Source organism: Petromyzon marinus, chromosome 72 (genome assembly GCF_048934315.1).
Source record: "Petromyzon marinus isolate PM22_M1 ecotype Great Lakes invasive population chromosome 72, UKy_Petmar_22M1.pri1.0, whole genome shotgun sequence".
NCBI lineage: Eukaryota > Metazoa > Chordata > Hyperoartia > Petromyzontiformes > Petromyzontidae > Petromyzon > Petromyzon marinus.
The window spans coordinates 4,053,895-4,124,003 of record NC_133738.1 but is presented as its reverse complement, the minus strand read 5'-3'; the positions used below and the strand labels follow the sequence as shown (position 1 = coordinate 4,124,003).

The 70,109-nt window shown below is 51.4% G+C and overlaps 2 protein-coding genes across 4 annotated transcripts in view; both read right to left on the bottom strand.

Annotated features, from left to right (window-relative positions):
- The window catches only part of LOC116937490 (branched-chain alpha-ketoacid dehydrogenase kinase-like), a 61,221-nt gene extending 52,915 nt beyond the window's left edge, over window positions 1-8,306 (bottom strand). Inside the window, exons 1-2 of the transcript XR_012930561.1 lie at window positions 8,227-8,306; window positions 3,792-5,545 (exon numbers count right to left, since the gene is read on the bottom strand). The gene's annotated coding sequence lies outside the window, so the exon portion shown is untranslated. The remainder of the gene's footprint in view (window positions 1-3,791; window positions 5,546-8,226) is intronic.
- A 2,018-nt stretch (window positions 8,307-10,324) lies between these two features.
- RNPS1 (RNA binding protein with serine rich domain 1) lies at window positions 10,325-61,094 on the bottom strand. Of its 3 annotated transcripts, XR_012930560.1 has the most exons (8): window positions 60,966-61,094; window positions 57,490-57,690; window positions 45,993-46,413; window positions 43,600-43,788; window positions 41,100-41,253; window positions 39,257-39,422; window positions 12,068-13,862; window positions 10,325-12,007 (listed from the first exon to the last, which is right to left on the bottom strand). XR_012930560.1 is itself a non-coding variant. In XM_076055673.1 (7 exons), coding segments are annotated over exons 1-7 (1,224 nt in total). In that variant the 5' UTR covers window positions 60,968-61,094; the 3' UTR covers window positions 10,325-13,771. The 3 variants fall into 3 exon arrangements, 2 of the variants coding, with proteins under 2 accessions (XP_075911788.1, XP_075911789.1); XM_076055673.1 differs by having other exon boundaries at window positions 10,325-13,862; XM_076055674.1 differs by having other exon boundaries at window positions 10,325-13,862; window positions 45,993-46,401.
- Between the last annotated feature and the right edge of the window lie 9,015 nt (window positions 61,095-70,109).

Here is a 70,109-nt window from a genome sequence, read left to right as displayed (position 1 = left end):
ATAGTAGTATATAGTAGTATATTATAGTAGTGTATAGTGTATATTATAGTAGTATATAGTGTATATTATAGTAGTGTATAGTGTATCATCTTGTATCTCGCTGTGTCTACTGCTGATTGTTTGTAGAAGTAGTGTATAGTGTATAGTAGTGTATAGTAGTATATTATAGTGTATATTATAGTAGTGTATAGTGTAGTGTATAGTAGTATATTATAGTGTATATTATAGTAGTGTATAGTAGTATATTATAGTTTATATTATAGTAGTGTAGTAGTATATAGTAGTATATTATAGTGTATATTATAGTAGTGTATAGTGTATAGTAGTATATTATAGTGTATAGTGTATAGTAGTATATAGTAGTATATTATAGTGTATATTATAGTGTATATTATAATAGTGTATAGTAGTATATTGTAGTGTATATTATAGTAGTGTATAGTAGTGTATAGTAGTATATAGTAGTATATTGTAGTGTATATTATAGTAGTGTATAGTGTATAGTAGTATATTATAGTGTATAGTAGTATATAGTGTATATTATAGTAGTGTATAGTAGTATATTATAGTAGTGTATAGTGTATATTATAGTAGTGTATAGTAGTATATAGTAGTATATTATAGTAGTGTATAGTGTATATTATAGTAGTATATAGTGTATATTATAGTAGTGTATAGTGTATATTATAGTAGTATATAGTGTATATTATAGTAGTGTATAGTGTATCACCTTGTATCTCGCTGTGTCCACTGCTGATTGCTTGTAGAAGTAGTGTATAGTGTATAGTAGTGTATATTATAGTGTATAGTAGTGTATATTATAGTAGTGTAGTAGTATATTATAGTGTATATTATAGTAGTGTATAGTAGTATATAGTAGTATATTATAGTAGTATATTATAGTAGTGTATAGTGTATAGTAGTATATTATAGTGTATATTATAGTAGTGTATATTATAGTGTATAGTAGTGTATAGTGTATCACCTTGTATCTCGCTGTGTCTACTGCTGATTGTTTGTAGAAGTAGTGTATAGTGTATAGTAGTGTATAGTAGTATATTATAGTAGTGTATAGTGTATAGTAGTGTATAGTGTATCACCTTGTATCTCGCTGTGTCTACTGCTGATTGTTTGTAGAAGTAGTGTATAGTGTATAGTAGTGTATAGTGTATATTATAGTAGTGTATAGTGTATAGTAGTGTATAGTGTATACTATAGTAGTGTATAGTGTATATTATAGTGTATATTATAGTGTATATTATAGTAGTGTATAGTGTATCACCTTGTATCTCGCTGTGTCTACTGCTGATTGTTTGTAGTGTATATTATAGTAGTGTATAGTGTATCACCTTGTATCTCGCTGTGTCTACTGCTGATTGTTTGTAGAAGTAGTATATAGTAGTATATTATAGTGTATATTATAGTGTATAGTGTATAGTAGTATATTATAGTGTATATTATAGTAGTGTATAGTAGTATATTATAGTGTATATTATAGTAGTGTATAGTGTATAGTAGTATATTATAGTAGTGTATATTATAGTAGTGTATAGTGTATCACCTTGTATCTCGCTGTGTCTACTGCTGACTGTTTGTAGAAGTAGTGTATAGTGTATAGTAGTATATTATAGTAGTATATTATAGTAGTGTATAGTAGTATATTATAGTGTATATTATAGTAGTGTATAGTAGTATATTATAGTGTATATTATAGTAGTGTATAGTGTATAGTAGTATATTATAGTGTATATTATAATAGTGTATAGTAGTATATAGTAGTATATTATAGTGTATATTATAGTAGTGTATAGTAGTATATTATAGTGTATATTATAGTAGTGTATAGTGTATAGTAGTATATTATAGTGTATATTATAGTGTATATTATAGTAGTGTATAGTGTATACTATAGTAGTGTATAGTGTATAGTAGTATATAGTAGTATATTATAGTAGTGTATAGTGTATATTATAGTAGTATATAGTGTATATTATAGTAGTGTATAGTGTATCACCTTGTATCTCGCTGTGTCTACTGCTGATTGTTTGTAGAAGTAGTGTATAGTGTATAGTAGTATATTATAGTGTATATTATAGTAGTGTATAGTAGTATATTATAGTGTATATTATAGTAGTGTATAGTAGTATATTATAGTGTATATTATAGTGTATAGTGTATAGTAGTATATTATAGTGTATATTATAGTAGTGTATAGTGTATAGTAGTGTATAGTGTATCACCTTGTATCTCGCTGTGTCCACTGCTGATTGTTTGTAGAAGTAGTGTATAGTGTATAGTAGTGTATAGTAGTATATTATAGTGTATATTATAGTAGTGTATAGTGTATAGTAGTATATAGTAGTGTATAGTATATTATAGTGTATAGTGTATAGTAGTATATTATAGTGTATAGTAGTGTATAGTGTATACTATAGTAGTGTATAGTGTATATTATAGTGTATACTAGTGTATAGTGTATCACCTTGTATCTCGCTGTGTCTACTGCTGATTGCTTGTAGAAGTAGTGTATAGTGTATAGTAGTGTATAGTAGTATATTATAGTAGTGTATAGTGTATAGTAGTGTATAGTGTATCACCTTGTATCTCGCTGTGTCTACTGCTGACTGTTTGTAGAAGTAGTGTATAGTGTATAGTAGTATATTATAGTGTATATTATAGTGTATAGTGTATAGTAGTATATTATAGTGTATATTATAGTAGTGTATAGTGTATAGTAGTGTATAGTGTATCACCTTGTATCTCGCTGTGTCCACTGCTGATTGTTTGTAGAAGTAGTGTATAGTGTATAGTAGTGTATAGTAGTATATTATAGTGTATATTATAGTAGTGTATAGTGTATAGTAGTATATAGTAGTGTATAGTATATTATAGTGTATAGTGTATAGTAGTATATTATAGTGTATAGTAGTGTATAGTGTATACTATAGTAGTGTATAGTGTATATTATAGTGTATACTAGTGTATAGTGTATCACCTTGTATCTCGCTGTGTCTACTGCTGATTGCTTGTAGAAGTAGTGTATAGTGTATAGTAGTGTATAGTAGTATATTATAGTAGTGTATAGTGTATAGTAGTGTATAGTGTATCACCTTGTATCTCGCTGTGTCTACTGCTGACTGTTTGTAGAAGTAGTGTATAGTGTATAGTAGTATATTATAGTGTATATTATAGTAGTGTATAGTGTATAGTAGTGTATAGTGTATCACCTTGTATCTCGCTGTGTCTACTGCTGATTGTTTGTAGAAGTAGTGTATAGTGTATAGTAGTATATTATAGTGTATATTATAGTGTATAGTGTATAGTAGTATATTATAGTGTATATTATAGTAGTGTATAGTGTATAGTAGTGTATAGTGTATCACCTTGTATCTCGCTGTGTCCACTGCTGATTGTTTGTAGAAGTAGTGTATAGTGTATAGTAGTATATTATAGTAGTGTATAGTGTATAGTAGTGTATACTATAGTAGTGTATAGTGTATCACCTTGTATCTCGCTGTGTCTACTGCTGATTGTTTGTAGAAGTAGTGTATAGTGTATAGTAGTATATTATAGTGTATATTATAGTGTATATTATAGTGTATAGTGTATAGTAGTATATTATAGTGTATATTATAGTAGTGTATAGTGTATAGTAGTGTATAGTGTATCACCTTGTATCTCGCTGTGTCCACTGCTGATTGTTTGTAGAAGTAGTGTATAGTGTATAGTAGTATATTATAGTAGTGTATAGTGTATAGTAGTGTATACTATAGTAGTGTATAGTGTATCACCTTGTATCTCGCTGTGTCTACTGCTGATTGCTTGTAGAAGTAGGTCACCGCTTTGGCCCGCTCCTTGATCGCCTCGTGCTGAGATTGTGACGACGACGACGCCGCCGATTGGTGGAGGCGGTGGCGGGGGGAGGAGCCCGGCGGCTCCGGGGGCGGGGCCAGCAACGAGCTCCGCCCCGCCCCCCACGCGGCCCCGCCCCTCCCCGGCCAGACCGGGCGAGTCACGTGACGTAAAGATGACGTCATAGCGTCACCCACCCCCTAATTCAATTAGCCTAAAGTTGTTAATGTTAAATAGTTTATAGATTACAGATTAGTATTAAATAGTTTATAGATGATTATTTAATAGTTTATAGATTGCTATTAAATAGTTTATAGATGATTACAGATGATTATTTAATAGTTTATAGATTGCTATTAAATAGTTTATAGATTACAGATTAGTATTAAAGTTTATAGATTATTTAATAGCTTATAGATTGCTATTAGTTTATGGATAATAGATATTAAATAGTTCATAGATTACTCGAGAATAGTTTATAGATTATAAACTGTTATCAAATAGCTGAGATTACAGATTAGTTTTAAATAGTTTATAAGATTAGATATAATATTAAATAGTTAATAGACTATTATTAAAGAGTTTATAGAAGACAATGACTTTCTAATTATTAAAGTTCATAGATTATTATTAAAGTTAATAGATTAGTAAATAAGTTATCGATTATTGTTGTACGCTAATTGTAACGATGCGAATTTCGTTACATTTATCGCCGCCGCTTGCGCTCCTACGTTACCGGTAACAATAACAAATAATAACAATGAAATAATAACAATGATAACAATGAAATAATAACAATAACAATGATAACAATGATAACAATGAAATAATAACAATGATAACAATGAAATAATAACAAATTATAACAATGAAATAATAACAATAAAAACAATAAATAACAACAATAGCAATAACAATGAAATAATAACAACAATGTTCATAACAATGATAATTAAATAATACCAATGAAGCTAACAATAACAATGAAATAACAAATATAACAATAACAATTAAATAACAATGAAATAATAACAATGAGAACAATGAAATAATAACAAATTATAACAATGAAATAATAACAAATTATAACAATGAAATAATAACAATGAAAACAATGAAATAACAACAATAGCAATAACAATGAAATAATAACAACAATGTTGATAACAATGATAATTAAATAATAATACCAATGAAGCTAACAATGATAACAATGAAACAACAATTATAACAATAACAATTAAACAATAACAATGAAATAATAACAATGATAACAATAACAATTATAATACCAATGAAATTTCAACAAATATAACAATGATAACAATTGAATAATATCAATGATAACAATAACAAAAATTAAATAATAACAATGATAACAATGATAACAAATAATATCAATAACAATTAAACAATATAAATGATAACAATAACAATTAAATATCAATGATAACAATTAAATATCAATGATAACAATAACAATGATACAAATTAAATAATAACAATGACAATGAAATAATAAAAATAATAACGATAACAATGATAACAATTCAATAACAATGATAACAATTCAATGATGATAACAACAACAATACAATTCAATGATGATAACAATAACAACAATGATGATAATAATTCCGATGTTGAGTCGCTCCGATTCCTGGGGCTGTCGAGACGCTCCCAGACGGTGGCTCTGTGGAGGGAGGATTACAGAGAGAGATGGTAACTATAGAGGGTAACTAGGGGTAACTAAGGGTAACTATAGATGGTAACTATAGATGGTAACTAGGGGTAACTAAGGGTAACTATAGATGGTAACTACAGATGGTAACTAGGGGTAACTATAGAGGGTAACTAGGGGTAACTAGGGGTAACTATAGATGGTAACTATAGATGGTAACTAAGGGTAACTATAGATGGTAACTATAGATGGTAACTACAGATGGTAACTACAGATGGTAACTAGGGGTAACTATAGATGGTAACTAGGGGTAACTACAGATGGTAACTAGGGGTAACTACAGATGGTAACTACAGATGGTAACTAGGGGTAACCACAAATGGTAACTAGGGGTAACTATAGATGGTAACTAGGGGTAACCACAGATGGTAACTGGGGGTAACTACAGATGGTAACTAGAGGTAACTATAGATGGTAACTACAGATGGTAACTAGGGGTAACTATAGAGGGTAACTAGGGGTAACTATAGATGGTAACTACAGATAGTAACTAGGGGTAACTACAGTTGGTAACTAGGGGTAACTACAGAGGGTAACTAGGGGTAACTATAGATGGTAACTAGGGGTAACTATAGATGGTAACTAGGGGTAACCACAGATGGTAACTGGGGGTAACTACAGATGGTAACTAGGGGCAACTACAGATGGTAACTAGGGGTAACTACAGATGGTAACTACAGATGGTAACTAGGGGTAACTACAGATGGTAACTAGGGGTAACTACATATGGTAACTACAGATGGTAACTAGAGGTAACTACAGATGGTAACTAGGGGTAACTATAGATGGTAACTAGGGGTAACTAGGGGTAACTATAGATGGTAACTAGGGGTAACCACAGATGGTAACTAGGGGTAACGAGAGATAGAGATAGTTAACGCATAGACGAGAGAGAGAGATAAGAGAGCTAAGAGAGAGACAAGAGAGAGCTAAGAGAGAGCTAAGAGAGAGCTAAGAGAGAGATAAGAGAGAGACAAGAGAGAGCTAAGAGAGAGACAAGAGAGAGACAAGAGAGAGACAAGAGAGAGCTAAGAGAGAGCTAAGAGAGAGATAAGAGAGACACAACACAGAGACAAAAGAGAGAGACAAGAGAGAGACAAGAGAGAGATAAGAGAGAGACAAGAGAGAGCTAAGAGAGAGATAAGAGAGAGACAAGAGAGACAAGAGAGAGACAAGAGAGAGACAAGAGAGATAAGAGAGAGACAAGAGAGAGATAAGAGAGAGATAAGACAGAGATAAGAGAGAGATAAGAGAGACAAGAGAGAGCTAAGAGAGAGACAAGAGAGAGACAAGAGAGAGACAAGAGAGAGACAAGAGAGAGACAAGAGAGAGAGACAAGAGAGAGATAAGAGAGAGACAAGAGAGAGACAAGAGAGAGATAAGAGAGAGACAAGAGAGAGCTAAGAGAGAGATAAGAGAGAGACAAGAGAGAGCTAAGAGAGAGATAAGAGAGAGACAAGAGAGAGCTAAGAGAGAAACAAGAGAGAGACAAGAGAGAGAGATAAGAGAGAGACAAGAGAGAGAGACAAGAGAGAGAGACAAGAGAGAGATAAGAGAGAGACAAGAGAGAGATAAGAGAGAGATAAGACAGAGATAAGAGAGAGCTAAGAGAGAGACAAGAGAGAGAGATAAGAGAGAGACAAGAGAGAGACAAGAGAGACAAGAGAGAGACAAGAGAGAGACAAGAGAGATAAGAGAGAGACAAGAGAGAGATAAGAGAGAGATAAGACAGAGATAAGAGAGAGATAAGAGAGAGACAAGAGAGAGACAAGAGAGAGACAAGAGAGAGACAAGAGAGAGACAAGAGAGAGAGACAAGAGAGAGATAAGAGAGAGACAAGAGAGAGACAAGAGAGAGATAAGAGAGAGACAAGAGAGAGCTAAGAGAGAGATAAGAGAGAGACAAGAGAGCGCTAAGAGAGAGATAAGAGAGAGACAAGAGAGAGCTAAGAGAGAGACAAGAGAGAGCTAAGAGAGAGATAAGAGAGAGAGAGACAAGAGAGAGATAAGAGAGAGACAAGAGAGAGATAAGAGAGAGATAAGACAGAGATAAGAGAGAGCTAAGAGAGAGACAAGAGAGAGACAAGAGAGAGAGACAAGAGAGAGCTAAGAGAGAGACAAGAGAGAGACAAGAGAGAGACAAGAGAGAGACAAGAGAGAGAGACAAGAGAGAGAGCTAATAGAGAGATAAGAGAGAGATAAGAGAGAGAGCTAAGAGAGAGATAAGAGAGAGACAAGAGAGAGATAAGAGAGAGACAAGAGAGAGATAAGAGAGAGCTAAGAGAGAGACAAGAAAGAGCTAAGAGAGAGACAAGAGAGAGACAAGAGAGAGCTAAGAGAGAGACAAGAGAGAGACAAGAGAGAGAAACAAGAGAGAGACAAGAGAGAGAAACAAGAGAGAGCTAATAGAGAGATAAGAGAGAGATAAGAGAGAGAGACAAGAGAGAGACAAGAGAGAGAGACAAGAGAGAGAGACAAGAGAGAGAGACAAGAGAGAGAGACAAGAGAGAGAGACAAGAGAGAGAGAGACAAGAGAGAGAGAGACAAGAGAGAGAGAGACAAGAGAGAGAGAGACAAGAGAGAGAGAGACAAGAGAGAGAGAGACAAGAGAGAGCTAAGAGAGAGTTCACGTACGCGTCCTAGGCCTAGCGTGTGGAAGCTACCACCACTACCACCCCTAGTGCGCATGCGCGGGCGGCGGGCTTGGGGGCGGGGCGGGCGGGGAAGCAACCGCGGTTCCGGTGCCAGATTAGAGGGAATTTTTACCTCCAGATCCCGAGGACTCGCTCACTGGCGTGGGGGGAGGGGTGTGGGGGGGGGTGAGAGGGGAGGGAGTGGGAGGGGTGGGGGAGTGAGGGGAGGGGGTGGGAGGGGTGGGGTGAGAGGGGAGGGGGTGGGAGGGGTGGGGGGAGGGGGAGGGGGGTGGGGGAGGGGTTAGAGGGGAGGGGTGGGAGGGGTGAGAGGGGAGGGGTGAGAGGGGAGGGGTGAGAGGGGTGGGGGAGTGAGGGGAGGGGGTGGGAGGGGTGGGGGAGTGAGGGGAGGGGGTGGGAGGGGTGGGGTGAGAGGGGAGGGAGGGGGGAGGGTGGGGGGAGGGGGGTGGGAGAGGGGTTAGAGGGGAGGGGTGGGAGGGGTGAGAGGGGAGGGGTGAGAGGGGAGGGGTGAGAGGGGTGGGGGAGTGAGGGGAGGGGGTGGGAGGGGTGGGGGTGAGAGGGGAGGGGTGAGAGAGGAGGGGGGAGGGGTGAGAGGGGAGGGGGGTGGTGGCGGAATCCGAAGAGCTGTGAAGCTCTTTGACACAGATGTTCTCGTAAGGGTCTCTATGTATCTCTGTAGGTCTCTATGAGTATGGGTCTCTATGAGTATGGTTCTCTATGGGTCTCTGTGGGTCTCTATGAGTCTCTGTAGGTCTCTATGAGTGTGGGTCTCTATGAGTCTCTGTGGGTCTCTGTGAGTGTGGGTCTCTATGAGTCTCTGTAGGTCTCTATGAGTGTGGGTCTCTATGAGTCTCTGTGGGTCTCTGTGTGCTGTATTTCTTTCACACCGTACGTAGCCACCCGTGCTAAACGGTCCAGGGCCTCCCCTAGGTCGACTCAGCCTCAAATTAGTTACCTGGTGGAGCGGTGTGTAGTGAACATCGCCACAGGGTGGAGAGACAAAGGCGACCGGGCTAACAGCACTTGCCCCTACAGCCTGTCAAGGCTATACGGGGGATCTTTGTCTTTGTGTGTGCAGTTCGCGAACAGCACTTGCCCCTACAGCCTGCCAAAGGCTATACGGGGGATCTTTGTCTTTGTGTGTGCAGTTCGCGAACAGCACTTGCCCCTACAGCCTGTCAAGGCTATATGGGGTATCTTTGTTTGTGTCTGTATATACGTGTATAAGGGTGTGGAGGCAGTCGCCCTCCAACAGCAACGGAGGGCGGAGGAGCGACGCTCACAACAACGAGCGGAGCGCCGGGTGGCTAAAGCACAGCGGGTTGGCACAGTAGGGGGCACAGGTGGTGCATCAGCCACTCGTCTCAGTCAGTCGACCCGTGGCACCTGCTGGGTCTGCTGCCCCGTGACCTCCTGCCAGCGGGCGTTCGACACTTCACGTGGTAGCCTCAAGGTGCACGTGGCCTGGCACAAGCGTCGTGGTGACGTCACCGCCAATGAGTGGCGAATGGCGGTTGTTGTTGTTGTTGGTTATCGTGAGGAGCAGTGTGTCTGTGTGATTTATATGCGAGTGACGAGTTTATGTAGAAGTGCGTGCGAATTTGTGAGTTATCGTACGAGTGATTGTATGAGTGTATGATGAGTGTATGAGTGATTGTATGAGTGTATGATTATGAGTGAATGAGTGTATATGATTATATGAGTGAATGATTGGATGAGTGAATGATTGCATGAGTGTGTGTATGAGTGATTGTATGAGTGAATGATTGTCGGAGTGATTGTATGAATGAGTGTATGATTACGAGTGTATGATTATATGAGTGAATGTGAGTGTATGAGTGAATGATTGTATGATTGTACGAGTGTATGAGTGACTGTATGAGTGATTTATGTGTATGATTGTGTATGAGTGAGTGAATGCATGAGTGTATGAGTGATTGCATAAGTGTGAATATGAGTATATCAGTGAGTGTATGAGTGAATGAGTGATTGCGTGAGTGAATGAGTGTATGCGTGATTGTATGTGTATGAGTGATTGTACGTGTATGTACACAGAGCACGCTTCAAAAACACGTCACCACTTTATATGGGACTATCGTTTTTAATGGAAAAAGGAAATCAAACACGGCAACGTGATGACACATGTACGCTTACAGTTTCGGAAGGTCAAAGAGTCCATCTCACTTGCTCACCACCCTAGTCTCGAATCCTCTAAACGTGTCCTCCTCCGAGTCTGGAGGCGGCTTATCCCTTGTGGTGGCGTTGCAAACTCTCGCAAGTGTTTGTACGCGTGTGTGAGTACGTGTGTGTGAGTACATGTGTGACCGTGAGTACGTGTCAGTGAGTACGTGTGTGTACGTGTGTGAACGTGTACGTGCGCGTGAGTGCGTGTTTGAGTACGTGTGAGTACGTGAGTACGTGTTTGAGCACGTGTTTGTGTGTGAGTACGTGTTTTTATTGAGTGGGGAGCGGTCGTGTAGCGGTTAGCGCTACGCTGCGCTATGAACCTGGCGACCCGGGTTCGATTCCCGCTCACGGCCAACACCAGTGACGATTATCTGAACCGGTCCCGGGCCTCCCCTAGGTCGACTCGGCCTCAAATGAGTACCTGGTGCGGTGTGTAGTAAACATCGCCACTGGGGAGACAAAGGCGGTCTGGCGTGGTGCTGGCCACCCACCCCCTCGTGTACCGTTCCGGCCTTCATAGGTGCTCGCTAACAGCACTTGCCCCTACAGTCTGTTAAGGCTAAATGGGGGATCTTTGTACATGTTTGTGCGTACGTGTTTGTGTGCGAGTACGTGTGTACGTGTTTGTGCGTACGTGTGTGGGAGTACGTGTGAGTACGTGTTTAACCAGGCTGGATTGTGTGAGGAGCTCACAAATCCTTGAAAGATCTGGGCAAGGTCCCATCGGTGAGCTCCTCCGGCAGGCAAGGCTGCGATGGCTGGGTCATATAGCCCGCATGCCCAGCCACTGCATGCCGAAACAGCTTTTGTTCAGCCGGATCGAGGGGGCTAAGCGGGCGCGGCACGGGCTAGAGAAGAGATAGAGTGATGTGGTACAGGAGGCACGGGGCTAGAGAAGAGATGGAGTGATGTGGTACAGGAGGACGTGGAGCTGAGTGGACTTGCCGATGACTGGTACCAGCGGTGTCAAGATCGGCCTCTGTGGAGGAGGCTCGTGAAGGACGCTACTGGGCAGTTGGAGGCAGTCGCCCTCCAACAACAACGGAGGGCGGAGGAGCGACGCTCACAACGAGCGGAGCGCAGGGTGGCTAAAGCACAGCAGGTTGGCACAGTAGGGGGCACAGGTGGTGCATCAGCCAGTCATCTCAGTCAGTCGACCCGTGGCACCTGCTGGGTCTGCCCCGTGACCTCCTGCCGGCGGGCGTTCGACACTTCACGTGGTAGCCTCAAGGTGCACATGGCCTGGCACAAGCGTCGTGGTGACGTCACCGTCACTTAGTGGCGAATGGCGGTTGTTGTTGCTGTACGTGTGTGTGTGTCTGTGTACGTGTGTACGTGTACCTGTGTGTGTGAGAGTCTGTGTGTGTACCTGTGTCTGTGTACGTGTGTGTGTACGAGTGACGATCGTGAGGAGCTGGAGGAGTGTCTGTGTGTGTGTACGTGTGTGTTGTATGTGTGTACGTGTGTGTACGTGTGTGTGACTATCGTGAGGAGCTTGAGGAGTGTGAGTGTGTACGTGTGTGTGTGACTATCGTGAGGAGCTTGAGGAGTGTGTGTGTGTCTGTGTGTACGTGTACCTGTGTGTGTGTGTGAGAGTCTGTGTGTGTACCTGTGTCTGTGTACGTGTGTGTGTGTACGTGTGTGTACGTGTACCTGTGTGTGTGTGAGTCTGTGTGTGTACCTGTGTGTGTGTGTGAGTCTGTGTGTGTACCTGTGTCTGTGTATGTGTGTGTGTGTGAGTCTGTGTATGTACGTGTGTGTACGTGTACCTGTGTGTGTGTGAGAGTCTGTGTGTGTACCTGTGTGTGTGTGAGAGAGTCTGTGTGTGTACCTGTGTGTGTGTGAGAGAGTCTGTGTGTGTACCTGTATCTGTGTGTGTGTGTGAGAGTCTGTGTGTGTACCTGTATCTGTGTGTGTGAGAGTCTGTGTGTGTGTGAGAGTCTGTGTGTGTACCTGTGTGTGTGTGAGAGAGTCTGTGTGTGTACCTGTGTGTGTGTGAGAGAGTCTGTGTGTGTACCTGTATCTGTGTGTGTGTGTGAGAGTCTGTGTGTGTACCTGTATCTGTGTGTGTGAGAGTCTGTGTGTGTGTGAGAGTCTGTGTGTGTACCTGTGTCTGTGTGTACGAGTGACTATAGGGAGGAGCTGGAGGCGGGTGTGTCTGTGTGTACGTGTGTGTACGTGTACCTGTGTGTGAGAATCTGTGTACCTGTGTGTGTGTGTGAGAATCTGTGTGTGTACCTGTGTCTGTCTGTGTGTACGTGTGTGTATATGTGTGTACCTGTGTGTGTGTGTGAGAGTCTGTGTGTGTACCTGTGTCTGTGTGTGTGTGTGACTATAGGGAGGAGCTGGAGGCGTGTGTCTGTGTGTACGTGTGTGTATATGTGTGTACGTGTGTGTGTCTGTGTGTACGTGTGTGTATATGTGTGTACGTGTGTGTCTGTGTGTACGTGTGTGTATATGTGTGTACGTGTGTGTGTCTGTGTGTACGTGTGTGTGTGTCTGTGTGCAGGGGCGGAGCCAGCGCCAGGATTTCAGGCCGGGGTGACATTGAACAAATTTTAATTTCAGGAATGATTTAGAGAGAGAGAGAGAGTCAGGCTGCTGAACCAGACGCCATCGGGTGGCGACACGCTCTGACAGTGAAGTTTCACCGAGTCCGAAAGACCGAGTGTCGTACACTTACACGCAGGATGTCACCCACCCTGTCACCACCCACCCACCCCCCCGGCTCCGCCAATGTCTGTGTGTGTGAGTGTGTCTGTGTCTGTGAGTGTACGTGTGTGTGTACGTGTGTCTGTGTGTGTGTGAGTGTGTACGTGTGTGTGTACGTGTGTACGTGTGTCTGTGTGACTATCGTAAGGAGCTTGAGTGTCTGTGTGTGTGTACGTGTGTCTGTGTGACTATCGTGAGGAGCTTGAGTGTCTGTGTGTGTGTGTACGTGTGTGTGTGTACGTGAGTATGTGTCTGTGTGTCTGTGACTATCGTGAGGAGCTTGAGGAGTGTCTGTGTGTGTGAGTGTGTACGTGTGTGTGTACGTGTGTCTGTGTGACTATCGTGAGGAGCTTGAGTGTCTGTGTGTGTGTGTACGTGTGTGTGTATGTGTGTACGTGTGTGTGTCTGTGTGTGACTATCGTGAGGAGCTGGAGGAGTGTCTGTATGTGAGTGTGTACGTGTGTGTGTACGTGTGTACGTGTGTCTGTGTGACTATCGTGAGGAGCTGGAGGAGTATCTGTATGTACCTGTGTGTGTGTGTGTGTCTGTGTGTGTACGTGTGTCTGTGTGTGTACGTGTGTGTATGTGTGTACGTGTGTGTGTACGTGTGTCTGTGTGTATGTGTGTGACTATCGTGAGGAGCTTGAGGAGTGTCTCCGCCGTGCTGGTGAGCGAGAGCGGCGACGCGGAGGTGGGGAGCGGCGACGTGGGGAGCGGGACCTGGAAAACGCGCAGACACACACATACATGGTGTTACACACACATACACACACAGTGTTACACACACACAGTGTTACACACACAGTGTTACACACACATACATGGTGTTACACACACACATACACACACACACGGTGTTACACACACACACACGGTGTTACACACACACACACATGGTGTTACACACAGTGTTACACACACATGGTGTTACACACACATACAGTGTTACACACACATACACACACATACACACGGTGTTACACACACATACATGGTGTTACACACACACAGTGTTACACACACAGTGTTACACACACATACATGGTGTTACACACACACACATACACACACACACGGTGTTACACACACACACACGGTGTTACACACACACACACACATGGTGTTACACACAGTGTTACACACACATGGTGTTACACACACATACAGTGTTACACACACATACACACACATACACACGGTGTTACACACACATACACACACACACACGGTGTTACACACACACACATACACACGGTGTTACACACACATACACACGGTGTTACACACACATACACACACACACACACGGTGTTACACACACACACATACACACGGTGTTACACACATACACACGGTGTTACACACACATACACACGGTGTTACACACACATACACACGGTGTTACACACACACGGTGTTACACACACACACACGGTGTTACACATACATACACACGGTGTTACACACACACATACGGTGTTACACACACACACGGTGTTACACACGCACACGGTGTTACACACGCACACGGTGTTACACACACACACACACGGTGTTACACACACACACACACGGTGTTACACACACACACACACACGGTGTTACACACACACACACATACACACGGTGTTACACACACATACACACGGTGTTACACACACACACGGTGTTACACACACACACACGGTGTTACACACACACACACGGTGTTACACACACATACACACACACATGGTGTTACACACACATACACACGGTGTTACACACACATACACACACACATACACACACGGTGTTACACACACACACGGTGTTACACACACACACACAAGATGTTACACACACACACATACACACACACACGGTGTTACACACACACACACACACAAGATGTTACACACACATACACACACACACACACGGTGTAACACACACATACACAGTGTTACACACACACGGTGTTACACACACATACACACAGAGTGTTACACACACACACATACATACACACACACATGGTGTTACACACACACATACACACACACACGGTGTTACACACACATACACACACATACACACGGTGTTACACACACATACACACGGTGTTACACACATACACACACACATACACACGGTGTTACACAGATACACACATGGTGTTACACACGCATACATACACACACATACACACGGTGTTACACACACATACACACACGGTGTTACACACCCACAGTGTTACACACACACATACACACGGTGTTACACACACATACACACACACTCACACACAGTGTTACACATACACACACACACACATACACACACATACACACGGTGTTACACACACATACACACACGGTGTTACACACCCACAGTGTTACACACACACATACACACGGTGTTACACACACATACACACACACTCACACACAGTGTTACACATACACACACACACATACACACGGTGTTACACACCCACAGTGTTACACACACATACACACGGTGTTACACACACACACGTACATACACACATGGTGTTACACACACACAGTGTTACACACACAGTGTTACACACACATACACATGGTGTTACGCACACACAGTGTTACACACACATACACATGGTGTTACACACACACAGTGTTACACACACATGGTCTTACACACACACATACATACACACATTACACATACACACACATACACACGGTGTTACACACACACATGGAGTTACACACCCACAGTGTTACACACACACATACACACGGTGTTACACACACATACATACACACACATACACACGGTATTACACACACATACGTACACACACACATGGTGTTACACACACATACACACACACACACACGTAAACACACAAACACACGGTGTTACTCACACACATACACACACATACATACACACGGTGTTACACACAACAACAACCGCCATTCGCCACTAAGTGGCGGTGACGTCACCACGACGCTTGTGCCAGGCTATGTGCACCCTGAGGCCACGTGAAGTGTCGAACGCCCGCTGGCAGGAGGTCACGGGGCAGACCCAGGTGCCACGGGTTGACTGACTGAGACGACTGGCTGATGCACCACCTGTGCCCCCTACTGTGCCAACCTGCTGTGCTTTAGCCACCCGGCGCTCCGCTCGTTGTTGTGAGCGTCGCTCCTCCGCCCTCCGTTGTTGTTGGAGGGCGACTGCCTCCAACTGCCCAGTAGCATCCTTCACGAGCCTCCTCCACAGAGGCCGATCTTGACACCGCTGGTACCGGTCATCGGCAAGTCCACTCAGCTCCACGTCCTCCTGTACCACATCACTCCATCTCTTCTCTAGCCCGTGCCGCGCCCGTTTAGCCCCCTCGGTCCGACCGAACAAAAGCTGTTTCGGCATGCGGTGGCTGGGCATGCGGGCTACATGACCCAGCCATCGCAGCCTTGCCTGCCGGAGGAGCTTACCGATGGGACCTTGCCCAGATCTTTCAAGGATTTGTGAGCTCCTCACACAATCCAGCCTGGTTAAACCCAGGATGGATAGTAGGAAGGCTAGCCTAAATGTTTCCAACTGGCGAAGATGTTCCATTAAGGGGGTCCACGTTTCGCAAGCGTAGAGAAGGGAGGGAATGACCGTGGCCGAGAAGACCTGAAGCTTAGTGCGGAGCGACAGACCAGGTAGCTTCCACACAGCGTTACGCAACCGATGAAAAGATATTGCCGCTCGACTGATTCGGAGACCTCTGCTGTTAAACTGGAGCCGGTCATAAGCACACTGCCCAGGTATGGGAAACTCTCCACTCTCTCCAGAACTGCCCCATCACCGATTGGGAGTTGTGGGGGTGGAGTGTCCAATGGTACAAAATACCCAGGCAGGTGCTTAGTTTTGGTGGGGCTGATGGTAAGGACCCATCTCTTAGTGGCACGCTCCAGTCTCAGCAGCAGCATCTCCAACTCATCCTCTGAATGAGCAGCTATTACCAAATCATCGGCATACATAACGTGGTTGACCAATAGGGAGCCATCCCTTGACCGCACCCGGGCATCGATCAGCCTCCCATTATATCTGTACCATATGGAGATTCCCCCCGGTACAGCTATTGAAGGCTTCACGAACTACATGGTCAAAATAGATGTTAAATAATGTGGGAGCCAGAGGACATCCCTGTCGCACCCCAAGGTGTACAGGGAATGGTTCTGACTCCCGGCCACGTAGTTTTACCCGGGCCCGCTCACCATCATGAAGGTCCTTAATGATCGTGAGCAGAGGGTCAGGTACTCCAAAAGCACGAAGAACGACCCAGAGCCCAGGCCTACTGATGGTATCATAGGCCTTGACCAGGTCAATAAAGCAGAGATGTAGGTCTTGTTGGAATTCCCTACACCTCTGCTGTAGCAGACGGACAGAAAATATGGCATCTGTGCAGGACCGCCCTTTCCTGAAACCGCATTGGGGCTCCGCAAGCCTCTCCTCAGCGTGCCTGGCAAGGCGATACTGAATAATCCTTGCCAGGACCTTTCCCGGCACACTGAGGAGTGAGATGCCCCTGTAGTTGTTACTGTCTGTGCGGTCCCCCTTCTTAAAAAGGGGGACCACCAGGGCATCCTTCCAATCCTGCGGAACCCGTCCAGTGGTCCAGACTGTTATGATGTCATATATGGCAGTCTGTGCACAAACGCCACCCTCCCTCAGCATTTCGCTTGGGAGATCATCTCTGCCCGCTGCCTTTCCTGGTCTCAGACTCCGGATCGCCTTCAGTACTTCCTCAACAGATGGCACTTCAACCAGCCACTCACAGGGGGTGACTTCTTCCAATATTTGAGGCACCGCAGCCTCAGCAGGGTCATCATCACTTTGTGCCACGATGTTTTCCTGGCTGAGGGATTTTCCCTCCTCCAGAACCTCACAGAAATGCTCAGCATATCTGCAAACCTGTTCCTGGGGGTCGGAGAATGTATTACCGTTCTTTCCCCTAATGATGATAATAGGTGTGGCTCTGCAGGTTACTTTTTAAATAGAGATTTGTGATCGCGGGCCATTGAGGCAGACTCCATCTCCTCAGCAACCCACGACCACCACCCATCCTTGCAGCGCCTCACGGCTCTCCGAACCTCCGAGCGAAGGCTGCGGTAAAGCCTTCCTCATTCTCTGACGTGGGATTCTGTAGCCGATGACTACAGCTTTTTCTCAACCATCCTGAACATCTCCTCTGTCAGCCAGGATCTCTAGGGAGGTCTGGATCGCGTACCCAAAGCAGCCATTGCAGCTGCATGAGTCACAGTCCTAAACCTCGCCCATTTACCCTCGACATCAGGAGGAGTCGGGGACGATGCCAACTCCAGCCGCAAGCGATGATGAAATTCTCGCTTGCAACTTCCATCAGCTAGCTGAGACCAGGCCACCTTAGGTTGGAATGGGGTCCTGGGTGTACACCCACCACCGGAGTGGAAGAATGGCAGGCGCATCTTACAGATGACTAGTCGATGGTCAGAGGGCAGATCAGCTCCACGGTAGGTCCTGGTGTCAAGGACATGGGCCCGCATTCGCTGGTCCGTCACTATGTAGTCCAGCAGATATTCTTGCTTGGACCCGGCGTGCATCCATGATGTTGTGTGGATGCGCCGATGCCGGAACAGCGTGTTGGTAATTACAAGCCCATGGGCTGCACAAAAATCTAGCAGCCTCCTACCGTTGTTATTGAGCTGATCTGGCCCATGCCCTCCAATCACTCCAGACCAGGTGCCAGTATCATGACCAACTCGGGCATTGAAGTCACCCAACATGATGACTCTATCCCGAGGGGCCACTTTAGCCAGCACCTGTGACAGGAGGTCATAGAAGGCATCTGACTCATCGGCTTTGCCTGCATCCCTCCACGGATGTTCATCTTCGGTGGGGGCATAAGTAACCACGACCACCATTCCTCGCCACCGGTTGATGGGAAGGCGAGCCCAAAGTAGCCTGGGGCTTACAGCTTCCCACACCTCACCGCCACGCTCCCACGCCCCCTTCATTCTTTTGTTCAAAAGAAGACCCACACCCTGTTGTTTGGCAGACTGCTGCCCCGAGTAGAGGACTGTCCACCCCTACACACTACACACGTCACACACGTCACACACTACATACACACACACGTCACACACACTACACACACTACACACACACACACTACACACACTACATACACACACACTACACACACCACACACACACACTACACACACCACACACACACTACACACACACTACACACACACTACATACACACACACGTCACACACACTACACACACGCACTACACACACTACACTATACACACACACACACACGTCACACACACTACACACACACACACTACACACACAAACACTACACACACAAACACTACACACACACACACTACACACACACACACGTCACACACTACACACACACACTACCACACACACACTACATACACACACGTCACACACACACTACACACATACACACACACGTCACACACTACATACACACACACACTACACACATACACACACACGTCACACACGTCACACACACTACACACACACTACACACACACTACACACACACTACACACACCCTACACACACACACTACACACACACACACACACACGTCACACACACTACACACACACACACTACACACACACACACTACACACACACACTACATACACACACACGTCACACACACTATACACACACACTACACTACACACACTATACACACACACGTCACACACACTACATACACACACACGTCACACACACTACACTACACACACTACATACACACACACACGTCACACACACTACACACACACTACACACACACACTACACTACACACACACACTACACACACACTACACACACACTACACACATACACACACACACACTACACACACACTACACACACACTACACACTACATACACACACACTACATACACTACATACACACACACGTCACACACACTACACACACTACACACACTACACACACACACTACATACACACTACACACACACTATACACACACACGTTACACACACTACACACTACACTACATACACACACACGTCACACACTACATACACACACACTACACACACACACTACATACACACACACTATACACACACACTACACACTACATACACACACACGTCACACACACTACACACACTACACACACTACATACACACTACACACTATACACACACACGTCACACACACTACACACACATACACTACACACACACTATACACACACTACACACACACACTACACACACTACATACACACACACACTATATACACACACACGTCACACACACTACACACACACTACATACACACACTACATACACACACACTACACACACACACTACATACACACACACTACACACACACACTACATACACACACACTACACACACACGCACGTCACACACACTACACACACACTACACACACGCACGTCACACACACTACACACACACGTCACACTACACTACATACACACATACACACACACTACATACACTACACACACACACACACGTCACACGTCACACACACTACACACACTACATACACACACACGTCACACAATACTACACACACACCCTACATACACACACACGTCACACACTACACACACTACATACACACACACAACACACACACACTACACACACACTATACACACACACGTCACACACACTACACACACACTACACACACTACATACACACACACGTCACACAATACTACACACACACCCTACATACACACAACACACACACACTACACACACACTATACACACACACGTCACACACACTACACACACACTACACACACTACATACACACACACGTCACACACTACACACACTACATACACACACACAACACACACACACTACACACACACTATACACACACACGTCACACACACTACACACACACTACACACACTACACACACACGCACGTCACACACACTACACACACACTACACACACTACATACACACACACGTCACACAATACTACACACACACCCTACATACACACACACGTCACACACACTACACACACACTACATACACACACACGTCACACACTACACACACTACATACACACACACTATACACACACACTACACACACACGTCACACACACTACATACACACACACGTCACACACACTACACTACACACACTACATACACACACACACACACGTCACACACACTACACCACACACACTACACACACTACACACATACACACTACACACACACTACACACACACTACACACACACTACACACACACTACACTACACACACACACTACACACACACACTACACTACACACACACACTACACACACACACTACACTACACACACACACTACACACACACTACACACACTACACTACACACACACACCACACACACACTACACTACACACACACACACACGTCACACACACTACACACACACTACACACATACACACACACACTACACACACACTACACACTACATACACACACACTACATACACTACATACACACACACGTCACACACACGTCACACACACGTCACACACACGTCACACACACTACACACACACACTACATACACACTACACACACACACTACATACACACTACACACACACTACACACACACTATACACACACACGTCACACACACTACACTACATACACACACACGTCACACACTACATACACACACACTACATACACACACACTATACACACACACTACACACTACATACACACACACACGTCACACACACTACACACACTACACACACTACATACACACTACACACTATACACACACACGTCACACACACTACACACACATACACTACACACACACTATACACACACACTACACACACACACTACACACACTACATACACACACACACTATATACACACACACGTCACACACACTACACACACACACTACATACACACACACTACACACACACACTACATACACACACACTACACACACACGCACGTCACACACACTACACACACACGTCACACTACACTACATACACACATACACACACACTACATACACTACACACACACACGTCACACACACTACACACACACTACACACACTACATACACACACACGTCACACAATACTACACACACACCCTACATACACACACACGTCACACACACTACACACACACTACATACACACACACGTCACACACTACACACACTACATACACACACACAACACCCACACACTACACACACACTATACACACACACGTCACACACACTACACACACACTACACACACACGCACGTCACACACACTACACACACACGTCACACTACACTACATACACACATACACACACACTACATACACTACACACACACGTCACACACACTACACACACACTACACACACTACATACACACACACGTCACACAATACTACACACACACCCTACATACACACACACGTCACACACACTACACACACACTACATACACACACACGTCACACACACTACACACACACACTATACACACACACACTACACACTACATACACACACACTACACACACTACACACACATACACACATACAACAACAACAACCGCCATTCGCCACTAAGTGGCGGTGACGTCACCACGACGCTTGTGCCAGGCTATGTGCACCCTGAGGCCACGTGAAGTGTCGAACGCCCGCTGGCAGGAGGTCACGGGGCAGACCCAGCAGGTGCCACGGGTCGACTGACTGAGATGACTGGCTGATGCACCACCTGTGCCCCCTACTGTGCCAACCTGCTGTGCTTTAGCCACCCGGCGCTCCGCTCGCTGTTTTGAGCGTCGCTCCTCCGCCCTCCGTTGTTGTTGGAGGACGACTGCCTCCAACTGCCCAGTAGCATCCTTCACGAGCCTCCTCCACAGAGGCCGATCTTGACACCGCTGGTACCAGTCATCGGCAAGTCCACTCAGCTCCACGTCCTCCTGTACCACATCACTCCATCTCTTCTCTAGCCCGTGCCGCGCCCGCTTAGCCCCCTCAATCCGGCCAAACAAAAGCTGTTTCGGCATGCGGAGGCTGGGCATGCGGGCTACATGACCCAGCCATCGCAGCCTTGCCTGCCGGAGGAGCTCACCGATGGGACCCTGCCCAGATCTTTCAAGGATTTGTGAGCTCCTCACACTATCCAGTCTGGTTAAACCCAGGATGGATCGTAGGCAGGCCAGCCTAAATGTTTCTAACCGGCGAAGATGTTCCATTAGGGGGGTCCACGTTTCGCAAGCGTAGAGAAGGGAGGGAATGACCGTGGCCGAGAAGACCTGAAGCTTAGTGCGGAGCGACAGACCAGGTAGCTTCCACACAGCGTTACGCAACCGATGAAAAGATATTGCCGCTCGACTGATTCGGAGTGAGACCTCTGCTGTTAAACTGGAGCCAGTCATAAGCACACTGCCCAGGTATGGGAAACTCTCCACTCTCTCCACAACTGCCCCATCACCGATTGGGAGTTGTGGGGGTGGAGTGTCCGATGGTACAAAATACCCAGGCAGGTGCTTAGTTTTGGTGGGGCTGATGGTAAGGCCCCACCTCTTAGTGGCACGCTCCAGTCTCAGCAGCAGCGTCTCCAACTCCTCCTCTGACTGAGCAGCTATTACCAAATCATCAGCATACATAACGTGGTTGAGCAATAGGGAGCCATCCCTTGACCGCATCCGGGCATCGATTAGCCTCCCATTATATCTGTACCATATGGAGATTCCCCCGGTACAGCTATTGAAGGCTTCACGAACTACGTGGTCAAAATAGATGTTAAATAATGTGGGAGCCAGAGGACATCCCTGTCGCACCCCAAGGTGTACAGGGAATGGCTCTGACTCCCGGCCACGTAGTTTTACCCGGGCCCGCTCACCATCATGAAGGTCCTTAATGATCGTGAGCAGAGGGTCAGGTACTCCAAAAGCACGAAGAACGACCCAGAGCCCAGGCCTACTGATGGTATCATAGGCCTTGACCAGGTCAATAAAGCAGAGATGTAGGTCTTGTTGGAATTCCCTACACCTCTGCTGTAGCAGATGGACAGAAAATATGGCATCTGTGCAGGACCGCCCTTTCCTGAAACCGCATTGGGGCTCCGCAAGCCTCTCCTCAGCGTGCCTGGCAAGGCGATGCTGAATAATCCTTGCCAGGACCTTTCCCGGCACACTGAGGAGTGAGATGCCCCTGTAGTTGTTACAGTCTGTGCGGTCCCCCTTCTTAAAAAGGGGGACCACCAGGGCATCCTTCCAATCCTGCGGAACCCGTCCAGTGGTCCAGACTGTTGTTATGATGTCATATAGGGCAGTCTGTGCACAAACGCCACCCTCCCTCAGCATTTCGCTTGGGAGATCATCTCTGCCCGCTGCCTTTCCTGGTCTCAGACTCCGGATCGCCTTCAATACTTCCTCAGCAGATGGCACCTCAGCCAGCCACTCACAGGGGGTGACTTCATCCAATATTTGAGGCACCGCAGCCTCAGCAGGGTCATCCTCACTTTGTGCCACGATGTTTTCCTGGCTGAGGGATTTTCCCTCCCCCAAAACCTCACAGAAATGCTCAGCAAATCTGCGAACCTGTTCCTGGGGGTCGGAAATTGGATCACCGTTTTTTCCCCTAATGATAGTAATAGGTGTGGCGCTGCAGGTTACTTTTTTGATGGAGTTAAATAGAGATTTGTGATCACGGGCCACTGAGGCAGACTCCATCTCCTCAGCAACCCGCGACCACCACCCATCCTTGCAGCGCCTCACGGCTCTCCGAACCTCCGAGCGAAGGCTGCGGTAAGCCTCCTCATTCTCTGACGTGGGATTCTGTAGCCGATGACAGTGGGCCTGTCGCTTTTTCTCAACCATCCTGAACAACTCCTCTGTCATCCAGGGTGTCTGGGGAGGTCTGGACCGCGTACCCAAAGCAGCCATTGCAGCTGCATGAGTCACAGTCCTAAACCTCGCCCATTTACCCTCGACGTCAGGAGGAGTCGGGGACGATGCCAATCCCAGCCGCAAGCGATGATGAAATTCTCGCTTGCAACTTTCATCAGATAACTGAGACCAGGCCACTTTAGGTTGGAATGGGGTCCTGGGTGTACACCCACCACCGGAGTGGAAGAATGGCAGGCGCATCTTACAGATGACTAGTCGATGGTCAGAGGGCAGATCAGCTCCACGGTAGGTCCTGGTGTCAAGGACATGGGCTCGCATTCGCTGGTCCGTCACTATGTAGTCCAGCAGATGTTCTTGCTTGGACCCGGCATGCATCCATGATGTTGTGTGGATGCGCCGATGCCGGAACAGCGTGTTGGTAATTACAAGCCCATGGGCTGCACAAAAATCTAGCAGCCTCCTACCGTTGTTATTGAGCTGATCTGGCCCATGCCCTCCAATCACTCCAGACCAGGTGCCAGTATCATGACCAACTCGGGCATTGAAGTCACCCAACATGATGACTCTATCCCGAGGGGCCACTTTAGCCAGCACCTGTGACAGGAGGTCATAGAAGGCATCTGACTTATCGGCTTTGCCTGCATCCCTCCACGGATGTTCATCTTCGGTGGGGGCATAAGTAACCACGACCACCATTCCTCGCCACCGGTTGATGGGAAGGCGAGCCCAAAGTAGCCTGGGGCTTACAGCTTCCCACACCTCACCGCCACGCTCCCACGCCCCCTTCATTCTTTTGTTCAAAAGAAGACCCACACCCTGTTGTTTGGCAGACTGCTGCCCCGAGTAGAGGACTGTCCACCCCTACACACTACACACGTCACACACTACACACTACATACACACACACGTCACACACACTACACACACTACACACACACACACTACACACACTACATACACACACACTACACACACCACACACTACACACACACTACACACACACACTACACTACACACACTACATACACACACACTACACACACACTACACACACACTACATACACACACACACTACACACACTACACTACACACACTACACACATACACTACACTACACACACACTATACACACACACACTACACACTACATACACACACACTACACACACTACACACACATACACACATACAACAACAACAACCGCCATTCGCCACTAAGTGGCGGTGACGTCACCACGACGCTTGTGCCAGGCTATGTGCACCCTGAGGCCACGTGAAGTGTCGAACGCCCGCTGGCAGGAGGTCACGGGGCAGACCCAGCAGGTGCCACGGGTCGACTGACTGAGATGACTGGCTGATGCACCACCTGTGCCCCCTACTGTGCCAACCTGCTGTGCTTTAGCCACCCGGCGCTCCGCTCGCTGTTTTGAGCGTCGCTCCTCCGCCCTCCGTTGTTGTTGGAGGACGACTGCCTCCAACTGCCCAGTAGCATCCTTCACGAGCCTCCTCCACAGAGGCCGATCTTGACACCGCTGGTACCAGTCATCGGCAAGTCCACTCAGCTCCACGTCCTCCTGTACCACATCACTCCATCTCTTCTCTAGCCCGTGCCGCGCCCGCTTAGCCCCCTCAATCCGGCCAAACAAAAGCTGTTTCGGCATGCGGAGGCTGGGCATGCGGGCTACATGACCCAGCCATCGCAGCCTTGCCTGCCGGAGGAGCTCACCGATGGGACCCTGCCCAGATCTTTCAAGGATTTGTGAGCTCCTCACACTATCCAGTCTGGTTAAACCCAGGATGGATCGTAGGCAGGCCAGCCTAAATGTTTCTAACCGGCGAAGATGTTCCATTAGGGGGGTCCACGTTTCGCAAGCGTAGAGAAGGGAGGGAATGACCGTGGCCGAGAAGACCTGAAGCTTAGTGCGGAGCGACAGACCAGGTAGCTTCCACACAGCGTTACGCAACCGATGAAAAGATATTGCCGCTCGACTGATTCGGAGTGAGACCTCTGCTGTTAAACTGGAGCCAGTCATAAGCACACTGCCCAGGTATGGGAAACTCTCCACTCTCTCCACAACTGCCCCATCACCGATTGGGAGTTGTGGGGGTGGAGTGTCCGATGGTACAAAATACCCAGGCAGGTGCTTAGTTTTGGTGGGGCTGATGGTAAGGCCCCACCTCTTAGTGGCACGCTCCAGTCTCAGCAGCAGCGTCTCCAACTCCTCCTCTGACTGAGCAGCTATTACCAAATCATCAGCATACATAACGTGGTTGAGCAATAGGGAGCCATCCCTTGACCGCATCCGGGCATCGATTAGCCTCCCATTATATCTGTACCATATGGAGATTCCCCCGGTACAGCTATTGAAGGCTTCACGAACTACGTGGTCAAAATAGATGTTAAATAATGTGGGAGCCAGAGGACATCCCTGTCGCACCCCAAGGTGTACAGGGAATGGCTCTGACTCCCGGCCACGTAGTTTTACCCGGGCCCGCTCACCATCATGAAGGTCCTTAATGATCGTGAGCAGAGGGTCAGGTACTCCAAAAGCACGAAGAACGACCCAGAGCCCAGGCCTACTGATGGTATCATAGGCCTTGACCAGGTCAATAAAGCAGAGATGTAGGTCTTGTTGGAATTCCCTACACCTCTGCTGTAGCAGATGGACAGAAAATATGGCATCTGTGCAGGACCGCCCTTTCCTGAAACCGCATTGGGGCTCCGCAAGCCTCTCCTCAGCGTGCCTGGCAAGGCGATGCTGAATAATCCTTGCCAGGACCTTTCCCGGCACACTGAGGAGTGAGATGCCCCTGTAGTTGTTACAGTCTGTGCGGTCCCCCTTCTTAAAAAGGGGGACCACCAGGGCATCCTTCCAATCCTGCGGAACCCGTCCAGTGGTCCAGACTGTTGTTATGATGTCATATAGGGCAGTCTGTGCACAAACGCCACCCTCCCTCAGCATTTCGCTTGGGAGATCATCTCTGCCCGCTGCCTTTCCTGGTCTCAGACTCCGGATCGCCTTCAATACTTCCTCAGCAGATGGCACCTCAGCCAGCCACTCACAGGGGGTGACTTCATCCAATATTTGAGGCACCGCAGCCTCAGCAGGGTCATCCTCACTTTGTGCCACGATGTTTTCCTGGCTGAGGGATTTTCCCTCCCCCAAAACCTCACAGAAATGCTCAGCAAATCTGCGAACCTGTTCCTGGGGGTCGGAAATTGGATCACCGTTTTTTCCCCTAATGATAGTAATAGGTGTGGCGCTGCAGGTTACTTTTTTGATGGAGTTAAATAGAGATTTGTGATCACGGGCCACTGAGGCAGACTCCATCTCCTCAGCAACCCGCGACCACCACCCATCCTTGCAGCGCCTCACGGCTCTCCGAACCTCCGAGCGAAGGCTGCGGTAAGCCTCCTCATTCTCTGACGTGGGATTCTGTAGCCGATGACAGTGGGCCTGTCGCTTTTTCTCAACCATCCTGAACAACTCCTCTGTCATCCAGGGTGTCTGGGGAGGTCTGGACCGCGTACCCAAAGCAGCCATTGCAGCTGCATGAGTCACAGTCCTAAACCTCGCCCATTTACCCTCGACGTCAGGAGGAGTCGGGGACGATGCCAATCCCAGCCGCAAGCGATGATGAAATTCTCGCTTGCAACTTTCATCAGATAACTGAGACCAGGCCACTTTAGGTTGGAATGGGGTCCTGGGTGTACACCCACCACCGGAGTGGAAGAATGGCAGGCGCATCTTACAGATGACTAGTCGATGGTCAGAGGGCAGATCAGCTCCACGGTAGGTCCTGGTGTCAAGGACATGGGCTCGCATTCGCTGGTCCGTCACTATGTAGTCCAGCAGATGTTCTTGCTTGGACCCGGCATGCATCCATGATGTTGTGTGGATGCGCCGATGCCGGAACAGCGTGTTGGTAATTACAAGCCCATGGGCTGCACAAAAATCTAGCAGCCTCCTACCGTTGTTATTGAGCTGATCTGGCCCATGCCCTCCAATCACTCCAGACCAGGTGCCAGTATCATGACCAACTCGGGCATTGAAGTCACCCAACATGATGACTCTATCCCGAGGGGCCACTTTAGCCAGCACCTGTGACAGGAGGTCATAGAAGGCATCTGACTTATCGGCTTTGCCTGCATCCCTCCACGGATGTTCATCTTCGGTGGGGGCATAAGTAACCACGACCACCATTCCTCGCCACCGGTTGATGGGAAGGCGAGCCCAAAGTAGCCTGGGGCTTACAGCTTCCCACACCTCACCGCCACGCTCCCACGCCCCCTTCATTCTTTTGTTCAAAAGAAGACCCACACCCTGTTGTTTGGCAGACTGCTGCCCCGAGTAGAGGACTGTCCACCCCTACACACTACACACGTCACACACTACACACTACATACACACACACGTCACACACACTACACACACTACACACACACACACTACACACACTACATACACACACACTACACACACCACACACTACACACACACTACACACACACACTACACTACACACACTACATACACACACACTACACACACACTACACACACACTACATACACACACACACTACACACACTACACTACACACACTACACACATACACTACACTACACACACACACACTATACACACACACACTACACACTACATACACACACACTACACACACTACACACACATACACACATACAACAACAACAACCGCCATTCGCCACTAAGTGGCGGTGACGTCACCACGACGCTTGTGCCAGGCTATGTGCACCCTGAGGCCACGTGAAGTGTCGAACGCCCGCTGGCAGGAGGTCACGGGGCAGACCCAGCAGGTGCCACGGGTCGACTGACTGAGATGACTGGCTGATGCACCACCTGTGCCCCCTACTGTGCCAACCTGCTGTGCTTTAGCCACCCGGCGCTCCGCTCGCTGTTTTGAGCGTCGCTCCTCCGCCCTCCGTTGTTGTTGGAGGACGACTGCCTCCAACTGCCCAGTAGCATCCTTCACGAGCCTCCTCCACAGAGGCCGATCTTGACACCGCTGGTACCAGTCATCGGCAAGTCCACTCAGCTCCACGTCCTCCTGTACCACATCACTCCATCTCTTCTCTAGCCCGTGCCGCGCCCGCTTAGCCCCCTCAATCCGGCCAAACAAAAGCTGTTTCGGCATGCGGAGGCTGGGCATGCGGGCTACATGACCCAGCCATCGCAGCCTTGCCTGCCGGAGGAGCTCACCGATGGGACCCTGCCCAGATCTTTCAAGGATTTGTGAGCTCCTCACACTATCCAGTCTGGTTAAACCCAGGATGGATCGTAGGCAGGCCAGCCTAAATGTTTCTAACCGGCGAAGATGTTCCATTAGGGGGGTCCACGTTTCGCAAGCGTAGAGAAGGGAGGGAATGACCGTGGCCGAGAAGACCTGAAGCTTAGTGCGGAGCGACAGACCAGGTAGCTTCCACACAGCGTTACGCAACCGATGAAAAGATATTGCCGCTCGACTGATTCGGAGTGAGACCTCTGCTGTTAAACTGGAGCCAGTCATAAGCACACTGCCCAGGTATGGGAAACTCTCCACTCTCTCCACAACTGCCCCATCACCGATTGGGAGTTGTGGGGGTGGAGTGTCCGATGGTACAAAATACCCAGGCAGGTGCTTAGTTTTGGTGGGGCTGATGGTAAGGCCCCACCTCTTAGTGGCACGCTCCAGTCTCAGCAGCAGCGTCTCCAACTCCTCCTCTGACTGAGCAGCTATTACCAAATCATCAGCATACATAACGTGGTTGAGCAATAGGGAGCCATCCCTTGACCGCATCCGGGCATCGATTAGCCTCCCATTATATCTGTACCATATGGAGATTCCCCCGGTACAGCTATTGAAGGCTTCACGAACTACGTGGTCAAAATAGATGTTAAATAATGTGGGAGCCAGAGGACATCCCTGTCGCACCCCAAGGTGTACAGGGAATGGCTCTGACTCCCGGCCACGTAGTTTTACCCGGGCCCGCTCACCATCATGAAGGTCCTTAATGATCGTGAGCAGAGGGTCAGGTACTCCAAAAGCACGAAGAACGACCCAGAGCCCAGGCCTACTGATGGTATCATAGGCCTTGACCAGGTCAATAAAGCAGAGATGTAGGTCTTGTTGGAATTCCCTACACCTCTGCTGTAGCAGATGGACAGAAAATATGGCATCTGTGCAGGACCGCCCTTTCCTGAAACCGCATTGGGGCTCCGCAAGCCTCTCCTCAGCGTGCCTGGCAAGGCGATGCTGAATAATCCTTGCCAGGACCTTTCCCGGCACACTGAGGAGTGAGATGCCCCTGTAGTTGTTACAGTCTGTGCGGTCCCCCTTCTTAAAAAGGGGGACCACCAGGGCATCCTTCCAATCCTGCGGAACCCGTCCAGTGGTCCAGACTGTTGTTATGATGTCATATAGGGCAGTCTGTGCACAAACGCCACCCTCCCTCAGCATTTCGCTTGGGAGATCATCTCTGCCCGCTGCCTTTCCTGGTCTCAGACTCCGGATCGCCTTCAATACTTCCTCAGCAGATGGCACCTCAGCCAGCCACTCACAGGGGGTGACTTCATCCAATATTTGAGGCACCGCAGCCTCAGCAGGGTCATCCTCACTTTGTGCCACGATGTTTTCCTGGCTGAGGGATTTTCCCTCCCCCAAAACCTCACAGAAATGCTCAGCAAATCTGCGAACCTGTTCCTGGGGGTCGGAAATTGGATCACCGTTTTTTCCCCTAATGATAGTAATAGGTGTGGCGCTGCAGGTTACTTTTTTGATGGAGTTAAATAGAGATTTGTGATCACGGGCCACTGAGGCAGACTCCATCTCCTCAGCAACCCGCGACCACCACCCATCCTTGCAGCGCCTCACGGCTCTCCGAACCTCCGAGCGAAGGCTGCGGTAAGCCTCCTCATTCTCTGACGTGGGATTCTGTAGCCGATGACAGTGGGCCTGTCGCTTTTTCTCAACCATCCTGAACAACTCCTCTGTCATCCAGGGTGTCTGGGGAGGTCTGGACCGCGTACCCAAAGCAGCCATTGCAGCTGCATGAGTCACAGTCCTAAACCTCGCCCATTTACCCTCGACGTCAGGAGGAGTCGGGGACGATGCCAATCCCAGCCGCAAGCGATGATGAAATTCTCGCTTGCAACTTTCATCAGATAACTGAGACCAGGCCACTTTAGGTTGGAATGGGGTCCTGGGTGTACACCCACCACCGGAGTGGAAGAATGGCAGGCGCATCTTACAGATGACTAGTCGATGGTCAGAGGGCAGATCAGCTCCACGGTAGGTCCTGGTGTCAAGGACATGGGCTCGCATTCGCTGGTCCGTCACTATGTAGTCCAGCAGATGTTCTTGCTTGGACCCGGCATGCATCCATGATGTTGTGTGGATGCGCCGATGCCGGAACAGCGTGTTGGTAATTACAAGCCCATGGGCTGCACAAAAATCTAGCAGCCTCCTACCGTTGTTATTGAGCTGATCTGGCCCATGCCCTCCAATCACTCCAGACCAGGTGCCAGTATCATGACCAACTCGGGCATTGAAGTCACCCAACATGATGACTCTATCCCGAGGGGCCACTTTAGCCAGCACCTGTGACAGGAGGTCATAGAAGGCATCTGACTTATCGGCTTTGCCTGCATCCCTCCACGGATGTTCATCTTCGGTGGGGGCATAAGTAACCACGACCACCATTCCTCGCCACCGGTTGATGGGAAGGCGAGCCCAAAGTAGCCTGGGGCTTACAGCTTCCCACACCTCACCGCCACGCTCCCACGCCCCCTTCATTCTTTTGTTCAAAAGAAGACCCACACCCTGTTGTTTGGCAGACTGCTGCCCCGAGTAGAGGACTGTCCACCCCTACACACTACACACGTCACACACTACACACTACATACACACACACGTCACACACACTACACACACTACACACACACACACTACACACACTACATACACACACACTACACACACCACACACTACACACACACTACACACACACTACACACACACACTACACTACACACACTACATACACACACACTACACACACACTACACACACACTACATACACACACACACTACACACACTACACTACACACACTACACACATACACTACACACACACTACACACACACACGTCACACACACTACACACACACACACAGACACACTACACACACACTACATACACACACACACGTCACACACACTACACACACACACTACACACACACACTACACACACACATACACTACACTACACACACATACACACATACACACACACGTCACACACACTACACACACTACACACACACTACACTACACACACACGTCACACACACACACACTACACACACACACACTACACACACTACACACACACACTACACACACACACTACACACACACACTACACACACATACACTACACTACACACACATACACACACGTCACACACACTACACACACTACACACACACTACACTACACACACACGTCACACACACACACACTACACACACTACACACACACACACTACACACACTACACACACACACACGTCACACACTACACACACACACTACTACACACACACACACTACATACACACACGTCACACACACTACACACACACGTCACACACTACATACACACACACACTACACACATACACACACACGTCACACACGTCACACACACTACACACACTACACACACTACACACACACTACACACACACTACACACACCCTACACACACACACTACACACACACACACACGTCACACACACTACACACACACACACGTCACACACACTACACACACACACACTACACACATACACACACTACACACACACACACTACATACACACACACTACACACACACACTACACACACACACACACGTCACACTACACACACACACACACGTCACACACACTATACACACACACTACACTACATTACACACACTATACACACACACGTCACACACACTACACACACACACACACGTCACACTACACACACACACACGTCACACACACTATACACACACACTACACTACACACACTATACACACACACGTCACACACACTACACACACACACACACTACACACACTACACACACACACACTACACACTACATACACACACACTACACACACACTACACACTACATACACACACACACTACACACATACACACTACACACACACTACACACACACTACACTACACACACACACTACACACACACACTACACACACTACACTACACACACACACTATATACACACACACTACATACACACACACTACACACACACTACACACACACACTACACACACTACACACACTACACACACACACTACACACACACACACTACACACACACTACACACACTACACTACACACACACACTACACTACACACACACACACGTCACACACACTACACACACACTACACACACACTACACACATACACACACACACTACACACACACTACACACACTACATACACTACATACACACACACGTCACACACACGTCACACACACTACACACACTACACACACACACTACATACACACTACACACACACTATACACACACACGTCACACACACTACATACACACACTACACACACACTACACACACACTACATACACACACACTATACACACACACAACACACTACATACACACACACGTCACACACACTACACACACTACACACACTACATACACACTACACACTATACACACACACGTCACACACACTACACACACATACACTACACACACACTATACACACACTACACACACACACTATACACACACACTACACACACACACTACACACTACATACACACACACTACACACACACACTACATACACTACACACACACACACGTCACACACACTACACACACTACACACACACACTACATACACTACACACACACACACACGTCACACACACTACACACACACTACACACACTACATACACACACACGTCACACACTACACACACTACATACACACACACTACACACACACACAACACACTACACACACACTATACACACACACGTCACACACACTACACACACTACACACATACACACACGTCACACTACACTACACACACACTACATACACACTACACACATACACACACACGTCACACACACTACACACACACACTATACACACACACTACACACACACACTACACACTACATACACATGCACTACACACACTACACACACATACACACATACAACAACAACAACAACCGCCATTCGCCACTAAGTGGCGGTGACGTCACGACGCTTGTGCCAGGCTATGTGCACCCTGAGGCCACGTGAAGTGTCGAACGCCCGCTGGCAGGAGGTCACGGGGCAGACCCAGGTGCCACGGGTCGACTGACTGAGATGACTGGCTGATGCACCACCTGTGCCCCCTACTGTGCCAACCTGCTGTGCTTTAGCCACCCGGCACTCCGCTCGCTGTTTTGAGCGTCGCTCCTCCGCCCTCCGTTGTTGTTGGAGGACGACTGCCTCCAACTGCCCAGTAGCATCCTTCACGAGCCTCCTCCACAGAGGCCGATCTTGACACCGCTGGTACCAGTCATCGGCAAGTCCACTCAGCTCCACGTCCTCCTGTACCACATCACTCCATCTCTTCTCTAGCCCGTGCCGCGCCCGCTTAGCCCCCTCAATCCGGCCAAACAAAAGCTGTTTCGGCATGCGGTGGCTGGGCATGCGGGCTACATGACCCAGCCATCGCAGCCTTGCCTGCCGGAGGAGCTCACCGATGGGACCCTGCCCAGATCTTTCAAGGATTTGTGAGCTCCTCACACAATCCAGTCTGGTTAAACCCAGGATGGATCGCAGGCAGGCCAGCCTAAATGTTTCTAACCGGCGAAGATGTTCCATTAGGGGGGTCCACGTTTCGCAAGCGTAGAGAAGGGAGGGAATGACCGTGGCCGAGAAGACCTGAAGCTTAGTGCGGAGCGACAGACCAGGTAGCTTCCACACAGCGTTACGCAACCGATGAAAAGATATTGCCGCTCGACTGATTCGGAGTGAGACCTCTGCTGTTAAACTGGAGCCAGTCATAAGCACACTGCCCAGGTATGGGAAACTCTCCACTCTCTCCACAACTGCCCCATCACCGATTGGGAGTTGTGGGGGTGGAGTGTCCGATGGTACAAAATACCCAGGCAGGTGCTTAGTTTTGGTGGGGCTGATGGTAAGGCCCCACCTCTTAGTGGCACGCTCCAGTCTCAGCAGCAGCGTCTCCAACTCCTCCTCTGACTGAGCAAATATTACCAAATCATCAGCATACATAACGTGGTTGAGCAATAGGGAGCCATCCCTTGACCGCACCCGGGCATCGATTAGCCTCCCATTATATCTGTACCATATGGAGATTCCCCCGGTACAGCTATTGAAGGCTTCACGAACTACGTGGTCAAAATAGATGTTAAATAATGTGGGAGCCAGAGGACATCCCTGTCGCACCCCAAGGTGTACAGGGAATGGCTCTGACTCCCGGCCACGTAGTTTTACCCGGGCCCGCTCACCATCATGAAGGTCCTTAATGATCGTGAGCAGAGGGTCAGGTACTCCAAAAGCACGAAGAACGACCCAGAGCCCAGGCCTACTGATGGTATCATAGGCCTTGACCAGGTCAATAAAGCAGAGATGTAGGTCTTGTTGGAATTCCCTACACCTCTGCTGTAGCAGACGGACAGAAAATATGGCATCTGTGCAGGACCGCCCTTTCCTGAAACCGCATTGGGGCTCCGCAAGCCTCTCCTCAGCGTGCCTGGCAAGGCGATGCTGAATAATCCTTGCCAGGACCTTTCCCGGCACACTGAGGAGTGAGATGCCCCTGTAGTTGTTACAGTCTGTGCGGTCCCCCTTCTTAAAAAGGGGGACCACCAGGGCATCCTTCCAATCCTGCGGAACCCGTCCAGTGGTCCAGACTGTTGTTATGATGTCATATAGGGCAGTCTGTGCACAAACGCCACCCTCCCTCTGCATTTCGCTTGGGAGATCATCTCTGCCCGCTGCCTTTCCTGGTCTCAGACTCCGGATCGCCTTCAATACTTCCTCAGCAGATGGCACCTCAGCCAGCCACTCACAGGGGGTGACTTCATCCAATATTTGAGGCACCGCAGCCTCAGCAGGGTCATCCTCACTTTGTGCCACGATGTTTTCCTGGCTGAGGGATTTTCCCTCCCCCAGGACCTCACAGAAATGCTCAGCAAATCTGCGAACCTGTTCCTGGGGGTCGGAAATTGGATCACCGTTTTTTCCCCTAATGATAGTAATAGGTGTGGCGCTGCAGGTTACTTTTTTGATGGAGTTAAATAGAGATTTGTGATCACGGGCCACTGAGGCAGACTCCATCTCCTCAGCAACCCGCGACCACCACCCATCCTTGCAGCACCTCACGGCTCTCCGAACCTCCGAGCGAAGGCTGCGGTAAGCCTCCTCATTCTCTGACGTGGGATTCTGTAGCCGATGACAGTGGGCCTGTCGCTTTTTCTCAACCATCCTGAACAACTCCTCTGTCATCCAGGGTGTCTGGGGAGGTCTGGACCGCGTACCCAAAGCAGCCATTGCAGCTGCATGAGTCACAGTCCTAAACCTCGCCCATTTACCCTCGACGTCAGGAGGAGTCGGGGACGATGCCAATCCCAGCCGCAAGCGATGATGAAATTCTCGCTTGCAACTTTCATCAGATAACTGAGACCAGGCCACTTTAGGTTGGAATGGGGTCCTGGGTGTACACCCACCACCGGAGTGGAAGAATGGCAGGCGCATCTTACAGATGACTAGTCGATGGTCAGAGGGCAGATCAGCTCCACGGTAGGTCCTGGTGTCAAGGACATGGGCTCGCATTCGCTGGTCCGTCACTATGTAGTCCAGCAGATGTTCTTGCTTGGACCCGGCATGCATCCATGATGTTGTGTGGATGCGCCGATGCCGGAACAGCGTGTTGGTAATTACAAGCCCATGGGCTGCACAAAAATCTAGCAGCCTCCTACCGTTGTTATTGAGCTGATCTGGCCCATGCTCTCCAATCACTCCAGACCAGGTGCCAGTATCATGACCAACTCGGGCATTGAAGTCACCCAACATGATGACTCTATCCCGAGGGGCCACTTTAGCCAGCACCTGTGACAGGTCATAGAAGGCATCTGACTCATCGGCTTTGCCTGCATCCCTCCACGGATGTTCATCTTCGGTGGGGGCATAAGTAACCACGACCACCATTCCTCGCCTCCGGTTGATGGGAAGGCGAGCCCAAAGTAGCCTGGGGCTTACAGCTTTCCACACCTCACCGCCACGCTCCCACGCCCCCTTCATTCTTTTGTTCAAAAGAAGACCCACACCCTGTTGTTTGGCAGTCTGCTGCCCCGAGTAGAGGACTGTCCACCCCTCATGGTGGCAGGAGCCAGAGCCGGTCCACCGGACCTCCTGAATGCCGCATAGATCCAGGCGGTACCGGTCCAGCTCCCGACAGAGGAGTGGCAGCCTCTCCTCTGCAGTGAGCGTTCGAACATTCCACGTGGCCACCCGTAGTGGCTTTTCGTTGTTTCTGGAGTAGCCCCGAGGGTAGATATTCAATCTCCTGGCTCCGCCAATTGGGGTTTGGCCAGGAGACGTCATAGACGCCTGGCCCCCCGGGGCCTCCGGCACAACACACACACGTCACACACACACACACTACACACACTACATACACACTACACACACACTACACACACACGTCATACACACTACACACTATACACACACACTACACTACACACACTACATACACACTACATACACACACACGTCACACACACTACACACACACTACACTACACACACACACTACACTACACACACACACGTCACACACACTATACACACACACTACACACACACTACATATACACACACACTACACACACACTACACACACACACACACACGTCACACACACTACACACACACGTCACCTGCGTCGAGGCCTGGCTGCCGGCGGCGAGCGTCTCCACGCGAGGGGGGGCAGCATGGGGGGGGGGCGACGCGGCGGAGGAGGGGGGGGGCTGGGACGCCGGGGGGGGGGCCGTGGGCGGGGGGCCAGCACGGCCGTGGCCGTCACCTCCTGACCATCGATCTGACCTGGGGGGGGGGGAGGGGCCAGAGAGAGGGGGGGAGGGGCCAGAGAGAGGGGAGGAGGGGCCAGAGGGGAGGAGGGGCCAGAGGGGAGGAGGGGCCAGAGGGGAGGAGGGGCCAGAGGGGAGGAGGGGCCAGAGGGGAGGAGGGGCCAGAGAGGGGGGAGGAGGGGACAGAGGAGGGGCCAGAGAGAGGGGAGGGGCCAGAGGGGAGGAGGGGCCAAAGAGAGGGGAGGAGGGGACAGAGAGAGGGGAGGAGGGGCCAGAGAGAGGGGAGGAGGGGCCAGAGAGAGGGGAGGAGGGGACAGAGAGAGGGGAGGAGGGGCCAGAGAGAGGGGAGGGGCCAGAGGGGAGGAGGGGCCAGAGAGAGGGGAGGAGGGGCCAGAGAGGGGGGAGGAGGGGACAGAGGAGGGGCCAGAGAGAGGGGAGGGGCCAGAGGGGAGGAGGGGCCAGAGAGAGGGGAGGAGGGGCCAGAGAGAGGGGAGGAGGGGCCAGAGAGAGGGGAGGGGCCAGAGGGGAGGAGGGGCCAGAGAGAGGGGGGGAGGGGACAGAGAGAGGGGAGGAGGGGCCAGAGAGGATATGAGTGTATCTATCTCTCTGTGCATATCTGTCCCGTGACCTCCTGCACCTAGCCTGGCACAGTACGGATGGTTACAGCTGGTGGTGGTGCATCTACTGGTCATCTCAGCCAACCCATGGCACCTGCTGGGTCTGTCCCGAGACCTCCTGCACCTAGCCTGGCACAGTACGGATGGTTACAGCTGGTGGTTTGCATTTTGACTGCTTGTGTTGTGGTTATTGCAAACACGATGCCTTGAATAAAGGTTGTCAGTTTTTGTGCCAGTTAAAAAGGGTAAAACCTATTCCTATATCTTGTTACTGGCAAAGGAGGTCTCATAATGTAAGTGCTCACCCCGAGCCCTCAATACTCTGATGGTGCGCTGTTTTTGAGTTGTACGCCTTTTGGCGTCTTCTGGTCCCAACACCAGTGGAGACTAAAGGGCTCTAAGAAAAGCCGTCTCTGGTGTGGACCAATCAAATTCAAGGACAGTGCCAATAATATCATTATTATCGGAGTTGTCTCTTTTTGTTTGCATTTTGACTGCTTGTGTTGTGGTCATTGCAGACACGATGCCTTGAATAAAGGTTGTCAGTTTTTTGTGCCAGTTAAAAGGTTAAAACCTATTCCTATATCTTGTTACTGGCAAAGGAGGTCTCTTGCTGTGGTTTTCACACCTGACGATGATTGCTTTGTGTTTCAGTAGAAACATCGTGAGAATTTTATTGTTTTATATTTTTATTATTTTATCGTTTTATATTTTTATTATTTTATTGTTTTATATATTTTTTTATTTTATTGTTTCCCTATCTACGTGGTGACTTTACCGAAAGAACCAAGAATAATAATTTTATTGTTTTATATTTTTATTATTTTATTGTTTTATATTTTTATTATTTTATTGTTTTATATTTTTATTATTTTATTGTTTTATATTTTTTATTATTTTATATTTTTATTGTTTTATATTTTTATTATTTTATATTTTTATTATTTTATATTTTTATTGTTTTATATTTTTATTATTTTATTGTTTTATATGTTTATTGTTTTATATTTTTATTATTTTATTGTTTATTTTACATCTACGTGTGTGTGTGTGTGAATGCCTCCGTCTCTCCGTACCTCCGTCCATATGGCGGATGGCTTTCTCAGCCTCCAGCGCCTCACCAAACTCCACGTAGGCGTAGCCCTTGCCCAGGTGCGGGTGGAGGCGGTCTGACGGCATCTCCACCATCTTCACCTTGCCGTAGGCAGAGAAGATCTCCACCATGTGATCCTGGCCAACACCATCATCAACAGCACCATCAGTATCATCATCACCATCTCCACCATCTTCACCTTGCCGTAGGCAGAGAAGATCTCCACCATGTGATCCTGGCCAACAGCATCATCATCGTCATCAACACCATCAGTATCATCATGAACATCAGTATCACCATCTCCACCATCTTCACCTTGCCGTAGGCAGAGAAGATCTCCACCATGTGATCCTGGCCAACACCACCATCGTCATCAACACCACCATCGTCATCGTCATGAACATCAGTATCATCATCAACATCTCCACCATCTTCACCTTGCCATAGGCAGAGAAGATCTCCACCATGTGATCCTGGCCAACAGCATCATCATCGTCATCACCGTCATCAACAGCATCGTCATCAACAGCATCGTCATCAACAGCATCGTCATCAACACCGTCGTCATCAACACCATCATCATCAACACCATCATCATCAACACCATCATCATCAACACCATCATCATCAACACCATCATCATCAACAGCACCATCATCATCAACACCATCATCATCATCAACACCATCATCATCAACACCATCGTCATCAACACCATCATCATCATCAACACCGTCATCATCATCATCAACAGAATCATCATCAACAGCATCATCATCAACAGCACCATCAGTATCATCATCATGAACATCAGTATCATCATCACCATCTCCACTATCTTCACCTTATCAGAGAAGATCTCCACTATGTCTTCCTGGACATCAACATCATCAATATCATCATCAGCAGCATCATCATCTCTCTCCACGTGTCAAACTCCCCTTGTCCCCGTGTCTCTCTTCCCATCCATGTCTCCCCTTATCTCTCTCCCCGTGTCTCTCTCTCTCCCCGTGTCTCTCTCTGTCCCCGTGTCTCTCTCTGTCCCCGTGTCTCTCTCTGTCCCCGTGTCTCTCTCTCTGTCCCCGTGTCTCTCTCTGTCCCCGTGTCTCTCTCTGTCCCCGTGTCTCTCTCTGTCCCCGTGTCTCTCTCTGTCCCCGTGTCTCTCTCTGTCCCCGTGTCTCTCTCTGTCCCCGTGTCTCTCTCTCTCTCTGTCCCCGTATCTCTCTCTGTCCCCGTGTCTCTCTCTGTCCCCGTGTCTCTCTCTCTCTCTGTCCCCGTATCTCTCTCCGTCCCCGTGTCTCTCTCCGTCCCCGTGTCTCTCTCCGTCCCCGTGTCTCTCTCTGTCCCCGTGTCTCTCTCTGTCTCTCTCCGTCCCCGTGTCTCTCTCTGTCCCCGTGTCTCTCTCTGTCTCTCTCTGTCCCCATGTCTCTCTCTCTGTCCCCGTGTCTCTCTCTGTCCCCGTGTCTCTCTCTGTCCCGTGTCTCTCTCTGTCCCCGTGTCTCTCTCTGTCTCTCTCTGTCCCCGTGTCTCTCTCTGTCCCCGTGTCTCTCTCTGTCTCTCTCCGTCCCCGTGTCTCTCTCCGTCCCCGTGTCTCTCTCCCCGTGTCTCTCTCTGTCCCCGTGTCTCTCTCTGTCTCTCTCCGTCCCCGTGTCTCTCTCCGTCCCCGTGTCTCTCTCCCCGTGTCTCTCTCTGTCCCCGTGTCTCTCTCTGTCCCCGTGTCTCTCTCTGTCCCCGTGTCTCTCTCTGTCTCTCTCTGTCCCCGTGTCTCTCTCTGTCCCCGTGTCTCTCTCTGTCCCCGTGTCTCTCCCCGTGACTCTCCCCGTGTCTCTCCCCGTGTCTCTCCCCGTGTCTCTCCCCGCGCCTCTCCCCGCGCCTCTCCCCGCGTCTCTCCCCGCGTCTCTCCCCTTGTCTCTCCCAGTGTCTCTCCCAGTGCCTCTCCCAGTGCCTCTCCCCGCGTCTCTCTCCCCGTGCCTCTCCCCGTGTCTCTCCCAGTGCCTCTCCCCGTGTCTCTCCCCGTGTCTCTCCCAGTGCCTCTCCCGTGTCTCTCCCAGTGTCTCTCCCAGTGCCTCTCCCCGTGTCTCTCCCCATGTCTCTCCCCGTGTCTCTCCCAGTGTCTCTCCCAGTGCCTCTCCCCGTGTCTCTCCCCGTGTCTCTCCCCGTGTCTCTCCCCGTGCCTCTCCCCGTGTCTCTCCCCGTGTCTCCCCGTGTCTCTCCCCGTGTCTCTCCCCGTGCCTCTCCCCGTGTCTCTCTCCCCGTGTCTCTCCCCGCCCGTGTCTCTCCCCGCCCGTGTCTCTCCCCGCCCGTGTCTCCTCCCGTGTCTCCTCCCCGCCCGTGACTCTCTCCCCGTGTCTCGCTCCCCGCCCGTGTCTCTCCCCGTGTCTCTCTCCCCGTGTCTCTCCCCGTGTCTCTCTCCCCGTGTCTCTCTCTCCCCGTGTCTCTCTCTCCCCGTGTCTCTCTCTCCCCGTGTCTCTCTCCGCGCCTACCTTGCTGACGTTGCGAGTCAGCCGGCCCACGTGGACCTTGGTCGGCTTCGGTGTTGGACTACGCTTGCGTCGCTCCCGCTCCCTCTCGCGCTCCCGCTCGCGCTCCCTCTCACGCTCCCTGTCCCTCTCCCGCACCCTCTCCCCTCCCCTCCTCCCTTCTCCTTGGCGCCCTTCTTCGGAGAAGCGGACCTGGGGAGACAAAGGCGGACCCGGGGAAGGGGAGAGGGTTACCGACACAGAGAGCACCACGGAGGCTGGGAGATGTTAACTACCTCGCCCGGTATACGGGAGGTCGTGGGTTCATGTCCCGGACCCTGACAATGCCTACTGCCGCCGTATATTAAGTCTCTCTCTCTATCTCTCACTGCGGTGAGATGCCGACTACCTGGGTTTGAGCGGGGGTCCTGGGTGTACACCCGCCACCGGAGCGGAAGAATGGCAGGCGCATCTTACAGATGACTGGTCGATGGTCAGAGTGGGGCAGGATCAGCTCCACGGTAGGTCCCGGTGTCAAGGACATGGGCCCGCATCCGCCGGTCCGTCACTACGTAGTCCGGCAGACGTTCTTTGCTTGGACCCGGCGTGCATCCACGATGTTGTGTGGATGCATGCCGATGCCGGAACAGCGTGTTGGTAATTGCGAGCCCGTGGGCCTGAACGAAAATCTAGCAGCCTCCTGCCGTTGCTATTGAGCTGATCTGGCCCATGCCCTCCAATCACTCCAGACCAGGTGCCAGCATCACGACCAACTCGGGCATTGAAGTCGCCCAACATGATGACCCCATCCCGAGGGGCCACTTTAGCCAGCCCCTGCGACAGGAGGTCGTAGAAGGCATCCGACTCATCGGCCTTGCCAGCATCCCTCCACGGATGTCCGTCTTCGGTGGGGACGTAGGCAAACACAACCACAACCATTCCTCACCTTATGAGACCTCCTTTGCCAGAAACAAGATATAGGAATAGGTTTTACCCTTTTGGCGTCTTCTGGTCCAACACCAATGGAGAGACTAAAGGGCTCTAAGAAAAGCTGTCTCGGGTGTGGACCAATCAAATTCAAGGACGGTGCATATTATTATCAGAGTTGTCTCTTTTTCGTTTGCATTTTGACTGCTTGTGTTATGGTTATTGCAAACACGATGCCTTGAATAAAGGTGTCAGTTTTTGTGCCAGTTAAAAGGGTTTAAACCTATTACTATATCTTGTTTACTGGCAAAGGAGGTCTCACAATGTTAATGCTCACCCCGAGCCCTCAATACTCTGATGGTGCGCTGTTTTTGAGTTGTACGCCTTTTGGCGTCTTCTGGTCCAACACCAATGGAGACTAAAGGGGCTCTAAGAAAAGCCGTCTCAGTTTTTGTGCCAGTTAAAAGGGTTAAAACCTATTCCTATACCCCATTCCTCGCCTCCCGACACGGGCAATTAGGAAGCTTCATCACGTGAACATAACGTGCCGATGAGCTACTAGTTCAGCGCACCAGTGTGTTGGCGAGTAAGCCCACAGCATTCACAACAGAGTTTTTCCACCGTGGACACACACACACACACTCACAGACACGTATGAACACAAAGCCGTGGACACTCACACACACGCACGTGGAGGTACCCACACATACACGGACGCACACAAAGACACAAACGGACACTCATTCTGTCACTCGCTCTCCCTGTCACACTCCCAAACACACACATACATGGACAATCACTCGCCATCTCGCTCACAATTCCTCTCAATCTCCCACACACATGGACACTCACACTCACCCTCTCTCTCATCACTCACCCTCTCACTCATCTCCCACTCTCTCTCATCACACACTCATCCACAGTCACTCTCTCTCCCACACACATGGACACTCACACTCACCCTCTCACTCACCCACATTGTCACTCTCCCACACACATGGACACTCACACTCACCCTCTCACTCACCCGCTCTCTCATCACTCACCCTCTCACTCATCACTCACCCTCTCACCCACACTGTCACTCTCTCCCACACACATGGACACTCACCCTCTCACTCACCCTCTCACTCTCATCACTCACCCTCTCACTCACCCACACTGTCACTCTCTCCCACACACATTGACACTCACCCTCTCACTCACCCTCTCACTCTCATCACTCACCCTCTCACTCACCCACACTGTCACTCTCTCACTCACCCTCTCACACTCTCACTCACCCTCTCACTCATCACTCACCCTCTCACTCACCCTCTCACTCACCCTCTCACCACTCACCCTCTCATCACTCACCCTCTCACCCTCTCACTCACCCACTCACCCTCTCACCACTCACCCTCTCACCTCTCATCACTCTCACTCACCACTCCCCCACTCACCCTCTCACCACTCCCCCACCCCGCCACTCTCTCTCCCCACACACTCACTTGGAGCGGCCCCTCTTCTCCCCGTGGCCCGCCCCTCCCCCTCGCCCTCCCCCCGGCGCCCCTCCCCCCTCCTCCCCCGCCCCCACCGGCGTTGCGGCCCCCTCCCCCCCCACCTCCTCCCCCACCTCCTCCCCCACCTCCACCTCCTCCCCCCCCCGCCCGTGAGCCCCCGCCCGGCGCTCCTCCGCCCCCACCCCCGGCCGGTCCCCCGCCAGGGGGGCCCCCCCCCGCCCCCGCCCCCGCCCCCCTCCTCCCCGGCGAGGGGGAGACGGAGGGAGGAGGAGGATGAGGAGGAGGAGGAGCGCGACGTGGAGGAGGAGGAGGAGGAGGAGCGTGACGTGGAGGAGCCTGAGCCGGAGCGGAGCTGGAGCCGGAGCCGGAGCCGGAGCTGGAGCTGGAGCCCGAACGGCTGGAGCCCGAGCTGGGAAAAATGGGAGAGAGATGGGGGGTGGTGGTGGGGGGGAGAGATGGTGGGGGGAGTGGGGGGAGAGTGGTGGGGGGAGGTGGTGGGGGGAGAGTAGGGGGAGGTGGTGGGGAGAGATGTGCGGGGGGGGGGGGGGGAGAGAAAGGGGAGTGGGAGAGGGGAGAAGTTCCAGTTCATTAATTCACTCACCCACTGACCCACTCACTCACCCACTGACCCATTCACTCACCCACTGACCCATTCACTCACCCACTGACCCATTCACTCACCCACTGACCCATCCACCACTCACCCATTCACTCACCCACTGACCCATTCACTCACCCACTGACCCGTCCACCACTCACCCACTGACCCACTCACTCACCCACTGACCCGTCCCACCACTCACCCATTCACTCACCCAGTGACCCATTCACTCACCCACTGACCCGTCCACCACTCACCCATTCACTCACCCACTGACCCATTCACTCACCCACTGACCCACTCACTCACCCACTGACCCACTCACTCACCCACTGACCCATTCACTCACCCACTGACCCATTCACTCACCCACTGACCCGTCCACCACTCACCCACTGACCCACTCACTCACCCACTGACCCGTCCACCACTCACCATTCACTCACCCACTGACCCGTCCACCACTCACCCATTCACTCACCCAGTGACCCATTCACTCACCCACTGACCCGTCCACCACTCACCCATTCACTCACCCACTGACCCATCCACCACTCACCCACTGACCCACTCACTCACCCACTGACCCATTCACTCACCCACTGACCCATTCACTCACCCACTGACCCATTCACTCACCCACTGACCCGTCCACCACTCACCCACTGACCCACTCACTCACCCACTGACCCGTCCACCACTCACCCATTCACTCACCCAGTGACCCATTCACTCACCCACTGACCCGTCCACCACTCACCCATTCACTCACCCACTGACCCATCCACCACTCACCCACTGACCCACTCACTCACCCACTGACCCATTCACTCACCCACTGACCCATTCACTCACCCACTGACCCATTCACTCACCCACTGACCCGTCCACCACTCACCCACTGACCCACTCACTCACCCACTGACCCGTCCACCACTCACCCATTCACTCACCCACTGACCCGTCCACCACTCACCCATTCACTCACCCAGTGACCCATTCACTCACCCACTGACCCGTCCACCACTCACCCATTCACTCACCCACTGACCCATCCACCACTCACCCATTCACCTCACCCACTGACCCGTCCACCACTCACCCATTCACTCACCCACTGACCCACTCACTCACCCACTGACCCGTCCACCACTCACCCATTCACTCACCCACTGACCCGTCCACCACTCACCCATTCACTCACCAACTGACCCATTCACTCACCCACTGACCCGTCCACCACTCACCCACTGACCCATTCACTCACCCACTGACCCGTCCACCACTCACCCATTCACTCACCCACTGACCCGTCCACCACTCACCCATTCACTCACCCACTGACCCGTCCACCACTCACCCATTCACTCACCCACTGACCCATTCACTCACCCACTGACCCGTCCACCACTCACCCATTCACTCACCCATTCACTCACCCACTGACCCACTCACTCACCCACTGACCCATTCACTCACCCACTGACCCGTCCACCACTCACCCATTCACTCACCCACTGACCCGTCCACCACTCACCCATTCACTCACCCACTGACCCGTCCACCACTCACCCATTCACTCACCCACTGACCCATTCACTCACCCACTGACCCGTCCACCACTCACCCATTCACTCACCCATTCACTCACCCACTGACCCACTCACTCACCCACTGACCCATTCACTCACCCACTGACCCGTCCACCACTCACCCATTCACTCACCCACTGACCCGTCCACCACTCACCCATTCACTCACCCATTCACTCACCCATTCACTCACCCATTCACTCACCCATTCACTCACCCACTGACCCGTCCACCACTCACCCATTCACTCACCCACTGACCCGTCCACCACTCACCCATTCACTCACCCATTCACTCACCCATTCATTCACCCATTCACTCACCCATTCACTCACCCACTGACCCGTCCACCACTCACCCATTCACTCACCCACTGACCCATTCACTCACCCACTGACCCATTCACTCACCCACTGACCCATCCACCACTCACCCATTCACTCACCCATTCACTCACCCATTCACTCACCCATTGACCCATTCACTCACCCACTGACCCATTCACTCACCCACTGACCCGTCCACCACTCACCCATTCACTCACCCACTGACCCATTCACTCACCCACTGACCCATTCACTCACCCACTGACCCATTCACTCACCCACTGACCCATCCACCACTCACCCATTCACTCACCCACTGACCCGTCCACCACTCACCCATTCACTCACCCATTCACTCACCCACTGACCCATTCACTCACCCACTGACCCGTCCACCACTCACCCATTCACTCACCCACTGACCCGTCCACTACTCACCCACTCACTCACCCATTCACTCACCCACTGACCCATTCACTCACCCACTGACCCATTCACTCACCCACTGACCCGTCCACCACTCACCCACTCACCCATTCACTCACCCACTGACCCGTCCACTACTCACACATTCACTCACCCACTGACCCATTCACTCACCCACTGCCCGTCCACCACTCACCCATTCACTCACCCACTGACCCGTCCACCACTCACCCATTCACTCACCCACTGACCCATTCACTCACCCACTGACCCGTCCACTACTCACCCACTCACTCACCCACTGACCCATTCACTCACCCACTGACCCATCCACCACTCACCCATTCACTCACCCATTCACTCACCCACTGACCCGTCCACTCACCCACTGCCCGTCCACCACTCACCCATTCACTCACCCACTGACCCATTCACTCACCCACTGCCCGTCCACCACTCACCCATTCACTCACCCACCGACCCGTCCACCACTCACCCATTCACTCACCCACTGACCCGTCCACTACTCAACCATTCACTCACCCACTGACCCGTCCACCACTCACCCATTCACTCACCCCCTGACCCGTCCACCACTCACCCATTCACTCACCCACTGACCCGTCCACCACTCACCCATTCACTCACCCACTGACCCATTCACTCACCCACTGACCTGTCCACCACTCACCCATTCACTCACCCACTGACCCGTCCACTACTCACCCATTCACTCACCCACTGACCCATTCACTACTCACCCATTCACTCACCCACTGACCCATTCACTCACCCACTGACCCGTCCACTACTCACCCATTCACTCACCCACTGACCCGTCCACCACTCACCCATTCAATCACCCACTGACCCATTCACTCACCCACTGACCCGTCCACTACTCACCCACTCACTCACCCATTCACTCACCCACTGACCCATTCACTCACCCACTGACCCATTCACTCACCCACTGACCCGTCCACCACTCACCCACTCACTCACCCACTGACCCGTCCTCTACTCACCCATTCACTCACCCACTGACCCATTCACTCACCCACTGCCCGTCCACCACTCACCCATTCACTCACCCACTGACCCATCCACCACTCACCCATTCACTCACCCACTGACCCATTCACTCACCCACTGACCCGTCCACTACTCACCCACTCACTTACCCATTCACTCACCCACTGACCCATTCACTCACCCACTGACCCATCCACCACTCACCCATTCACTCACCCACTGACCCGTCCACTCACCCACTGCCCGTCCACCACTCACCCATTCACTCACCCACTGACCCATTCACTCACCCACTGCCCGTCCACCACTCACCCATTCACTCACCCACCGACCCGTCCACCACTCACCCATTCACTCACCCACTGACCCGTCCACTACTCAACCATTCACTCACCCACTGACCCGTCCACCACTCACCCATTCACTCACCCCCTGACCCGTCCACCACTCACCCATTCACTCACCCACTGACCCGTCCACCACTCACCCATTCACTCACCCACTGACCCATTCACTCACCCACTGACCCGTCCACCACTCACCCATTCACTCACCCACTGACCCGTCCACCACTTACCCATTCACTCACCCACTGACCCGTCCACCACTCACCCATTCACTCACCCACTGACTCATTCACTCACCCACTGACCCACTCACTCACCCATTCACTCACCCACTGACCCGTCCACCACTCACCCATTCACTCACCCACTGACCCGTCCACCACTCACCCATTCACTCACCCACTGACCCGTCCACCACTCACCCATTCACTCGCCCACTCACCCATTCACTCACCCGCTGACCCGTCCACCACTCACCCATTCACTCACCCATTCACTCACCCACTGACCCGTCCACTACTCACCCATTCACTCACCCACTGACCCACTCACTCACCCACTGACCCGTCCACTACTCACCCATTCACTCACCCACTGACCCACTCACTCACCCACTGACCCGTCCACAACTCACCCATTCACTCACCCACTGACCCGTCCACCACTCACTCATTCACTCACCCACTGACCCGTCCACCACTCACCCATTCACTCACCCACTGACCCATTCACTCACCCACTGACCCGTCCACCACTCACCCATTCACTCACCCGCTGACCCGTCCACCACTCACCCATTCACTCACCCATTCACTCACCCACTGACCCGTCCACCACTCACCCATTCACTCACCCACTGACCCGTCCACCACTCACCCATTCACTCACCTACTGACCCACTCACTCACCCACTGACCCGTCCACCACTCACAAAATCACTCACCCACTGACCCGTCCACCACTCACCCATTCACTCACCCACTGACCCACTCACTCACTCACTGACCCACTCACTCACCCATTCACTCACCCACTGACCCGTCCACCACTCACCCATTCACTCACCCACTGACCCATTCACTCACCCACTGACCCATTCACTCACCCACTGACCCGTCAACCACTCACCCATTCACTCACCCACTGACCCACTCACTCACCCACTGACCCACTCACTCACCCATTCACTCACCCACTGACCCGTCCACCACTCACCCATTCACTCACCCACTGACCCATTCACTCACCCACTGACCCACTCACTCACCCATTCACTCACCCACTGACCCACTCACTCACCCATTCACTCACCCACTGACCCACTCACTCACCCATTCACTCACCCACTGGCCCGTCCACTACTCACCCATTCACTCACCCACTGACCCGTCCACCACTCACCCATTCACTCACCCACTGACCCGTTCACCACTCACCCACTCAATCACCCATTCATTCACCCACTGACCCGTCCACCACTCACCCATTCACTCACCCACTGACCCGTCCACCACTCACCCATTCACTCACCCACTGACCCGTCCACCACTCACCCATTCACTCACCCATTCACTCACCCACTGACCCGTCCACCACTCACCCATTCACTCGCCCACTCACCCATTCACTTACCCACTGACCCGTCCACCACTCACCCATTCACTCACCCACTGACCCGTCCACCACTTACCCATTCACTCACCCACTGACCCGTCCACCACTCACCCATTCACTCACCCACTGACTCATTCACTCACCCACTGACCCACTCACTCACCCATTCACTCATCCACTGACCCGTCCACCACTCACCCATTCACTCACCCACTGACCCGTCCACCACTCACCCATTCACTCACCCACTGACCCGTCCACCACTCACCCATTCACTCGCCCACTCACCCATTCACTCACCCGCTGACCCGTCCACCACTCACCCATTCACTCACCCATTCACTCACCCACTGACCCGTCCACTACTCACCCATTCACTCACCCACTGACCCACTCACTCACCCACTGACCCGTCCACTACTCACCCATTCACTCACCCACTGACCCACTCACTCACCCACTGACCCGTCCACCACTCACCCATTCACTCACCCACTGACCCGTCCACCACTCACTCATTCACTCACCCACTGACCCGTCCACCACTCACCCATTCACTCACCCACTGACCCATTCACTCACCCACTGACCCGTCCACCACTCACCCATTCACTCACCCGCTGACCCGTCCACCACTCACCCATTCACTCACCCATTCACTCACCCACTGACCCGTCCACCACTCACCCATTCACTCACCCACTGACCCGTCCACCACTCACCCATTCACTCACCTACTGACCCACTCACTCACCCACTGACCCGTCCACTACTCACCCACTCACTCACCCATTCACTCACCCACTGACCCATTCACTCACCCACTGACCCACTCACTCACCCACTGACCCACTCACTCACCCATTCACTCACCCACTGACCCGTCCACCACTCACCCATTCACTCACCCACTGACCCATTCACTCACCCACTGACCCATTCACTCACCCACTGACCACTCACCCATTCACTCACCCACTGACCCACTCACTCACCCACTGACCCACTCACTCACCCATTCACTCACCCACTGACCCGTCCACCACTCACCCATTCACTCACCCACTGACCCATTCACTCACCCACTGACCCATTCACTCACCCACTGACCCATTCACTCACCCACTGACCCACTCACTCACCCATTCACTCACCCACTGACCCACTCACTCACCCATTCACTCACCCACTGGCCCGTCCACTACTCACCCATTCACTCACCCACTGACCCGTCCACCACTCACCCATTCACTCACCCACTGACCCGTTCACCACTCACCCACTCACTCACCCATTCATTCACCCACTGACCCGTCCACCACTCACCCATTCACTCACCCACTGACCCGTCCACCACTCACCCATTCACTCACCCACTGACCCGTCCACCACTCACCCATTCACTCACCCACTGACCCGTCCACCACTCACCCATTCACTCGCCCACTCACCCATTCACTCACCCACTGACCCGTCCACCACTCACCCATTCACTCACCCACTGACCCGTCCACCACTTACCCATTCACTCACCCACTGACCCGTCCACCACTCACCCATTCACTCACCCACTGACTCATTCACTCACCCACTGACCCACTCACTCACCCATTCACTCACCCACTGACCCGTCCACCACTCACCCATTCACTCACCCACTGACCCGTCCACCACTCACCCATTCACTCACCCACTGACCCGTCCACCACTCACCCATTCACTCGCCCACTGACCCACTCACTCACCCACTGACCCGTCCACTACTCACCCATTCACTCACCCACTGACCCACTCACTCACCCACTGACCCGTCCACCACTCACCCATTCACTCACCCACTGACCCGTCCACCACTCACTCATTCACTCACCCACTGACCCGTCCACCACTCACCCATTCACTCACCCACTGACCCATTCACTCACCCACTGACCCGTCCACCACTCACCCATTCACTCACCCGCTGACCCGTCCACCACTCACCCATTCACTCACCCATTCACTCACCCACTGACCCGTCCACCACTCACCCATTCACTCACCCACTGACCCGTCCACCACTCACCCATTCACTCACCTACTGACCCACTCACTCACCCACTGACCCGTCCACCACTCACAAAATCACTCACCCACTGACCCGTCCACCACTCACCCATTCACTCACCCACTGACCCACTCACTCACCCACTGACCCACTCACTCACCCATTCACTCACCCACTGACCCGTCCACCACTCACCCATTCACTCACCCACTGACCCATTCACTCACCCACTGACCCATTCACTCACCCACTGACCCGTCAACCACTCACCCATTCACTCACCCACTGACCCACTCACTCACCCACTGACCCACTCACTCACCCATTCACTCACCCACTGACCCGTCCACCACTCACCCATTCACTCACCCACTGACCCATTCACTCACCCACTGACCCATTCACTCACCCACTGACCCACTCACTCACCCATTCACTCACCCACTGACCCGTCCACCACTCACCCATTCACTCACCCACTGACCCGTCCACCACTCACCCATTCACTCACCCACTGACCCGTCCACCACTCACCCATTCACTCGCCCACTCACCCATTCACTCACCCGCTGACCCGTCCACCACTCACCCATTCACTCACCCACTGACCCGTCCACTACTCACCCATTCACTCACCCACTGACCCACTCACTCACCCACTGACCCGTCCACTACTCACCCATTCACTCACCCACTGACCCACTCACTCACCCACTGACCCGTCCACCACTCACCCATTCACTCACCCACTGACCCGTCCACCACTCACTCATTCACTCACCCACTGACCCGTCCACCACTCACCCATTCACTCACCCACTGACCCATTCACTCACCCACTGACCCGTCCACCACTCACCCATTCACTCACCCGCTGACCCGTCCACCACTCACCCATTCACTCACCCATTCACTCACCCACTGACCCGTCCACCACTCACCCATTCACTCACCCACTGACCCGTCCACCACTCACCCATTCACTCACCTACTGACCCACTCACTCACCCACTGACCCGTCCACCACTCACAAAATCACTCACCCACTGACCCGTCCACCACTCACCCATTCACTCACCCACTGACCCACTCACTCACCCACTGACCCACTCACTCACCCATTCACTCACCCACTGACCCGTCCACCACTCACCCATTCACTCACCCACTGACCCATTCACTCACCCACTGACCCATTCACTCACCCACTGACCCGTCAACCACTCACCCATTCACTCACCCACTGACCCACTCACTCACCCACTGACCCACTCACTCACCCATTCACTCACCCACTGACCCGTCCACCACTCACCCATTCACTCACCCACTGACCCATTCACTCACCCACTGACCCATTCACTCACCCACTGACCCACTCACTCACCCATTCACTCACCCACTGACCCACTCACTCACCCATTCACTCACCCACTGACCCACTCACTCACCCATTCACTCACCCACTGGCCCGTCCACTACTCACCCATTCACTCACCCACTGACCCGTCCACCACTCACCCATTCACTCACCCACTGACCCGTTCACCACTCACCCACTCACTCACCCATTCATTCACCCACTGACCCGTCCACCACTCACCCATTCACTCACCCACTGACCCGTCCACCACTCACCCATTCACTCACCCACTGACCCGTCCACCACTCACCCATTCACTCACCCATTCACTCACCCACTGACCCGTCCACCACTCACCCATTCACTCGCCCACTCACCCATTCACTCACCCACTGACCCGTCCACCACTCACCCATTCACTCACCCACTGACCCGTCCACCACTTACCCATTCACTCACCCACTGACCCGTCCACCACTCACCCATTCACTCACCCACTGACTCATTCACTCACCCACTGACCCACTCACTCACCCATTCACTCATCCACTGACCCGTCCACCACTCACCCATTCACTCACCCACTGACCCGTCCACCACTCACCCATTCACTCACCCACTGACCCGTCCACCACTCACCCATTCACTCGCCCACTAACCCATTCACTCACCCGCTGACCCGTCCACCACTCACCCATTCACTCACCCATTCACTCACCCACTGACCCGTCCACTACTCACCCATTCACTCACCCACTGACCCACTCACTCACCCACTGACCCGTCCACTACTCACCCATTCACTCACCCACTGACCCACTCACTCACCCACTGACCCGTCCACCACTCACCCATTCACTCACCCACTGACCCGTCCACCACTCACTCATTCACTCACCCACTGACCCGTCCACCACTCACCCATTCACTCACCCACTGACCCATTCACTCACCCACTGACCCGTCCACCACTCACCCATTCACTCACCCGCTGACCCGTCCACCACTCACCCATTCACTCACCCACTGACCCGTCCACCACTCACCCATTCACTCACCCACTGACCCGTCCACCACTCACCCATTCACTCACCCACTGACCCGTCCACCACTCACCCATTTACTCACCCACTGACCAGTCCACCACTCACCCACTGACCCGTCCACTACTCACCCATTCACTCACCCACTGACCCGTCCACCACTCACCCATTCACTCACCCACTGACCCGTCCACCACTCACCCATTCACTCACCCACTGAGCCGTCCACCACTCACCCATTTACTCACCCACTGACCAGTCCACCACTCACCCACTGACCCGTCCACCACTCACCCATTCACTCACCCACTGACCCACTCACTCACCCACTGACCCATTCACTCACCCACTGACCCGTCCACCGCTCACCCATTCACTCACCCACTGACCTGTCCACCACTCACCCATTCACTCACCCACTGACCCGTCCACTACTCACCCATTCACTCACCCACTGACCCACTCACTCACCCACTGACCCATTCACTCACCCACTGACCCGTCCACCACTCACCCATTCACTCACCCACTGACCCATTCACTCACCCACTGACCCGTCCACCACTCACCCATTCACTCACCCACTGACCCACTCACTCACCCGCTGACCCGTCCACCACTCACCCACTGACCCGTCCACCACTCACCCATTCACTCACCCACTGACCTGTCCACCACTCACCCATTCAATCACCCACTCACCCATTCACTCACCCACTGACCCGTCCACCACTCACCCATTCACTCACCCACTGACCCGTCCACTACTCACCCATTCACTCACCCACTGACCCGTCCACTACTCACCCATTCACTCACCCACTGACCCGTCCACCACTCACCCATTCACTCACCCACTGACCCGTCCACCACTCACCCATTCACTCACCCACTGACCCGTCCACTACTCACCCATTCACTCACCCACCAACCCCCCCACCCACCCACCAACCCCCCACCCACCAACCCACCCCCCCACCCACCCACCAACCCCCCACCCACCCACCAACCCCCCCCCCACCCCACCCACCAACCCCCCACCCACCCCACCCACCAACCCCCCCACCCACCCCCCCACCCCCCCCACCCACCTGCTGCTACTCTCGCTGCTCTGCGACCTTCTTTTGTCCTTGTCCCGGCCCCCCCTCTCCCTCCCCCCCCTCTGATGGCCCCCACCACCCCCACCACCACCCCCCCCGGCCCCCCCCCTCTCTGTGGCAGCCCCCCGGTCACGTGACTTCTCTCCGGGCCGATCGGACGGCCGCTCCTTACTCTTGGTGGGAGACGGAGCCCTGGGGTGGGTGGGTGAGTGGGTGGGTGAGTGGGTGGGTGAGTGGGTGAGTGGGTGGGTGAGTGGGTGGGTGAGTGGGTGAGTGGGTGAGTGAGTGAGTGGGTGGGTGAGTGGGTGAGTGGGTGGGTGGGTGAGTGGGTGAGTGGGTGGGTGGGTGGGTGAGTGAGTGGGTGGGTGGGTGAGTGAGTGGGTGAGTGGGTGGGTTGGTGAGTGGGTGAGTGAGTGGGTGAGTGGGTTGGTGGGTTGGTGAGTGGATGGGTGAGTGGGTTGGGGGGTTTGTTGGTGGGTGAGTGGATGAGTGGGTGGGTGTTTGGATGAGTGGATCGGTGAGTGGATGGGTGGGTGAGTGGGTGAGTGGGTTGGGGGGTTGGTTGGTGGGTGAGTGGGTGGGTGAGTGGGTGGGTGAGTGGGTGAGTCGGTGAGTGTTTGGGTGAGTGGATCGGTGAGTGGGTAGGTGTGTGGGTTGGTGGGGAGATAAGCAAAAGAACAACAATAAGTCATTACAAAATACAGAATCACAAATGATAGCTCAACAGCAAAGTGGCGTATCGTGTGGCGATCTGGAGCAGCCACAAACACACGAGGTAGTTAACATCTCCACGAGGAAACACACACACCCCACACACACAGCAGCAGCAGGCACTGACAGGGCCCGGGATCAAACCCACGACCTCCTGCGTACCAGGAGAGGTAGCTAACATCTCCACGGGGAGAGAGAGAGAGACGCACACCCCACATACACAGCAGGCATCGATAGGGTCCGGGATGAAACCTACGACCTCCTGCGTACCAGGCGAGGTAGCTAACATCTCCATGGGGAGAGAGAGAGAGACACGCACACCCCACATACACAGCAGGCAACAGCAGCCATAGCTACATCAACAAGCTCAATCAGCATTAGCAACATCAGCATTGGCACTATCATTATCAGCAGCAGAAAGAGCACCATCAGCACTGTCAGCAAAAGCATCTCCAAGAGCAGCATTAGTAGAAGCAGCATCATCATCAGCAGTAGCAGCAGCATCATCATCATCAGCAGTAACAGCACCTTCGAACAGTTGCATTAGCAGTAGCATAATCAGTACCAATATTGTCAGCAGCAGTATCAGCAGCAGCAGCAGCAGCGTCATCAGCACGAGTATGAGCATCATCATCATCATCAGCAGTAGCATCATCATCATCAGCAGCAGTAGTAGCAGCAGCATCAGCACTAGCAGCATCATCATCAGTAGCACCATCAGCACTAACAGCATCATCATCAGCAATAGCTTCATCAGCAGCAGCATCATCAGCAGCACTAGCATCATCAGCAGCAGCATCAGCACTAGCATCATCATCAGTAGCACCATCAGCACTAACAGCATCATCATCAGCAATAGCTTCATCAGCAGCAGCATCATCAACATCAGCAGAAGCATCATCAGCAGCTGTAGTAGTAGCATCAGCAGCACCATCAGTAGCAATAGTAACAGCATTGACGTTTCAGGTCACAACACTAATTAAGGGCTCATGGATAGAGGGGGTGGCGGCAGAGAGGTGGAGTCAATGACAGACGTGTCATGTCACGACCCTACCTCAGGGCTCATTGATAGAGGGGGGGGGGGGCAAAGGTGGAGTCAATGGCAGACGACGTTTCATGTCACGACCCTACTTCAGGACGCATTGATGGGGGGGGCAAAGGTGGAGTCAATAGCAGACGTTTCATGTCACGACCCTACTTCAGGACGCATGGATAGAGGGGGGGGCAGAGAGGTGGAGTCAATGACAGACGTTTCATGTCACGACCCTACCTCAGGGCTCATGGATAGGGGGGGCAGTGGTGGAGTCAATGGCAGACGTTTCATGTCACGACTCTACTTCAGGGCTCATGGATTGAGGGGGTGGCGGCAGAGAGGTGGAGTCAATGACAGACGTTTCATGTCACGACCCTACCTCAGGGCTCATTGATAGAGGGGGCGGGGGCAGAGAGGTGGAGTCAATGGCAGACGACGTTTCATGTCACGACCCTACTTCAGGGCACATAGAGGGGGGCAGAGGTATGGAGTCAATGGCAGACGTTTCATGTCACGACCCTACTTCAGGGCACATAGAGGGGGGCAGAGGTGTGGAGTCAATGACAGACGTTTCACGTCACGACCCTACTTCAGGGCTCATGGATATAGGGGAGGGGCAGAGGTGTGGAGTAAATGGCAGACGACGTTTCATGTCACGACCCTACTTCAGGGCACATAGGTAGAGGGCCAGAGGTGTGGAGTCAATGGCAGACGTTTCAAGTCACGACCCTACTTCAGGGCTCATGGATAGAGGGGAGGGGGCAGAGGTATGGAGTCAATGGCAGACGTTTCATGTCACGACCCTACTCCAGGACGCATGGATAGAGGGGAAGGGGGGCCCAGTGGTGTGGAGTCAATGGCAGACGACGTTTCACGTCACGACCCTACCTCGGGGCTCAGGGATAGGGGGGGGGGTAGAGGTGGAGTCAATGACAGACGACGTTTCACGTCACGACCCTACTCCAGGACGCATGGATAAGAGGCGTGGCTTACTGACGAACTCCCATTCATTCAATAACAACAATTTAACCATCTGCTGCTCAATAAAGCACGGCAATTATAATATTCATACAATTATAACATTTAAAATATTCTCATTAACATTACCAACGGCTGTATCGCAATAACTTAACGTATTTTTATTTTTTTTAAAACCTTACCTCCCCCACCACCGAAACGTTATAACACATTTTAAAAACAACAATGTTTGAACATTTCCACCAACTCCCGTTTTACCAATTTTAAACTGGAAGATTTGAAATAAAAATTAACTTCGTGAGAGGAAATTTAAAACGTTTACGCAAAGACCGACATTGGCTGAGGGGATTTTTGCTTGTTCGTTAATTTAATCGGGACGTTGTTTTTTTAACCCCCCTTCTATCTATCTTTCTTTCTTAAACATCGCTAAGCACAACGAGGCAAATGCACGCAACCCGCATCGCGATATTAAGTTGAACATTTTTGTTAAAATACGAATCTTTAAAACACGCCGCCCCCAAATCCCCGCCAGTCCACAACTAGGCCCCGCTCAGCCACATTTAGGCCTCAGCAACCGCTAAAAAAAAAAGTCGAAATTGTTCGACTTTACATTAAAAAAAACAACACAGATTCAGTCGCCCCAAGTTGTCGCGCGTCCCCGGGTGACATTTACCGCGACATTAATCGCCCGCAAGTGGACGGATGCCGATCGATTGTTTACCAACAACGACCACAAAATTCTTACATCGCTGAAAGTCGTGCGCGGGAAAGACGGACTCGCCTAGCCCGAGCCTTGCCGCGCAAGGCCTCAACGGATGTTGATGGGTCACGTGGTGGCGGCGGTGCTTATATAGGAAGGGGTGGGGCTATAGTGCGGGGGTGGGGTTAGTGAGTATATAAGGCGGGGCTAATGGACGAGAGGGGGTGGGGCTAGTAGGTATAGAAGGCGGGGTTGAAGGGTGGAGATCGTGCGGGGGGTGGAGCTAGTGGGTAAAGAAGGCGGGGTTAATGAGGGAGGGGGTGGGGTTAGTGAGTATATAAGGCGGGGCTAATGGGCGAGAGGGGGTGGGGCTAGTAGGTATAGAAGGCGGGGTTGAAGGGTGGAGATCGTGCGTGGGGGGTGGAGCTAGTGGGTAAAGAAGGCGGGGTTAATGAGGGAGGGGGTGGGGTTAGTGAGTATATAAGGCGGGGCTAATGGGCGAGAGGGGGTGGGGCTAGTAGGTAGAGAAGGCGGGGTTGAAGAAGGGTGGAGATCGTGCGGGGGGTGGAGCTAGGGGGTAAAGAAGGCGGGGTTAATGAGGGAGGGGGTGGGGTTAGTGAGTATATAAGGCGGGGCTAATGGACGAGAGGGGGTGGGGCTAGTAGGTAGAGAAGGCGGGGTTGAGGAAGGGTGGAGATCGTGCGGGGGGGGGGGGGTGGAGCTAGTGGGTAAAGAAGGCGGGGTTAATGAGGGAGGGGGTGGGGTTAGTGGGATAGAGAAGGAGGGGCTTATTGGTGAGGGGGTGGAGCTAGTGGGTAAAGAAGGAGGGGCTAATTGGTGAGGGGGTGGGGTTATTGGGTAGAGAAGGAGGGGCTTATTGGTGAGGGGGTGGAGCTAGTGGGTAGAGAAGGAGGGGCTAATTGGTGAGGGGGTGGGGTTATTGGATAGAGAAAGAGGGGGCTAATTGGTGAGGGGGTGGGGTTAGTGGGGTAGAGAAGGCGGGGCTGAGAGGTCAGGGGGTGGGGCTAGTAGGTATAGAAGGCGGGGTTGAAGGGTGGAGATAGTGCGGGGGGGGTGGAGCTAGTGGGTAAAGAAGGCGGGGTTAATGAGGGAGGGGGTGGGGTTAGTGAGTATATAAGGCGGGGCTAATGGGCGAGAGGGGGTGGGGCTAGTAGGTAGAGAAGGCGGGGTTGAAGAAGGGTGGAGATCGTGCGGGGGGTGGAGCTAGTGGGTAAAGAAGGCGGGGTTAATGAGGGAGGGGGTGGAGTTAGTGAGTATATAAGGCGGGGCTAATGGGCGAGAGGGGGTGGGGCTAGTAGGTAGAGAAAGGCGGGGTTGAAGAAGGGTGGAGATCGTGCGGGGGGGTGGAGCTAGTGGGTAAAGAAGGCGGGGTTAATGAGGGAGGGGGTGGGGTTAGTGGGATAGAGAAGGAGGGGCTTATTGGTGAGGGGGTGGAGCTAGTGGGTAAAGAAGGAGGGGCTAATTGGTGAGGGGGTGGGGTTATTGGGTAGAGAAGGAGGGGCTTATTGGTGAGGGGGTGGAGCTAGTGGGTAGAGAAAGAGGGGCTAATTGGTGAGGGGGTGGGGTTATTGGGTAGAGAAGGAGGGGCTTATTGGTGAGGGGGTGGAGCTCGTGGGTAGAGAAGGAGGGGTTAATTGGTGAGGGGGTGGGGTTAGTCGGTAGAGAAGGCGGGGCTAATGGGTGAGGGGGTGGGGTTAGTGGGTAGAGAATGCGGGGCTGATGGGTGAGTGGGTGGGGTTAGTGGGTAGAGAAGGCGGGGCTAATGAGTGAGGGGGTGGGGCTGGGGGTAGAGAAGGCGGGGCTAACGGGTGAGGGGGCGGGGATAGTGGGAAGAGAAGGCGGGGCTAATGGGTGAGGGGGCGAGGTTAGTCGGTAGAGAAGGCGGGGCTGATAGGTGAGGGGGTGGGGATTGTAGGTGGAGAAGGCGGGGCTAATGGGTGAGGGGGTGGAGCTAGTGGGTAGAGAAGGCGGGGCTAATGGGTGAGGGGGCGGGGTTAGTCGATAGAGAAGGCGGGGCTGATAGATGAGGGGGTGGGGATTGTAGGTGGAGAAGGCGGGGCTAATGGGTGAGGGGGTGGAGCTAGTGGGTAGAGAAGGCGGGGCTAATGGGTGAGGGGGCGGGGTTAGTCGATAGAGAAGGCGGGGCTGATAGATGAGGGGGTGGGGATTGTAGGTGGAGAAGGCGGGGCTAATGGGTGAGGGGGCGGAGCTAGTGGGTAGAGAAGGCGGGGCTGATAGGTGAGGGGGTGGGGATTGTAGGTGGAGAAGGCGGGGCTAATGGGTGAGAGCGGGCGGGGTTAGTCGGTAGAGAAGGCGGGGCTAACGGGTGAGGGGGCGGGGTTAGTCGGTAGAGAAGGCGGGGCTAATGGGTGAGGGGGCGGGGTTAGTCGGTAGAGAAGGCGGGGCTAACGGGTGAGAGGGGGCGGGGTTAGTCGGTAGAGAAGGCGGGGTTAAATGGGTGAGGGGGCGGGGTTAGTCGGTAGAGAAGGCGGGGCTAACGGGTGAGGGAGCGGGGTTAGTCGGTAGAGAAGGCGGGGCTAACGGGTGAGAGGGGGCGGGGTTAGTCGGTAGAGAAGGCGGGGTTAAACGGGTGAGTGGGTGTGATCCCTCTCCTCTGCATCTCAGAACATTACCGCACAACAACAACAACATTTGTAAGGGCTGGGACGAGTCATCGATTAAATAGATGAAGTCGCCAACATCGTCAACTAGTTTTATGGTCCATCACCTGGGCCCATAAAAATAAAAATGGTGGCCATCACAAAGGCCCACCCTCGTGATCCGGGGCAATACCATGGTCCCATGCCCAGAATGTCCCGGCTGCATTTCCGATGACATTCTTAATCCCTGCCCATCACCTCCCGTTCAGCGGCACCTACGCAAACGGGTAATACTTCAACTATTTTGGTGTCGTCCGATATCGATGATCAGTTCCATAACCTCGGCTTGTCGGGGTCGAGTATAGGTATCTGATCCGATAGCCGAGTGCCCCATCTTGTAAGAGTTCTCGTCTGGAAACATGTTTTTCAGTCCTGTTGCTCGTTGCTTTGTTTTTCAAGTTGCAGCAGCTTAAGGATTTTGAGGCATCTCCTTTGGTTCTTTCGGTAAAAGTCACCACCACGTAGAATGAGAATGAAATAATAAATTGATGAAATAAAATAACAATAATAATATTCTCACGACGTTTCGGCCACAACACAAGCGGCCTTCATCAGGTGAAGGGACGAGACTGTCTGTCTACACTCCAGCGCTGTCCTACCAGACAGTCTCGCCCCCTTCATCTGATGAAGGCCGCTTGTGTTGTGGCCGAAACGTCGTGAGAATATGATCGCGTTATTTTATTTTATCAATGTATTATTTTATTATCATTCTACGTGGTGGTGACTTTACCGAAAGAACCAAAGAAGATGAATCCTTGCAGTCACGAAAGCTATAAATCGAAAATACAACTTCCTTTGTTTCATCATTGATTTCGCGTGCTGATCTTGAAGGTGCATTGAAAAAATGTTATACTCCGACTGATGCTCCTGTTGTTGTGGAGTAACTCATGCAGCCAGCTATGGCTCTAGGGTTTGGTGTTACATGTTATTTACGTAGTTTATTGTTAAAAAAATTCGGTCACAGTCAGTCCCTGTGATCGCTGTTACGTGGCAATTATGGCTTTAGTTTTTGGTGGTTTCGAAAACGTTTTTTTTGGTTTGGACACGTTTTTGTTTATTGTAGTACGGAGTTAGACTGACGACCTTAATCTTAGTTGCCTTGTGGTTGTAGTTGTAGTTGTTGTTGTTTGACCTTGCATCCCACTGGGATTTTTTTTTCATGGATTTTGTGTTTTGCACAGTCACACACACACACAGCAGTCACTTTAAGATGTTTTTTTCTTGTTCGTGTTTTTTGTTAGCTGTGGATGCACCCCGATTCAAGAGCCGAATGGCTCACAGGGCTATAACCAAAATAAATAAACTGAAAATGTATTCTTAGTTTTTTCGGTATTTTATTATTTTGTTGTTTCCCTTCAACGTGACTTTACCGAAAAAAACTAAGAATATGAATTACTGCAGTCACGAAAGCTTTAAATCAAAACTGAAACTGGTTAGTGGGTAGAGAAGGCGGGGCTGATGAGTGAGGGGGCGGGGTTAGTCGGGAGAGAAGGCGGGGCTGATGAGTGAGGGGGCGGGGTTAGTCGGGAGAGAAGGCGGGGCTGATGAGTGAGGGGGCGGGGTTAGTCGGGAGAGAAGGCGGGGCTGATGAGTGAGGGGGCGGGGTTAGTCGGGAGAGAAGGCGGGGCTGATGGGTGAGGGGGTGGTGCTGGGGGGGGAGGGGTGTAGAGAAGGCGGGGCTAAATAAGTGAGGGGGTGGAGCTAGTGGGTAGAGAAGGCGGGGCTTATAGGTGAGGGGGCGGGGTTAGTCGGTAGAGAAGGCGGGGCTAATAGGTGAGGGGGCGGGGTTAGTCGGTAGAGAAGGCGGGGCTGATGAGTGAGGGGGTGGGGCTGGTGGGTAGAGAAGGCGGGGCTAATAGGTGAGGGGTTGGTGCTGAGGGGGGGAGGGGTGTAGAGAAGGCGGGGCTAAATAAGTGAGGGGGTGGAGCTAGTGGGAAGAGAAGGCGGGGCTAATGGGTGAGGGGGCGGGGTTAGTCGGTAGAGAAGGCGGGGCTAATAGGTGAGGGGGCGGGGTTAGTCGGTAGAGAAGGCGGGGCTAATGGGTTAGGGGGCGGGGTTAGTCGGTAGAGAAGGCGGGGCTAATAGGTGAGGGGGCGGGGTTAGTCGGTAGAGAAGGCGGGGCTAATGGATGAGGGGGTGGGGCGTAGAGGGGGTGGGGCGTAGAGAAGGCGGGGCTCGGAGTGAGGGGGGTGGGGCTAGTGGTGGTGGGGGGGTGTACATCTGATGATGAAAGCGCTTTCTAGATTTTCGGATTTCCTTCTCCTCCTGCAGTGTTAAGATACAATGCTCTGATGACGCTATACACATTGTTTAGATGTAGTTTGCCGCTGCTATCAATGTCCAAATGTTGTACCATTCTGACCACCCCAATGTGCCCCTAACTGGACATCTGCGATTAAAGAGCTTTGTAGATTTTCTGATTCCCTCATGCAGTGATAAAACACAATCAATCTTGATTTGAAGCTTCCTGTGACCGTAGCAATTCATGCTCATTGAATATTTCGGTAAAGTCAAGTATTAGGTATAAAAAATAAATAAGTAACATTTAAAAAACACTTTAAAAAAAACGCTTTGATTAAATGTACCGTACTAGTAATGTAAGAACTCCATGACTCCAGAAAAGTGGCCCCGAAGTTTGCCCATAACGTAAGGGACCGTGTGGGTATCTATGAGTGTGGGTCTCTGTGAATCTCTGTGAGTGGGTCTCTGTGGGTCTCTATGAGTGTGGGTCTCTGTGAGTCTCTGTGTGTGGGTGTCTGTGGGTCTCTATGAGTGTGGGTCTCTGTGGGTCTCTATGAGTGTGGGTCTCTATGAGTGTGGGTCTCTGTGGGTCTCTATGAGTGTGAATCTCTATGAGTGTGGGTCTCTGTGGGTCTCTATGAGTGTGGGTCTCTATGAGTGTGGGTCTCTATGAGTGTGGGTCTCTGTGGGTCTCTATGAGTGTGGGTCTCTGTGGGTCTCTATGAGTGTGGGTCTCTGTGGGTCTCTGTGAGTTTGGGTCTCTGTGAGTGTGGGTCTCTGTGGGTCTCTATGAGTGTGGGTCTCTATGAGTGTGGGTCTCTATGAGTGTGGGTCTCTATGAGTCTGGGTCTCTATGAGTGTGGGTCTCTTTGAGTGTGGGTCTCTATGAGTGTGGGTCTCTGTGGGTCTCTATGAGTGTGGGTCTCTGTGGGTCTCTATGAGTGTGGGTCTCTATGAGTGTGGGTCTCTGTGGGTCTCTATGAGTGTGAATCTCTATGAGTGTGGGTCTCTGTGGGTCTCTATGAGTGTGGGTCTCTATGAGTGTGGGTCTCTATGAGTGTGGGTCTCTGTGAGTCTCTGTGTGTGGGTGTCTGTGGGTCTCTATGAGTGTGGGTCTCTTTGGGTCTCTATGAGTGTGGGTCTCTATGAGTGTGGGTCTCTGTGGGTCTCTATGAGTGTGAATCTCTATGAGTGTGGGTCTCTGTGGGTCTCTATGAGTGTGGGTCTCTATGAGTGTGGGTCTCTATGAGTGTGGGTCTCTGTGGGTCTCTATGAGTGTGGGTCTCTGTGGGTCTCTATGAGTGTGGGTCTCTGTGGGTCTCTATGAGTGTGGGTCTCTATGAGTGTGGGTCTCTATGAGTCTGGGTCTCTATGAGTGTGGGTCTCTTTGAGTGTGGGTCTCTATGAGTGTGGGTCTCTGTGGGTCTCTATGAGTGTGGGTCTCTGTGGGTCTCTATGAGTGTGGGTCTCTATGAGTGTGGGTCTCTGTGGGTCTCTATGAGTGTGAATCTCTATGAGTGTGGGTCTCTGTGGGTCTCTATGAGTGTGGGTCTCTATGAGTGTGGGTCTCTATGAGTGTGGGTCTCTGTGGGTCTCTATGAGTGTGGGTCTCTGTGGGTCTCTATGAGTGTGGGTCTCTGTGGGTCTCTGTGAGTTTGGGTCTCTTTGAGTGTGGGTTTCTGTGGGTCTCTATGAGTGTGGGTCTCTATGAGTGTGGGTCTCTATGAGTGTGGGTCTCTATGAGTCTGGGCCTCTATGAGTGTGGGTCTCTATGAGTGTGGGTCTCTATGAGTGTGGGTCTCTGTGGGTCTCTATGAGTGTGGGTCTCTGTGGGTCTCTATGAGTGTGGGTCTCTATGAGTGTGGGTCTCTGTGGGTCTCTATGAGTGTGAATCTCTATGAGTGTGGGTCTCTGTGGGTCTCTATGAGTGTGGGTCTCTATGAGTGTGGGTCTCTATGAGTGTGGGTCTCTGTGGGTCTCTATGAGTGTGGGTCTCTGTGGGTCTCTATGAGTGTGGGTCTCTGTGGGTCTCTGTGAGGTTGGGTCTCTTTGAGTGTGGGTCTCTGTGGGTCTCTATGAGTGTGGGTCTCAATGAGTGTGGGTCTCTATGAGTGTGGGTCTCTGTGGGTCTCTATGAGTGTGGGTCTCTGTGGGTCTCTATGAGTGTGGGTCTCTGTGGGTCTCTATGAGTGTGGGTCTCTGTGGGTCTCTATGAGTGTGGGTCTCTATGAGTGTGGGTCTCTATGAGTGTGGGTCTCTATGAGTCTGGGTCTCTATGAGTGTGGGTCTCTTTGAGTGTGGGTCTCTATGAGTGTGGGTCTCTGTGGGTCTCTATGAGTGTGGGTCTCTGTGGGTCTCTATGAGTGTGGGTCTCTATGAGTGTGGGTCTCTGTGGGTCTCTATGAGTGTGAATCTCTATGAGTGTGGGTCTCTGTGGGTCTCTATGAGTGTGGGTCTCTATGAGTGTGGGTCTCTATGAGTGTGGGTCTCTGTGGGTCTCTATGAGTGTGGGTCTCTGTGGGTCTCTATGAGTGTGGGTCTCTGTGGGTCTCTGTGAGTTTGGGTCTCTTTGAGTGTGGGTCTCTGTGGGTCTCTATGAGTGTGGGTCTCTATGAGTGTGGGTCTCTATGAGTGTGGGTCTCTATGAGTCTGGGCCTCTATGAGTGTGGGTCTCTATGAGTGTGGGTCTCTATGAGTGTGGGTCTCTGTGGGTCTCTATGAGTGTGGGTCTCTGTGGGTCTCTATGAGTGTGGGTCTCTATGAGTGTGGGTCTCTGTGGGTCTCTATGAGTGTGAATCTCTATGAGTGTGGGTCTCTGTGGGTCTCTATGAGTGTGGGTCTCTATGAGTGTGGGTCTCTATGAGTGTGGGTCTCTGTGGGTCTCTATGAGTGTGGGTCTCTGTGGGTCTCTATGAGTGTGGGTCTCTGTGGGTCTCTGTGAGTTTGGGTCTCTTTGAGTGTGGGTCTCTGTGGGTCTCTATGAGTGTGGGTCTCAATGAGTGTGGGTCTCTATGAGTGTGGGTCTCTGTGGGTCTCTATGAGTGTGGGTCTCTATGAGTGTGGGTCTCTATGAGTGTGGGTCTCTATGAGTGTGGGTCTCTGTGGGTCTCTATGAGTGTGGGTCTCTGTGGGTCTCTATGAGTGTGGGTCTCTATGAGTGTGGGTCTCTGTGGGTCTCTATGAGTGTGAATCTCTATGAGTGTGGGTCTCTATGAGTGTGGGTCTCTATGAGTGTGGGTCTCTCTGAGTGTGGGTCTCTGTGGGTCTCTATGAGTGTGGGTCTCTGTGGGTCTCTATGAGTGTGGGTCTCTGTGGGTCTCTGTGAGTTTGGGTCTCTTTGAGTGTGGGTCTCTGTGGGTCTCTATGAGTGTGGGTCTCTATGAGTGTGGGTCTCTATGAGTGTGGGTCTCTATGAGTCTGGGCCTCTATGAGTGTGGGTCTCTATGAGTGTGGGTCTCTATGAGTGTGGGTCTCTGTGGGTCTCTATGAGTGTGGGTCTCTGTGGGTCTCTATGAGTGTGGGTCTCTATGAGTGTGGGTCTCTGTGGGTCTCTATGAGTGTGAATCTCTATGAGTGTGGGTCTCTGTGGGTCTCTATGAGTGTGGGTCTCTATGAGTGTGGGTTTCTATGAGTGTGGGTCTCTGTGGGTCTCTATGAGTGTGGGTCTCTGTGGGTCTCTATGAGTGTGGGTCTTTGTGGGTCTCTGTGAGTTTGGGTCTCTTTGAGTGTGGGTCTCTGTGGGTCTCTATGAGTGTGGGTCTCAATGAGTGTGGGTCTCTATGAGTGTGGGTCTCTGTGGGTCTCTATGAGTGTGGGTCTCTATGAGTGTGGGTCTCTATGAGTGTGGGTCTCTATGAGTGTGGGTCTCTGTGGGTCTCTATGAGTGTGGGTCTTTGTGGATCTCTATGAGTGTGGGTCTCTGTGGGTCTCTATGAGTCTGGGTCTCTATGAGTCTGGGTCTCTATGAGTGTGGATCTCTGTGGGTCTTTGTGGGTCTCTATGAGTGTGGGTCTCTATGAGTGTGGGTCTCTATGAGTGTGGGTCTCTATGAGTGTGGGTCTCTGTGGGTCTCTATGAGTGTGGATCTTTGTGGGTGTCTATGAGTGTGGGTCTCTATGAGTGTGGGTCTCTATGAGTGTGGGTCTCTATGACTGTGGGTCTCTGTGGGTCTCTGTGGGTATTATCATCAGTATGACATAATTATCCCAAGTTTGCAGTCGATACCACATTGGAAATGGGTTCAAATTGAGTTACAAGATTTGAGGTT

Coding starts and splice junctions, on each gene's coding strand:
- RNPS1 (XM_076055673.1), bottom strand. Junction 46,414..57,489: donor AGCAGCGAGAGTAGCAGCAG/GTGGGTGGGGGG, acceptor CATTTTTCCCAG/CTCGGGCTCCAGCCGTTCGG. Junction 13,863..39,256: donor GCAGCCAGGCCTCGACGCAG/GTGACGTGTGTG, acceptor CGCGTTTTCCAG/GTCCCGCTCCCCACGTCGCC.